A 71,820-nucleotide genomic window follows, 5' to 3' on the forward strand; every position below is an offset into this window, starting at 1 on the left:
GTCAACATAGCCCGGTAGGACTCCTTCTTCAGTCTGACGGCATCCTGTACTTCCGGTGTCCACCACCGGGTTCTAGGATTGCCGCCACGACAGGCACCGGAGACTTTGCGACCACAGCTTCGAGCCCCGCGTCGACAATGGAGGCAGAGAACATGGTCCACTCGGACTCGATGTCCCCCCGCCCCCCCCGGGATCTGAGAGAAGCTCTCCCGGAGGTGGGAGTTGAAGCATGCATGTGTTGCTTCTGGAAAAATATTAAAGCAACTCATCCTTGTGGCAACTGTTGCTCACGGAGTTGAAACTCTTCATTGAAGGTTGTTTCTCCTGCTGGATGGGGCTTGAAGCCTTTAACTTTACCAAGAGTTGATTTCCCAGTGAGCTGATTTGCGAGTTCCCCCTGTTGATCTTCTGTCACAAGTCTCAGTTTTGATGGTCTTTCTTCATATCTGTCCGTGAAAGCAACTTTGTTATGTTTTTTGGTCTCTTTTCACAGATCTTATTGGACTCAAATGCTTTGTTTTTGACCACAAATATTTGAGACTTGTTCTCACTTTTTCCAGGAGTCCAGGAGTTTCCGTTTCATTAATGGGGTTGACTTTACATTTTCTGTTTTTGAAAGAAAATGTTTTTGAGCTTCCATGCTGGTCTTTTGTCAGACCTTTTGATACAGATGTGACTTCCTCTTTCCTCAAGCTGGTTTCATCTGTTTCATTTTCCACCGTCAATGTTCCGGAGGTAGCCCGTTGCTCTTTGAAACTTTTTGGTGCTGATTTTAATTCCTTTTTTCTGACTCTGTATTTAGATGTTTTGTTTGCAGGAGCCGGTTTTTCAGACATATCAGGAGCTCTGATGTTGTTGTCTTTCCTCTGATCTTTTCGTCTGACACTCGTGTCATTGTGGTCTTTTGTCAGACCTTTTGATACAGATGTGACTTCCTCTTTCCTCAAGCTGGTTTCATCTGTTTCATTTTCCACCGTCAATGTTCCGGAGACAGCCCGTTGTTCTTTGAACGTTTTTGGTGCTGATTTTAATTCCTTTTTTCTGACTCTGGTTTCAGATGTTTTGTTTGCAGGAGCCGGTTTTTCAGACATATCATTGTGGTCATTGTGGTCTTTTGTCAGACCTTTTGATACAGATGTGACTTCCTCTTTCTTCAAGCTGGTTTCATCTGTTTCATTTTCCACCGTCAATGTTACGGAGACAGCCCGTTGCTCTTTGAAAGTTTTTGGTGCTGATTTTAATTCCTTTTTTCTGACTCTGTATTTAGATGTTTTGTTTGCAGGAGCCTGTTTTTCAGACATATCAGGAGCTCTGATGTTGTTGTCTTTCCTCTGATCTTTTCGTCTGACACTCGTGTCATTGCTGGCTTTTCTGTTCAAGCTGGCTGCTGCTGCTTGTTCGGAGTTACTGCCTCCAGAAGTTCCCGTGTTCTTCACATTCTCCACCTCTTCACGTTTAGCAATCCATTTTTGCTCGTCAGGGGGGCACACCGTCATTAATGTTTTTGACGAGATGACATAACCCCCATAAGTGGGAAGGTGATTCATGGTTATAAAATCGTTATTGAGAGCCTCACTTGGGGTAATCCGTTTATTGGGTTCCACTGTTAACATCTGCTTAAGCAGGTTAATAAATGCTCCAGTGTCCATATAATCAGCAGGGTTTGTTATTCTTGGATTCATCAGCAGCAGACCATCCAGAGAACAAAACTGAGATGAAACGCCACAATGTTGCTTAACCTCCACTGCATTTTCCCATGAGTATAGGTCTGGGGGTTTCAGCCACCACACATGACGAGGAGACATCCGGACCAGGTCAAAAAAGTAATCCGTATTGAATGCAGCATCCAGGAAATCATTATCAGGTTTACCAATCAGCTGCATCATCATCCTTACGGCCTCATATTCACTGTGCATAGGAATCAAGTTATCTCCGAGGAACAAGAATGCCAGGACACAGCCGAGGGTCCACATATCCACGGCTTCATCCAGGGTGGGATAGTGAAAAAGGACTTCTGGGGCTCTGTAAGACAAATTCTGGATAATGCCACTTTTCCACAAATTGGGGGCCTCGGTGGCAAGACCAAAATCTATTAGTTTGACCTTAAAGGGCTGTGAACCATGGTTAACCAGCATTATGTTATCTGGTTTGATATCTGCATGAACCATGTTGATGCTTTTTAGAGCTTTCAAAGCCGTCAGCATCTGCTGAGCAATTGGTCGTATTTCACTAATGTGAAGAGGTGAGAAATGTCTTTGGCGCATGAATTCAAACAAACTTACATCCAACATCTCGAAGACCAGACAAAAGTGGTTCTTGTACATGAAATGTTCATTAAACTTCACTAAATTGTTCCTGTCAGGGTCCAGCCTTCTGACTTTTTCCAATGCCTCTGCTTCTTGTCTGCCCGATTGGATATACCGGTAATCATTTCTCACCACTTTTAAAGCTACAAGCTGGTTTGTAGTTTGGTTTCTGGCCTTTGCCACTCTTCCATAAGTCCCCTTACCCAGGAAAGCTTCCATGGTGTAACTGCAGGAGCGACCAGGAAGAATTTCATTGAGGTGGACGTTAAAACGAGGATCTGCTGAAGAATTCTCGTTGTTCGACATTGTTGAGTAAACTTTCACGATCAACAAACACAAACTATCTTGGAGATGTTCCACAGTCAACAGTTAAGAGCTTTGTGACTGACGGTTACACTCAGAGACGGTTTATATACGATATCAGCACACGTCACAAATGCGTAGTCTGCCTTTGAGCGCGACGTCATAGGGTTGCTATGGCAACTACCCGGAATTCTGTCCGTTTATGATTATGTCGATAATTTTTTTTAAATAAAAATATAAACTAATGAATAAAAAGTTAAAAATGAAGGAAAATAACATTTTGTGTTTGTGTACATTCATTTTCAACCACTATGCAACGGACTTGCTTAAAAATAACTAACTAATGAAATCACGTGACTCCGCAGCGCTCCTTAAGTCACGTGACGTGACTAATGCGAACGAGTCGAACGAGTACGCAAAGCAAATTAAAGATGAAATTAAGAAAAAGACAGATGAAAGAAAAAAAAAACTGAGACCAAAACATCTCTAAACAAATTCAAAGGTTTATTTTGTGTTTCTTTTTCTAAACACGTGATTTCGTCAAACTGCAACAATTATGCATAAAGGAATCATATTACACTACTAATAATAATCCATCCATCCATCCATTATCTATACCGGCTTTATCCTTCTCAGGGTCACGGGGGTCTGCTGGAGCCTATCCCAGCTCATTTCAGGTGAGACTAATAATAATAACTGCATTAATAGTTTCAACATGTCTCGAAAGTGCAGACATTAAACTTTATGCCAGTTTTAAAACTGTGTTGATAGCCTAAGTGAAACGAGAATTAGGACAACTGATATAGGGATGTTTTTTCTGCATATTGCCCTCATGTTTGGTGTGTGATAGGTGCCGGAAGAAAATGGTAAAAACGGGCCGTTCTGAGGAAAGGGAACAAACAAAACAGCATGACGCCTCCTTTCCTAATGGTGGAAAAATGCACTACATCATCCAATCAATAAATGATATGGTAACACAAAACATCTGGTTGTTGGGGGAGAAAGGAACGTTTTTGGAGTAAGAAAGTGATTAGCAAGTTTTACCAAATTTCCAAATTTAAAACTCTACAAAGTGTTTAACTGAAGAGTATAACTGCTATTCTTCAACCAGTCTTAGATTATTTCCTTACATTCTGCGTAAAAAGCATGAAACACGTGTTATGTGTTAAACGTGCCCTTTGCATCAGCAATCTGCATTCATAAAACTGTTTATTGTAAATTCTTAAGTACTTGTGCATTCACAAATTGCAAACTGTTGAACTTTTTGTAACAACTAAATCAGTAGTTTGGTTTGAACAGCAGTGGATCAGATGGAAGAGGGTGCACCATTGACCTTCCTCTGCACCTCTATATCTCATTCAAATTAATTTACATTTATTCATTCATTTATCTAAATTCTTTATCTAAGATTCATTCATTTTCTTGTTTGTGTCCAGTTTGGATACTCTAGGAACTACGAGTAAACCTGCACTCTGAGAACGGAGAGCTCTGTTAGGAACATGCAGTACTATCAGGTAATATCATGGAGTTAGGCTGTTTTGGGCTTTATACGCAAGTAATAAAATTTTGAATTGGATTATGAGTTTTACGGGTAACCAATGGAGCGACGCTAACACTGGAGAGACGTGGTCTCTCCTGCTGATTCCTGTCAGTACTCGTGCTGCTGCATTTTGGATCAGCTGGAGCCTATTCAGCAAATTACTTGGATATCCTGCTAATAACACATTACAGTAATCTAGTCTAGAAGATACAAACGCATGAACTAGTTTTTGTGCATCACTCTGCGAGAGGATTTTCCTAATCTTTGCAATATTACGGAGATGGAAAAACGCTGTTTCATAAACCTGATTAATGTACGGTTTAAATGACAAATCCTGATCAAATTAACATCAAAGCTTCTCACAGATGCACTGGAGACCATGGCAACACCATCTTATCCCTTCCTAAAATGCTTTGGACAAAAAAGATTTAGAATTTAGAAGATTTAGAGGGTTATGGTGCAATGCCAATCTCCCATCCTCCCTCTAGGACCCTATTGAGGATTTAGAGCTCGTCCAGTGTTCCACGACCAGGAGGGAACCTTCACTGTTCTTCCTGAATCTGAAGTTCAACAATGAATTAGAGGCTGTTCTCCAGCACCCTTGCATTGACCTTACCTTGGAAGCTGAGGAGTGTGATTCCAGTGTAACTGAAGCAGCCCCTCTTCCAAAAAGCCAAAAAGCAACCACCACCCCACCATCCCAAACCAGAAGCAAAACCCCCAATGTCCTCTCAGTGTTACAGAGCCACGTCTACTAAGAAAGCTCCACAACCTCCAGTATCTTGGGGAACTTGGGGAGGATCTCATCCATCTGCCACCACAGAGCTTTCTAACCACCTTAGGGACTTCCGCCTCAGTTATGGAGTCTGTGATTCAGCTTCTTCTGTGGGATCCCAACACCATTCTTTTTTTATTATTATTATTATTATTATTTGTTCAGCTTAGTTTCAGAGGTATGCCAGACCATTTTTTTCAAGCAGCTACATTATTTCAGCTCTGGCAGTACTTGTTTCGTTGTTTCAAGAGTCTTTTGAGGAACAACACTTTCTAGGGCTGTTTTTGCTGCACTTTTACAACTTAGTGCCACGTAGTACAGGGGAAAAAACGGATTTTACAAGCGACATTATTTCCTTCCTTAAAATAATGAGAATAAAGTATTATTTAAGAATAATATTGAATATTCTTAAGAATAAAAATAAAATACCCTATCATTTCGAAGTAAAAGTAAAAATGTTGGGAAAACTGTTAAATGTTGGGAAAACTGTTAAAATAGGCAACTATTCCAACAACAGAATTAGACTGAATTGAAGTGAATTGAATTTTAATAATCCACATATGGGAATTTGTGTTGCTATAGTAAAAATCAGTTTGGGAAATAAACACCAGTTTATAAAGTACCGAATGGATGGGAGTTTAGCAGAGAGGGAGATGTGATTCATCTCCAGCTATAATCATGAATGGGTTGCAGTGTTGTGTTTATCGCCTGGCAACAACAGTGTTGATGACGCCACATCAGCAGGGGTGAACTGTCAGTAGACGGTGTGGATACGGGACATATTTTCTCCCCTTGCAGCCACTCCCAAAGATTCTGGAACCAAGTGGAAGAATGGTATAGACAAAAGAATGTATCAGTTGAACTCAAATCACATATAGATAACATGTATGGAGTAGTGATGGAAAAGAGACAAGATCATTTGCCGACTAACACAATCCTCATAATGGCCAAATTCTACATTAACAAATCGAAATTCATGAAAAACCCACCTATCTTTAATGCCTTTTATAACAAATTTAAGTTGTACTGTAAATCCCTCAAGTATAACAACTTCAAATCTGCGAACAAACTGCTGAATTACAATCAGTGTTATAAATTAATAGATTCTGATTGAAATTATGTATATACCAGAAGGAAATTATAATTGCAAAATGTCTTTTATCCTCGTTTTCTTTTAAGCTACATTTATCTATTTTATTTATCATTATTTTGTCATAACATTTATGATGTTTAGAAAATGTATTTATTTAATTTAAGTTTTTTTTTGTTCCTTATTTTCTATTTCATATTTCATGAATGTGTCCACTCAGTACAGGCCTTTTCTAATGTGCTTGCTACATGGCAGCTTTGATGTGCCTTGCTTGTTTGTAAATTCAAGAATTTTCAATAAAAACAATAAATAAATAAAATTAGAAAATAAATAATAATAATAATAATAATAATAAAGTAATTCCTTAGATATGCTATTTTCAGGCTCGTAGCTATGGAGGTAGATTTGTGTCTTCAATCAAAAAAAAGATTGCTTGAATCAAAAAATATATTTTCAATTAAAATAAAATTCACTTCAATCAATAAAAATGATTTCAATCAAAGAAAAAAAGTGTTTGAATGCAAAAAAATATTTAAGACTCAAAAAAATGCATTTGAACACTGTTTTTCTTTGATTGGAAATGTTTTCTTTGATAGAAGTGAAGGTTTTTTGTTTGAGGCAACTTTTTTGATTGAAGTAGTGTTTTTTGTGTTTGGGTCATATTATGGGTAGGACATTTGTGTCTTTATCATTTAATCAAAAAAGAAGTTGCTTCAAAGAGGAAAAAAATATTTTCAATGAAAAAAAAATCACTTCAATAAAAAAAACTTTTTCAATCAAAGAAAAAAAGTGTGTGAATGTAAACAAATATTTGAGACCCAAAAAATTGCATTTGAACACTTTTATTTTAGATTGAAAATATTTTTTTCGATTTGAAGAGATTTCTTTTTTAATGAAGTGAAAAAAGTTTTGAAGTTTTTTTTTTTTGAATGAATCATTTTGACACAAACATCCCTCAGTGGGCGGATGCTTCCCCATTAGTCAGACCATTGACAGGCATGTTTGAGTAAAGAAAGAAAGAAAAGAGAGAAGAAAGAAAAACAGTGTTCAAATGCATTTTGTTGAGTCTTAAATATTGTTTTGCATTCAAACACTTTTTTTCTTTGATTGAAATCATTTTTATTGATTGAAGTGATTTTTTTTCTTAATTGAACATATATTTTTTGATTGAATAATTTACACAAATCTCCCTCCATACGTCCCCCTGTTTGTGTATGCGGCCCCGCCAGAGCGAGCAAAGCGCGCTCTCGACGCCGGAAGTGACGCGGCGGCCCAGACTACCGGCGGAGCTGCGACCTGAACCCGGACGATCCGCGGATCACGGAATGAAACGCTGCTGCTCGCTCCGCGGTGTCTGCTCCTCACGGTAATAACCCTCCAGCATCATCCGGTAGAAATTTCCGCGACGTATTGGTTCGTTTTTTGTACGTTTTGCTCCCAAAATGAGCGCCGAGCGGCTCTGACGTAAGATAGCCTGCTAGGTGGCTAAGCTAACACACCGCTCTAATGTCTAACAACCCGAACACGCTGGACTAGTGGGCGGCCAAAACTAACTAGAGTCGGCTTATCAATGGGATATGACAGACATTTGCATTCACCTTTAAGGGCGAAATGTTCCAACAAAATGGTTGGCGAAGTTACGAGAGAGCAGTAGTTCTGACGTCGTTGGTGCTGGCGGTTAGCGATGATTTATGGTTCCGCGTCACACCGACGCAGAGCCTACGGCGTCGATTTAACGCGGAGCATAAATCAGGCTGAGCGTAGGTGTAGGTGCTGCTAGGCCTCACACTTCTCAACAAACCTCGCCTCTGAACTCACATTATTTCATCTTTGTTCCCAGTGTGAAAACAAAACCATTCCGCTTGGTTTGTATTGTTTCTGACGTTTTTATGGCCATGGTAGAAGCCGGAGAGATTAATCCAGATGGACAATAGTCGTCAGCAGGTTCATCCCATTTACAGCAGCTGCTGCTCATTTACAATCAACTACACTTTATAGAAACACGTTTAGTTCAACACTCGGTTAACCTGCACACATACAAGAGTAACAACTCTAACATTATCAATAATATATATTTTCTTTTAAGAAATGTCTGAAACTCTACATACTTTACTTTTCACCAGTTCTTCCAGATTTCACTTACTGTGCAGAAATTTGGGGCAATAACTATAAAACTAGGTTACACTCTTTACTCAATACTTCAAAAGAGATCAATACGATACATTCATAAGGCTGGATATGGAGATCACACTAACTCACTATTCTCACAGTCTAAAGTACTAAAACTCGTGGATCTAGTGGCATTTCAATCTGCACCAGTAATGTTTAAAGCCAAAAATCATTGGCTACCGGATAACATTCAGAAATGATTCATTGGGAGGGAAGGGGGTTATAATTTAAGGAGAAACCTAAACTTCAAATCTTTATTTGTGCGTACAACAAAAATAAGTTTTTGTGTATCAGTTTGTGGAATTAAACTGTGGAATGATTTGAATTTGGAGTTAAAAGAATGTACAAACATAAAACAATTTAAGAAGAAATATAAAGAAACGGTTTAGTTAAGGTATAAAAGTGAAGACTGTTTTTAAAGATCAGCAGCTGTGTGTGTGTTCTGGTATTTATCATGTTGTCTTTGTATGTTTATATACTTATAATATAGATATGTATTTATATCATAGTTATATTATATTTATATCATAGTTATATTTATAATAGAGCTTACATCTTGTATTAAATAGGTTATTTTTGTAAAAATGATATTTATTTATACAAATTAGTGTATAGTATAAAAAATAAATACAGACATTTATGTTTAGTTGTGGAAAGGGGGTGGGATTGAATAAGTTTATACTTCTCCCACTCCTTTTCCAACATGTAACTGAAATGTGTTTTGATGTTTGTTTTTTCTTTATGTGGTGGAATTCCCATCTATATTTGTTTTCTTATCTTTTTTTCTTGTTTTTTTATACATGTTCGAAATAACAAAAAGAATGAACGAACAAAACTTTGTTTTAATCCTTAATATAACTTGTTTATGTTTGGTACTATGGGCTTTTCCCCTTTACTATATGATGCAACAAAAGGGTTTATTTATCTGAATCTATTAAACTAAAATACGTTTTTAGTGCCCCTATCAGCAATTATCTTTTTTTTTAAGGAACAAAATATGTAAAGATGCATAAATGGAATAAATAAACACAATGTTTCTAACCATTAAACATCAATACAGACACGTATAGGCTAAAACATAATTTCTCTTTTTGGTGTTTGTAGATGTCTGAGAAAGATTGGTCATTTACATCCACATACAGCTGATTTCTTAGTGATATAACAAACTAACAAAAAAAATATTTTCTTTCATCAGCTGTTACCATTTCACATCTGCATCTTAGAACCTTCAGAAAAAAACTCTCTGCTGGGGAAATAACACACAGAGAATAAATCTTAGGAGTAGCAAAACCTTTTCCTTATTCTATTTCGCTAGATGTGTGTTAAACTGACAGGAAAAAGTTAACGTTCATGTGCAGATGAAACAGCATTCTGCCGGTGAGGTGCTGAAGATATCCCAGCCATACTTCTACTTGGTGTTTTGGCAATATTACATGCAGATGCTTTGATTTTTCTCAACGTCTTACTTTTCCAGTCTTAAATCACAGTCAAGGTGATTGTCCTGTTATTTGGGTCATCACGTAGTCACATCAATACGGTATATAAATCATTCTGGATAATCTTCTATATGAGGAGAAACTTAAACCTCTCCAGAGGACACAAAGTATGGTACTATATCTGGATGCAGTACACCAAATGAAAAATACTCAGCTTTAACTCTATAAAGATAGTTTCCAACAAAACACAGTTGCACCAGCAATAGGCTTTTTACATCATAAAAAGACAAACGCATTGTGTTGTTGGTTTAAGTCGGTGTATCAGTGGAGGTGTGACCAATCTGAGACAAAAACTCATTGAACTAGCAGTCAGGGGAAAAAAAAAACATCTTCACTTTCTACACCTCAGATCAGATGTGAAAACTTTCACCATCATAAGTCACACTCCAGTGGAAAACTGCACCAGTGTCATGTCATCCCAAGTCTTTTGAGACGACTCAGCAAATGATCTTTGCTGTCTTGAATTGTTTCTGTTACTGCTAGAAATGCACAAAAGCAGGACTAATTAAGAATAATTTTGAGGAAACGTTGAATCCGTTCTTTGTCCTGATGGGATCTTTCCTGAAGTGATGTGGATTTTGTGAAATCAGTTTTATTGGCCATGAAGATTCCATAAAGTTGTCAAGCCATTTACGAGATGGGGTCTGGTACAAACGCCCACAGCTCAGCAAATACTTGACTAGGAGGTGCTAGAACATCATCTCATTCAAACAGATCCAAACAGATGGGAGAGGAATTTGTTGACTTAGTGACATTTATATCATATAATACCGGTTTTATAGTTTAGTGCCTAAAACAAAATACAAAAAAAAAACATGTATGATTTTAAGTGTACCAAAAGTCAATTTAAACATTCGTCTTAAAACTCTCCGTTCCACAACAGGAACATCAATCTTAGTCCAACAAATGGTGAGATGTTTCCAGAATGGATTTCTAGACTGTTTAGGCTAGATGAATCCAGATATTGGTGCTAATCTTAATTTCCTCTGGTCTGTTGAGATATGTATACACCTCTGATGTAATCTCACGTATGTTACTTTTTTTTAATTTGTGATTCATTTTGCTTGAATAAAACTTTTTAATTTATAAATACAAATTATAAATGAGCTATGTACTTTTTGAGCAGGAATTTCAAAACTATGCTTGACTCCAAAGGTATTTTAAGAAATAATTATTCCAGGTTTCTGGCATGTTTTTTTAAATGTTCACTTTATTTAATTTTTTTCTCCTTTTGTCTTCCACAGTTTCTCAATCTGAAAGCTCCTGCTGCTCCCGACTCCATCTACTTCTGAAGAAGGGACTTCATTTAGGCTGCTTGCTCCGTTGCTGGGGGGAAGGAGCGTAGTATTAAGTGACCCCGTTGTGTAAGAAGAGAAGTGTGTGAACAGAGTGTGTGAGCAGCTCTCTCTATGTGTGTGACAATGGGGGACATCAGCGACCTGGACCGACAGATAGAACAGCTCAGACGCTGTGAGCTCATTAAGGAAAATGAAGTTAAAGCACTCTGCGCCAAAGCCAGGTATGGGATTAAACTTTCCTGCCACAAAAAAATGTTGTTACATGTCTTATGTAAAGGTATCGGGTCAGTTATTGTCTTTTAGAATCAGTCCTGGATGAGCTGGGAGACTTCAAAAAAGCACATTCAATTCATAGGTCCCCTTTAAAACGATGAAACTTTTGTTATACATTGTGTCCATGCGTCTTTCCTATTTTAAACCCCCCAAAATGCATAGATTTGGTCTTCAGACACTGTTTTGGTTCATAAAAGCAGCTGTTATGGTCTTGTGGTAAAAACTTTAAAAGTGTTAAGAAATGATGTGGTTGCAGAGACGGCTATCTGGGTGTATGATTATCTGGGTCACCATGTGCCCTTCCCCGCCTCACCAAGCCGACTGTCACCAGACGATGACACACAGACGTTCATTATCAGCAGTGACTTAAATTCTTTTATTTTAAGGCCCTATTTTGATATGATACCTGTCAACCTGTAGCGATCTGACACCGCTGGTGTGTGGAAAAGACTGGCGGTATCCGGCCTCACTTAAATGTTTATTTAACCGTGGAAACCAATTTCTAGCATATTTTTATATTAATATAAATGTACAGAATGGAAAATAAGTGAACCCTTTGGAATTAATTTTTTTGGGGATAAATGTTCTATAAAGTTTAATCTGACCATCATCTAAATCGCAAACACAATGTGTTAAAGGGGACTACACCAACTGTTATTTGTGTCTTTGTTGAAGACAGGCATTAGAGATTTACAAAACTCTTACAGAGTTTTATGTTAAATTGAATATAGAAAACCAGTTAGTTGCAGATGGTTGCTGTATGTTGCCACTGAAGCTGCACCTTAGCTGACACATGATGGAGCAAATGTCTCAGGACCTCCTCGTATCATAAGTGTTGCCCTTAATTAATGTCTCTGCTGTCTCCATAGTTGTCCATTTTTGTTTTACAACCAAACTGATTTTTGTCCACCTGAGTGTTTCCACTCTGTTTCGAGAGAGATTTCCATCCACATCACAAATCCATGCTACCTGGACCTGTATAAATGACAACCTTTGTTCCTGGTTGTTCATACAAAGTCTTTCTTCCTGCACATGTAAACAGTTGCAGTTTAATAAAAACAAACTTTAACTGGAGGAAAGTTGATGCCAAGGACAACAAATTCAGTAGCTCTGCTGCTCTGTCTCTTTGTTGTTTACACCATCTTAAAGGCACGTTTGTATCTTCAGGTGATGGGTGTATGATGCAGGCGTAGTCATGTGATACAGTTGACACAGAAGAAGCAGCGTTGTGGACCAAATTAGCAAATCATGAAACGTATCTGTCCAACCATAGTCATTTCTAAATGCTGTTGGTTTTTGTCTGTCCATGTTAGACCATAATAGCTGCGTTTACAATTTGGGAAAGAGGTTTTCTGAGCATTTGTGGCAGTTTTTGGAAGAAGGTGCATCAAGTCTCTATTCTTACAAAACACTATGTTTGAAGAAGATAGTTTTACAACTACAGATCAGTACTGGTGCACAGAACATGTCACATGATCAATAACATAAATGATCACCAGTTTCTGACCCCTGGGATGAAACAGAGCTAATATTTAAGTATCAAATCATCAAATGTACAGTGTCCACTATAAAGGCAAGTTCCTGAAGATCTTATACGTTGTAGCAGAGTCATACTTCAGTTTTTTGTTGCCAGGCCTCATGCCTGTTGTTTTTTTTTTTGTTTTTGTTTTTTCATACCTCAGTTAATCACCAAATCTTCTGTCAGGTCCTCATGAAGCAGTTACACCTTTTATACAAGTATTGATGCAGTATTGGATTCCTTTTAGACTTTGATTAATTACTGTATTTTCTGCACTATAAGGCGCACCCAAAATCCTTAATTTTTCTAAAAACTCGGCAGTGCGCTCTATAATCATGCGTTATGCCACCTTATGTATGAATTTTGTTTTGCTTATATATAATGCGGTGCGCCCAATTGTCCGCAAAATACGGTAACATGAAACTCAAATTGGGAAATTGGGCCAAAAACCATGTATTGCTTGAAATGCTGTCATGTTTTACATCCTTTGCTCTGATTGGTTGATGGGGGTTCTGACCAGCTCGTGTTATCTTCTGCTTGGTATTCATTAAGACCTTTCATCAATGACCAACAACATCATCTTTTATTTTGTGATGCAGATCTTTAAAATACTTTAACATAAATCTTAGAAGTTTTTAGAAGATCAGTAACTCTGGATTTTAATTTGTATATGTGTGCATGTGTTTTCAGAGAGATTCTTGTAGAAGAAAGCAATGTCCAAAGAGTAGATTCTCCTGTCACAGTAAGTAGTATTTATAGTCATTTCCTGAAAATATGATGTTTGTCAGTTTGATGTGTTGAATAAGTTTCTTCTTGTGTTCAAATAGGTGTGCGGTGATATACACGGTCAGTTCTATGACCTGAAGGAGCTCTTTAGAGTAAGTCCTATCTTTTACACACCATCATTTAACAATGCCTCATTACTTACTTACTTTCTTGATTGTTGTGTAGTCTAAGCTTGCCAGTGCCACCAATAAATCATATCCAAATCTAGTAAGATGGGTAATAAACAATATTTAACCCCCTTTTTTTTATTGCATTCCTAACCTAGTGACTTCTGCTCCAGCCATAGTTAAAATACCACTCCATAACTGCAAGTGGATATTCTCAACAGCTGTGGTTAACTTTAGTAGCATCTGGATGCTTAGTGTCCATATTCTGCTCCTTTTAAGCAATTCATATGGGCCTTCTGGAGTAAATCTTCCCCCAGCATAGCCACAAAGACCAAGAAGAACTTCTTCCTGAAAACCTGCAGATTTGGCTCAAGTGCTCCCTGACTGGTCAAATTCTAGGAGGTGGCCAGTGGGTGTGGCCCATGAATGTGGTTGTGGTTGGCCTGAGGGGCAGAATAAAAGGAAAACTCTGCAGTTGTTATCACCATAACCACGATGTTTGCTCTAAAATGCACACTCACCGGTTTCTAACTCGGTTTACTTTTGTTCACACTTCTGGTTTTGGAACAACGCTAACTTTTACCTTTTTAATGTTTCTGGAAATTCAGCATGTACAGGTCCATGTTTATAAAACATTGCTCTGTCAAGTGTCACCAGAAAATAAAACACAAAGTACATCCACTGATCCTTGGTTAGTTTCCCTAGGTTAGCATTAAATTATGTGATGATGACTCACCATAAGAAACCGTTGAGTTAGTGAGTTAGAAAAGCCAAATGTGGATGCTTGGGAACACTACAGACACTTCATTTTGGGAATAAACTAATAAAAACAATGAGAATAAAAGAAATGTGTTCATGACAAATACAAACAACAAATGGAAAAATACATGATTATCCCCCGTATATCTAATCATTTAGATCAATGAATCTAATAATAATAATAAACTTTATTTGTATAGCACCTTTCATACATAAAATGCAACGCAAGGTGCTTCACATAAAAAGAAATTTAAGGCATAAAACATAACATAGAAATAGAGGGCATAAAACAAAAATCAAAGCAGCATAGTGGAAGCAAAAACAATAGCAGTAAAGCAGCATAGTGAGGACATAACCAACACATAACCCAAAAGATTGATTAAAATAATCAGAATACAGACAGTATTTTAAAATAATTTAAAAGATCAATTAAAAGCAAGTGTGTAAAAGTATCTAGTGATTTAGAGTAACTATTGCTTGGCGAAATTACAAAAAGATCTACCTATTTTTCTGCCAGCTTCATCTCGGGCAGGAGATGCTACTCGTAATGAACAAACCACTGTTACAATCAAGAGTTGAGGTCCGTACAGATTCTGCATCTTCATGCTCTTGCGTTGCCTCCTGAGCTGGTTATGTGGTACGAGCTGCCAGCGAGACTTAAGACGCCACCATTGTCATTAAGAAAAGCTTCGATATGCGTATCCCAAAATATGTGCTGGATTACTAGTCTCGCATCAGCCCGGCTCGGCTCGACGAGGCTCCACCCGTGTGTTTTTGCACAGCCAGGGGAGAAGTGGGGGGGTTGGGGTGAAGCTGCTGTGACGTACTCGATTGCGCAACACCTTTGTTTGTGTCGGCGCTGATGAGAAATCAGCTGGAGCCGGGAGCGGCTGAGAAAAAAACAGCCCGTCTACATCCCTTTTTTTTAATTTTCTCGACAGCCACCAGGTTTATGAACATCTGCTCCTCAGAGTTGGATCACCAAACAGACGTTTGTGCTGTATAATAAAATCGCCGCGAGTCGCCTCGCGCTGACTCCTGATTCAAACGTTTGACGGCCCCGCCCCCCCGACCAATCAGAGGCGTGGAGGGTGGTGACCTCAGAAATAGTCCCGGCTCAGCCCGCATAGAACCTCGCTCGAATGGTTACAGAAAAATTTATCGGCTTGGAGCGGCTCTACCCGTCTCAGCCCTAATGCAAAAGCGCAAAACGGGTAGAACCGAGCTGAGGTGGTACTAGGGCCAATGTTCTCTGGAGTCACACCACTGCTTCTAACCGGTTTCTATACATCCACATTGAAGGTGTTAAAAATCACATCTGATATGTTAAATAAGCAGCAGCTTGTTGCATTGTGGGGCTCGAAGGAGGAGGCGTGTTAACCCTTGTGCTGTCTTCGGGTCAAAATGAACCAATTCTTCTATCCTTCTTTCCTCCTGCTCTCTCTTTCCTTCTTCCTTTCCTCTTTTCCTCCTTTTTTAACCTCCTTTACTCCTTTTTCTTCCTACCTTTCGTCATTCGTTCCTTTATTACCGTCTTTGTTTTTCCTTCCTTTCCTTTTCTCCATTCCTTCCTCCCTCCCTTCTTTCCTTTTTTCCCTTCTTTCCTTCCTTTCTCCCTTCCTTCCATCTTTTCTCCCTTCTTTCCTCCCTTTCCTACTTCCTTCCTTTTCTCCTTTCTCCCTTCCTTCCATCTTTTCTCCCTTCCTTACTCCCTTTCCTACTTCCTTCCTTTTCTCCTTTCTCCCTTCCTTCCATCTTTTCTCCCTTCCTTACTCCCTTTCCTACTACCTTCCTTTTCTCCTTTCTCCCTTCCTTCCATCTTTTCTCCCTTCCTTACTCCCTTTCCTACTTCCTTCCTTCTTTTCTTCCTTCCTCCCTTCCTTCCATCTTTTCTCCCTTCTTTCCTTCATTCCATCTTTTCTCCCTTCCCCCTCCCTTGACCCAAATACAGCACACGGGTTAAGAAGCATCCGTCTTGCAGAATTGCTGCCAGGTCCAGTTTGTTGGACGTCCAGATCTTCTGAGAGCAGCTGTTGTATCTGACGATGTCGTAAAACTTTTGAAACCACATGACGTTCAGCTCTCCCTGTGACAGGTTGGTGGAGACGTTCCAGAGACGAATTATCTCTTCATGGGTGACTTTGTGGACAGAGGCTTCTACAGTGTGGAGACTTTTCTGCTGCTGCTTGCGCTCAAGGTGAACATTTTTTTTTTTTTTTTTTTTTTTTTTTTTTTTTTCTCTCCACTGAGCGGTTTCATACTGACTTCAGAAATTGGTAGTCTGCTACTGTTGTGTGCTAGTTTTAAACTCTGCTCATGACCTTCTCTCATTCTCATCTGGATGCCTCTCGTGGACCACAGGTCCGTTATCCAGACAGGATAACCTTGATCCGAGGAAACCACGAGTCCAGACAGATCACCCAGGTGTACGGCTTCTACGACGAGTGCCTGCGGAAGTACGGCTCGGTCACCGTCTGGAGATACTGCACAGAGATCTTTGACTACCTGTCCCTGTCGGCCATCATCGATGGCAAGGTGGGACAGCCACAACTCTTGAAATCAGATTGCTGTGACTTTTAAATGTTATCCGTTGCCGTCTTTGGGACTTAACGGTTTCTAATCTGCCATTTTTAATTACATCTATTTGATTCTGTCTTTCAGATCTTTTGTGTGCACGGTGGTTTGTCTCCCTCTATCCAGACGTTGGACCAGATCAGGACCATTGACAGAAAACAGGAAGTTCCCCATGACGGGCCCATGTGTGACCTTTTGTGGTCAGACCCTGAAGGTATATGCAGGTTTTAAACTGTCATGTATATATTCCTGCTGTGATGTTCAACAAACAGTGATGGTGTTAAAGAAGCAGACGTTGGCCTGACTGTCTCCCGTCTTGTGCTTTCAGACACGACAGGCTGGGGAGTGAGTCCCAGAGGGGCCGGTTACTTGTTTGGGAGCGACGTTGTGGCTCAGTTTAACGCTGCCAACGACATCCACATGATCTGTCGAGCGCATCAGCTGGTCATGGAGGGATACAAGTGGCACTTCAACGAGACCGTGCTCACCGTGTGGTCGGCTCCCAACTACTGCTACAGGTACACAACTTGGAATCTGGTGCCCTTTGTTGTTTCCTTCCACAAGTTAAAAAAAAAAAAAATATATATATATATATATATATATATATATATATATACATATATACACACACACACACAGGACTGTCTCAGAAAATTAGAATATTGTGATAAAGTTCTGTATTTTCTGTAATACAATTTATTAAAAAAAAAAATATATATATATATATATTACATGCAGATGCTTTGATTTTTCTCAACGTCTTACTTTTCCAGTCTTAAATCACAGTCAAGGTGATTGTCCTGTTATTTGGGTCATCACGTAGTCACGTCAATATGGTATATAAATCATTCCGGATAATCTATGTGAGGAGAAACTTGAACCTCTCCAGAGGACACAAAGTATGGTACTACAGGACTGTCTCAGAAAATTTGAATATTGTGATTTTCTGTAATGCAATTACAAAAATGTCATACATTCTGGATTCATTACAAATCAACTGAAATATTGCAAGTTTTTATTATTTTGATATTGCTGATTATGGTTTACAGCTTAAGATTAAGATCCCCAGAATATTATTACTTGATGTAGCACTAGGTAGGAGCACTGGGTGATGAAAAAAAAAATGGGAAAAAATCGGGGATAAAAATATTAAAAAAAAAAAAAAAAAAAGATTCCCAGAATATTCTAATTTTTTGAGATAGGATATTTGAGTTTTCTTAAGCTGTAAGCCATGATCAGCAATATTAAAATAATAAAAGGCTTGCAATATTTCAGTTGATTTGTAATGAATCCAGAATGGATGACATTTTTTTTTTATTAATTGCATTACAGAAAATCACAATATTCTAATTTTCTGAGACAGTCCTGTGTGTGTGTGTGTGTGTGTGTATATATGATATTATTAAAACGGGCAGAGTTCACAAGAATATCACGCATCTGTTGTCAGTTTTGGCTGCTGTTGCAAAGAATTTAGAGCTGGGATTGCTGATATGACATGTCTCATTTTCACTGAGTGGTTCAGTTCAGCACGGTTTCGAAGGTCCAGACAACTGCAAGTCGGGCCGCCACGGCCCATGCAGGGCTTAGGTTTTAAAGTGCCTAGCATGGCGGCATAGTAGTGCAACGACAACAAAAGCGAAGCTCCCACAGAGATGCTGCCAACAGCAACAATGGAGCTCCAGCAGCCGGTTTCTGTTCCGCTTGGCTTTGGGCTCTTCGTATGTACAATCCCTGCCTCGTCGTTTGAGAGAAGACTGTGGGCGGTGAAGACCGTTACTTTTGTCATGGGTAGTGACGTTTTCTGTCCGCCAATAAACTGATTAGGTCTGCAACTAGTGATTATTTTAATAATAATCAATGATGATGATAATCGATTTAAAACATTTTTTAAATATAATTTCCGCATCCTTCGTCCGATATGGAACATTTAAACTGGCGGAGCAAATAAGCGCACAAAAAACAGGTCATTGCTTAAATGTTCTGTTAAAATAATATCAAATAACAAAAAATATATACATTTTTGTCATATAGCTTTAGTAAAAAAAAAGAATAAATAAAAGTACACAAATACTTAAAATACAACTTTTTTTTGTTATGAAGTGCAAAAACTAGGCATTTCTGTTATTTAAAGGCCGTGAACTTTCAGAACAATAAATAAATGATTAAAAAAATGCAGGATTAGTTTCAACATTAACATTTATGTATTACTATAAATGTAGAGAACAAGTAAACATGACCTTCCATAGCGATACATACTTGCTGATGCGCTCACTCCCTTTCTTCAGGAACTTTGCATTGCAAAAATGTTAGCAATTCATCCCACCTCACTCCCACACAGTGCAGGGACTTCACTCACTTTGTCATGAAAGTAAAACTTGAAGCTTAAAGGGGACATATTATGGCATTTAATGTATATTTTAAACAGGCCTTGAATGTCTTAAAAACAATCTAAAGCTTGTTTTTTCTACATAAATCAGAAATTCAGCCTGTGGGCCCTGTCTCTAGTTTTACCGCTTCTAAAGCCTTTTTCTGTGCTTCATTTTAGGGGAGGGGAGGCTATGATAATGAGGCTCTGTGCTGATTGGCTGCTTGAATGACGTGTAGGAGGGGAGGAGAATAAACCTCGCTCCGGCCAGAGCAGCCGGCTGCATCGTACACAAAACGTGTCCCATGCGAGAAGCTTCTGCGACAAAATCAATTCCATTGCTTTATTTTTTTTGTATTAGACTGTCCTAACTGGCCGCGAGTTTAACAGTTTCAGTGTGGACAGAGAGCGTCCGATGTCACGCAGCTCGACCTGATAGTCGGGCGCTCTCATTCAGTTACACGGTGTAAACAGATCTTAAAGCCTGATTTACGGTTCTGCGTTAAATCGACGCGTACCCTACGCCGTAGGCTCTGCGTTGGTGTAACGCGGAACCATAAATCAGCCTTTAGTCACCTCGTCTTCACACAGGAAGATTTCTCATCATTTCTTATGTTACAAGACAAATGAATCATGTTAACTGTAAAGAAATCACAACACTGAATTTTCACAAATGGCAACTTTATTGTTAAAAAAATAAAACATGAGCTGTATATAAATAACATGTATGCACTATTGCTGGCTCAAGGAAGGGCCGTGCGTTTTCTGAAGGTGTCGTTGAACAGCTTCAGGTGCTTGGAAGATCTGAAACCATGAACAGAAAAAATGTATTACTAATTTACCCAACGAGTGAGTGGCTCCGTTAGGGAACACTGGAGCCGGGCCGGTCCGTGAGCAGCTCCGGCAGCTCCGTATGCGGCCACGGTGCTCCGGAGCTAAGCTAAATACTTAGCCCATGCAAAAACAAACTTGTAGACAAATACAAATAACATAAAAAATAATGTCACTTACCGCTGACTTTTGTGCAGTTGCCGGGTCCGTACTGCTGCTACTGATCCTTTTTATGAGGGTAAATGGCGTGGTTTCAGCAGCGGAGGAGACCGAGGGCGTGGTTTGCATTTTGGTGACGTAAAGAAAATGCACAAATCTAAACGGCTCGTAGAAACCACATGACACTGGAAGATTCAGTCGGGCGGGGGAGAACAGACCTTGCAGATTTTCATGGGATTTCATCTTCCCTCTGCTGGCAGGGTGAGGGGAGACCACTTTATACATGTTAAAACAAGAAAAAACGTGTTTTTCATAATAGGTCCCCTTTAATCATTAAATTATTACCATCATTGTGTGCAAGTTAAATTTATTTATAAAGCACATGGGAAGTGACGCATAAATTGCACGACACAACAAATCGATAATGAAATGATACACTTTTCATAATGGATGTTTATAGATTTATCGATTCGTTGTTGCAGCCGTACAACGGATTGTATCGTGTGACAAACACGATACACAAACGTCGGGGGCCCAAAAATGGTACAATTTTTATAACGGAAACACACAAAATACCGGACCGACCCGCTCAGTGGAAACGGGGCTGTACTGAGATGAGGACTTTATTAATCCGGACACAGCTGGGAAACTTATTATTCACTCCTGTTGTTTCTGCCTTGTTTAAGTCATGTTGAACTTCGTGCATCATTATCTGGTCCTCTGACTAAATGGAATTACTTTAGTGTTTTTTATTATTATATAATCCAACAAAAGCATTTTCAACCCAAAACAAAAGTAAATATGCAATTAAATAGATTTAGACTTTCCTAAATTCATCTTTTTATTTTTAAATTGTTATTCAAAAGTGTTGTTTGCTGATCTCAAAACACTGTTTGTAAATCCAAAGGTTCTGGTGGAGCTTAAGCTGACTCTTCAATGGGTCAGTCCAACTGAGGTGACAGCTCACAGACATCATCAGATGATTGGTGGTTAAAGCCCAACAAACATGTTTGTAGGTGCTCATTAATGTGACGTTTTCAGTACAAAACAAAACATTTTAGTACTTTTAGGAAGTGCTGTCTTAATGCTTGCAGTCTCTCATCCCTGCTATTTACAGAAACTACACTAAGCACCTTTAGACTTCTGTCCTAGTTATCTCTGGTGAATGTTGTCTATTTGCCACGATGTTGCACATCAACCCAGATAAATTTGGCTCTGCGCTACAAAGGACACCTATGTCAGGGGCAGATTTTAGGAGCCAAGAGCAGAACAGTGACTGGCAGGCTCGTGAGTGCTCTGGAACAGGCACACTACTCCTGTGACTACGTTTACGTGCAGTCAAAATTGGGGTTATTGCTAATATTCCGGTTACTGAAACATTGGGAATAATCTGTTTCCATGCGTGAGTAAACAGGGTTATCCCTGTATACATGGTGATTAATCATTTGGGATATCTGGATCAAACCAGCGACACGCGGAGAACGTCATGACGCAATTCCTGTCATTTCCGCTTCTTCTTCCTGTATCCAAATCCAAAACAAATGCTGCTTCGGCAACTTTTCTCTCATCTTCTTGTAAATCTTCTATCCCGGTACTTTCTACCGTCTACAAATGAAGAAATGTTCATATCCTTCATTACATTTATGAAGTGATTAGTCTCCTCCTGGTCTTGTGTTTCTCCGTGCTTAGAAGAACTTCCTGGACTCAAAAGACCAGGATTCCTTGTGAACAGAGCATGTGCAGAAAACAAATTCCTGTTCCGTTTGATGGGGATATTCCGTTTGGCGTTTACATGACTGAATATTCGGGTTTTAAAAGGAGTAACCCAGGGCTCATATTCGGGTTTTTAACAACCTGAATATGAGCAAATTCTGGTTATTCAAAGGGGTTATTGGTGTTAACATGGCCGTGCAAATTCGGGTTATTGCCAATATTCGGGTTTTAAAAGGGTTATTGATGCATGGAAACACAGTCAGTGAGTGTTTGATGAAGCCAACAACTCCGTGGAGGGGCTCGCTGGAATGTTTGCTGATGGTCTGCCCGGTTCTGATACTGCCTGGGCCTCACAAGCAGTACCAGAACCGGACAGACCATTACAGGACAAACCAAGGAGCAGCAGGCATAAGGATTGCTATGGACGGGCAGAAGGTGGGGGCAAAACCAAGACGTCAATGCGAGAATGAGTGCCTGAAAGTAGTGGATGCTGCAAAGACAAGCTGGCCACAAGTGAGGACTCGGTGCAGCTTAAATGCTGACGAGCAGTGAGGAGCTGCAGCTGGAACCACACAGGTGTGATCTCACTCACCACAACAGGGCAGTGCGACAAGTTATGGTGGAAGAGAAAATGAGAGCATGGCAGAATAATGGCGCTTTTATACTAGAACCTACTCAGCGCGACTTAGCTCGACTTGCCCTAGTTTCTTTTTAGACACCCAGATGAGAAGTATGAGGTTGGAGGAAGCTGCTGTGACGTATTTGATTGTGTGATCTAAATGAAGGAGACAACAACACTAAAGATGTAGAATCTGGAGAAGATGATAGATGTGCTGTTGGGACTGTGGCTTGTTCCATACCAAGTTAAAGAATTAGAGTAAAAGAAGCTTCAAGGAGCTACGCTTTTTTTTTTGTTAGTTTGTCTTTGTGCTGCTGAAAAGTCAGCTGGAGCCGTGAGCAGCTATGAAGAGACAGAGCTCCTGGTAGATCTGGTCGTTCCCTATCTCCGTCTAGATCTCTTTTTAATTCTCTCCTCAGCACCAGGTTTATGAACATCTGACCCTCAGAGTTGGATCACCAAACAGACTTTTGCTGCCATTGCTGGTTGAATAAAATGAAGAAGCCACGATTCGCTCTTTCTGATTTCCTCCTCCTGGCTCAGACGTCTGACTCCAACCCCCCGACCAATCGGTGGTCTGTAGTGTGATGATGTCAGATACAGCCGACTCAGCAGCTTAGAACCTCGGCAGAATAGTTACAGAAAAGTATCTACTAGGCACGTTAGACCCCTGGTGGAGAAACACAAAACTGGGGTGCATCGAGTCGGGCTGAGTAGGTACTAGTATAAAAGCGCCATAAGAGACCTAGCAAATGTAAATCTAAGGGCATTTTCACACTGGCAACCATTTAGGTTGGCCCAAAAGAACTCTGGTTATGGTTCACTTGGGTCATTGTGAACACGGTAATCACACTCTGGTGTGCCCCAAAAAGACCATACTGAGACCCAAGCTTTTAGCCATGAGCCATCTGTGGATGCACGCTGCAAACGGGAGCGTCACCAGAGGGTCATGACACTCTAACTATCTATACTGTAACTGGGAGGGCTTTGGGCCCTGGACCCGGGAACACAGAGCAGCCTGAGGCTGCAGGGCTTTCGCTGTTGACCTGAGGACACACTACATTTACTTTGTCTGAATGGCTGTGGTATGAATGCACCCTGCAGGACACTGGTGCCACTTGGACTTTGTTGAAACTTTTCAAAGAGCCACATACAGCCTGAGATTCAGAGGAGGACCATCCGTCTAGAACTGAGCTGGAAGCACGACTGGAACTATTTCATGGCTGTTTTAGCCCTTCAATTTGACTGTTTTGAAAGACAGGGCTACATTTGGCAAATGGCTGGGTTGAATCATAACTTTAACTTGGCTGTATTTATTACTTTTACTATTTGATTGCTTTATTGCTTTTTGATTAAAAAAAAAAAAAAAACTAAAACAAGGGATCTTTTTTTCCTGTGCTAGTTATAATCATGGTCTGTCTTAACCTACACCTTCAAACACTAATGATCCATCAGACCAGCAAATATGATCTCCATTTGCTATTTCCTCAAATTTTTCCCAGACTTTACTTTTTCTATCTGTATCTTTTTGTTTTTGATTTCCCTGTCTTCAACTTTTCCCTGACTGTCTCCTCACCTGCCTCGTGTAAATGCACGCATGCACCTGTGCCAGTCTTAGTGTTTGACTTGTGTAGCATTTGCATTTTTATATGCTATAAAATTGTGTTCAGAATAATTATTGCACTTTGAAAAGTAATATTTAACGATCCCGACCTAACCCCCCCCTGAATGTCATTATGCATATTTTTTTGACCGTGGTCGGCCGCTCAGTTCGGATCAGCCTGACCTTTGACCTTAGTGACAGAGACTGAACCTTCTGTGTTGAAACTCCTCAAGTTTCCTTGTGCTCCTTACAAGTCGTCTACAGTCACAGCTCAAACATGAAGCTCCCGCTGGCAGTCAGGCGGGGATTTTTAAATGAATATAAATCCTTACTTACGGCATCATTTCCTCTTGGTTCTTATTAGTCCATGAAGTCTGTTCAAAGACCAGGATGTTGGCGAGCTCCAGTCAGACTGGCTGACAGAAACATCACAAAAACCTTAAGATTGACTGCAGTTTTTTTTTCCATAACTGCAGATTTTCTGATTTGGCATTCAAACTGCTTTTGAATGAATCTTTATTTCGGCTTGAACACACTTTTTTACAAAACAAGATGAAAAGGTAAAGTAAACATTTCTTTAGCCGAAAAGGTGTAGCTGAAGCCGTAGGTTATAGTGCCGACCCTTTTTATCTTAAGATCAGCTTAAATATGAGACATTAGCTTTAATCATTACTCCGTGGAAACAAACAATACATAAAGAAGACAAAAATAAATAAGACAAAATATAAAATTGACATTTCACATTCTAGAATATTTTTGATAGTATACTTTATAATTATAGTGTTTTATATTTATTTACAATATTTTCTTTAAACATTTCCTTAAACTTGAAGATAGGACTGGACATTTTTAGGTCGTTGTCACAACTATTCCATATTTCTCTAGCCTTAATTGATTTAAATCTCTTTTTAATATTTGTTCTTGCTGTCACCGTCTCGAACACGAGTTTCCCCCTCAGGTCATAGCAGGTTTCTTTTATTTGGAACAGGTCCTGAATGTAGTTTGGAAGTAGTTTCTGCTGGGCTTTTTCAGCAGACTTTTCTCTTTGCTTGTATAATAAATACGATGTAAAATGGATTTAAAATGGTTCTTCAAAGTTGAATAAACTGGATCTGACAGCAGCAGCTAACATGGTTGAAGCTGTTTGACGGGTGAAATAAAAACAACTTGTTTTCTGGTCAGGATCTGAATCTTAGGACCGGAATTCAGTGTCTGTTATGCAGTCAGATGTTACACGAGCCTGTCGGATCGAACAACCACTCCAGACGCTGAGCAGGCCTCACCACCTTCTTCAGCTGCCACACTTTCTCCTAAATACCATATTTTCTGCACTATAAGGCGCACCTAAAAGCCTTTAATTTTCTCAAAAACCTGCAGTGCGCCTTATAATGCAGTGCGTCTTATATATGATCATTACGGTAATTTCTGTTACTGTAGTCAGGGGGATTGTGGGTAATGTAGTTGATGTCGCCGAAGTAACGGCGCTAAAAACGTCACAGGAATCATCACAGATGTTCAAGACAACAGCAGCGACGCTGACTCGCATAATGGCGACTTTGACGAGACGGAGCAAAGCTGGTTTTTATTTTGTTAAAGTTTGACATACGGTACTTCTTGGTTTTTTTGCATTTGCTGTAGGATTTTGTAGCATTTCCTGTAGCGCAGCTCCATCAGGTAGATGCGTAACTCAACCCCAGACACTATAGTACGCTATTTTACCATATGTGCACCTTATAATGCGGTGCGCCTTATATATGAAGGGTGTTTTAAAAGAGGCCATTTATTGAAGGTGTGCCTTATAATGCGGAAAATACGGCACTTGGATTTCAGCTTGACTGTTACAGACATGCTTCTGAAATAGCTGTTTTCTTAAAGTGGGCATGTATGTTGTAAAGGTGCCACATGGCTCGTGTCCTTGACCCACTGCTCTTTTTTTTTTCTGTCAGATGTGGCAACGTGGCCGCCATCTTGGAGCTGGATGAGCATCTACAACGGGAGTTCATCATTTTTGAAGCAGCGCCACAAGAGACCAGAGGGATCCCCTCCAAGAAGCCAGTAGCCGACTATTTCCTGTAAACTCTGCGAACACACTGCCACGATGTGTCAAACTCTGGTACCATTTCACACCAGCTGCCCTCCATCCCACCGCCGGACGCTTCCGTCAGCCTGAACCCTGAGCAGTGAGACGGGACGGGAGCCTCCCCCGCCCAGCTCTCTCCTTCAGCTCTCACCTCCAGCTCAGAGCCTCCTGGTCCTGGTCCTCGTCCTGACGGAGCGGTGGCCTGGGGGGCGGGAGGGGGAGGCCTATGCTGGTCCCACGTCTGTCACGTCTCTGCAGCTGTTCCATGGCCGTTTCCTTCAGCCGTCTCCCTCCTCCACCCGTCATCTCCTCGTTCTGACGGCTGTTTCCTTCAGGTCTTCAGAAAACTTCCTCCACCCGTCATCTCCTCGCTCTGACGGCTGTTTCCTCCAAGCCTTCAGACCAATTCCTCCTCGATCCATCTCCTGGCTGTGACGGCCGTTTCCTTCAGGCCTTCAGCTGAACTTCCTCCTCGCTCTGTAGATGCATCCTTTTACCACCTTTCTAGTAGTTTCTTTTTATGACAAATGTCATTTAGTTTCCAAACTTTATGAAAGGACTTTTTTTTTCTTCTCTTTTTTCTTAAATATCCAGCTGTAGGAAATTTTACAATTTTATTAAGGAATTCCTTTTGATCATTTGTTTTTTTGATTTTAATTGTTGCTGCCAGGATTAAATGAAAAAGAAAACCACCCCTCCCTGCCTTTATTTTATGTTTAAATGTTATCTGCCTCGCTATTTAACATACCAAGTGCTGCAGCTCAGCACCATCTTAAACCGCAGAAATGTCACTGTATTCACATTCACTAATGTTTTCTCACCTTTTAATCTACAAATCTCTAGGTCTGTCAATTTTGATATTGTGAGAATAAAGTTTTTGTATCAACGTTTTGTTGGTAAAAGTGTGATTTAATATTAAGTCCCATATTTCCTACATAGTTCAGGTTTATAGGGTTTAAATCACCAACTTGAGCAGTGTTTACTGAATGAAGCAAGTGGGCGTGGCCAGTGACGTACCGTGCTCTGATTGGATAACGGCGGTGAATGAATCACTCCGCGTTTGAACTGGAACTAACAGACTGTTCCCGTTAAGACCGAGATAAACCTTCTTTTGGTCAAAGATATGCACCTCTCAGCCGGAGTCACGCGTAGGGACTGGGAGGGTTCTCTTCTTCTCGCCCGACTAGTTTATGAGGCTCGTTTTTCTGGCTCCGCCAACCCCCAGGATCCGCCGGGAGAGACAGGGAAGCGTGTCCCGGAAGCGCCTCACACCTGACCGGCGACGCTGCAGCAGCAGGTAACCGCTCCGGTCTCCCTCTTTAACCCGCTCCGTTTACACACACGACCGCTGCTTCCTGCGGATCAATGTCCTAACCAAGTAAGGCTCGATTGAATCCTACAGAAAATATGCAAACTTTTTTTTTTGTCTTTTTATTTTTAAATGACGTGCAGTGTCAAGTATGATTTATGCCTCCGCGTTACACCGACGCAGAGCCTACGGCGTAGGGGTGCGCGTTGCCGCGTACACTACGCCGTAGGCTACGCCGTCGATTTAACGCAGAACCATAATTCAGGCTCAAGTGTCGTTTTTTCGTGTTAGCGACTTTACTTTTGACAGTTAATAGCAGTGACTTTACTACAAATCGTGTTATATAATCTGTTAACGAGTTTAAAAGTGAAGTTTATCGAGGACTTAGAGCTGGTTCTCGTCCCATATCAGCGGTCGGTCGACCGTGGCGAAGTTGGTTTTGGTTTGGACGTTTCCGCGGGGACTCGCTTTCAGGGACGAGGACAGTTTTCCCAACGGCTGGAAACCACGTGACCGCTGTTCTGCCATTTTTTGCTTCTTTGCCAAAAAATGCTCCCTAATGGTTTTCTACCTTTTGTAGAGCTACAATTTTACTGTTTTACTCCCTAAACCACTTCCTTTTCCCCCAAGTGGTCCTTGTCACTTGCCACGCCGTCATTGTAAATAAGAATATGTTCTTAATGACCTGCCTCGTTAAATAAAGGCAAATGACTGAATGAATATCAAATAAAGCGATATAATTGTTTTTTTTTTTTCTCTTTGTCGTATAATGTTCACAAAGTGTAATGCAATTCATGTCATGGGTAGTGTATGTTGAAGGATCAAATACTCAACATCGCATATTATCAATTTAGCGTGGCCATCAAACTTTGAAAATCGACTGTGCGCATGTGCACAACCGCAAAGTAGCATTTCTCGGCAGGTAGCAGAAATGGACATAACACCGGCGCCTTCAAGTGACTACAAGCCTCAGAAACGCCCCTGGAATGACTTTAGCCTTCAACTAGATAACAGTATCTTTGTAATGAACAACTTGTTTTTAACATGAATTTATAGTCACTACAACTTAAACGCCAATGATACGTAAGGAAAGTGAGACATGTTTTCTTTTCTTGTTTTTTAACTTTTTCAGTACATTGCAAAACGAGTGGTGGACTCTAAACCAAAGCTTAATTTTACCACTGCAAGAGACAAATTTGACAGGTTTTCGAAAGTGGATCTCAGTACAGAAGGAGCCCTTAAATGCACAAAACATTTGTCATATTTGTCCCTCAAACGAATACCATTATAGCTTTTAAAGTTACCCGTTTTGGAAACTGAAAAAAACTATTGACATTTCCAAGAAAATATTAACCTTCAGTATATTCCAATGTTATAAAAACAGGTTTGTCTTAATTTTCTCCTTTTTAGTTTTACATTTGACTTGGGTTAGGAGATAGTGGGTCACGTGGTTTGAAAGCGGTCGCTACTGTCATCCAACCTGAAACTAACTTCACCACCATAGGCCTGTCTGGCCCTCAAGCTTAATCGTTTAAAAGTATGTTTAACAGTGTAAACCTGCTTCAGGTCAGATGCAGACTCTAGATAAAACATAAGGTATTTGACTTTTACTTCCTTCCTGCTGTAGCTTCAGGTATATACTGGTATTTATTGATTTACAAGTTGAGGATTAAAAGTTATTTTGACTTTGATGGGAAGAAGACTAGTAGACTAAACAATTCTTAAAATGTGCAACTTTTCCCTGTTTTCTTCACTGTAATTTCTGCACACACGAGCAGGTGATATTTTCTTCCCTTTCTCATGGGAGTTCTGTTTCCCTTGTGGTGAGTCATTAGAGACAGGCTCGTCAAGTTTGATTACAAGCTGTGACTTCTCCAGAAAACATCACTACGAGGACGTCCAGTCGTTGTTTTTTGTTAACATTTTTTTTATTAATTTTATGCCAACTTTAAAAAAAAAAAAAAGGGCAGACAGGCACAGCTCTATACATTATGTTGTAGCAGCATATCCACTATACATTTGAAAAGAACAAACGCAAAAAAACAGGGGAAAAATGTATTACAACAGTTAGAACAAAACAAAAATTATTTTTTCATGTATTGACATTAAAAATGGAGAATTATTATTCAGCAAACAAAGTACAGGACAGCATAGAACCTCCTTATTTAAGATTTTGGATAAAGATTTGGTGACTTGTAACCAAAACAACTGTACTCCAGGGCATTCCCAAACCATATGTAAAGTACCTAAGCAACCTTGTGTACATAATTGGCAGAGAGGAGATGATTCCAGCTTCATTGAATGTCTAAGTCTGATGGTAAAGTAAACTCTATGAACAATATTTAGGTGTATAGTTTGATGGTTAGGATTGTTTGAAGCTTGAATGATATTATTCCACACTACTTTCCATGTTATTTCAGAAGTAATAGAATTAAATTAACTTTGCCAATATGTTTGACTTCACATTAGTTAATAAGATGCCTGCAGTATTTGTACATACAGAACTGATACTGTTCCCCTGCTGTTGGTGGTATTGTACAGTTGTTTTGCCAGGTCATGTTTGGGAAGCTCAGAGTTCCATGGAACGCCGTAGGTCTTCAGAGCGGAGCTGAAAATAGATATAGCGAGAAAGATGATCTAAATTATACTGTTCTTTTAAATCCTTGAATGTGCGGAGGCCATTAGTATCAAATAACTGAGCAAGTATTTGAATCCCGTTATTCGACGTCCAGTCGTTTTAATCCCACAGGGAGCGTGGCTGGGTTTAGTTCTCCCCATACACGGTTGTGAACGGTGTGTGGTTTTTAGGTGAAAGGATGGACACCCAGAGCCAGGTTGTGGAGCGGTTACGGTCGACCTTCCGGTCCGGCGTCACGCTGCCTGAGGCGTTCCGTCGGGGACAGCTGGTCAAGCTCATGTCCATGCTCAAGGACAACGAAGAGCACATTGTAAAAGCGGTGCACAAAGACCTGGCAAAGGTAAGGAGGAGACAACACGTGCACAGACACATGAACTCAAAATAATTACGTAATCCGGGGGCTTGTCCTGAGGATGACGCAAGAAGGCAAGGCAAGTTTATTTGTATAGCACCTTTCATGTACGAGACAAGTCAAAGTTCTTTACTGAAATGCAGCAGTAAATGAAAAAGTTTTCAACGGTGACTTAAAGCTGTTGAGTTTCAGCAGCCCTGGTGCATTCTGGGAGTTTTTTTCCACAGGTGAGGAGCATAAAAGCTGAAAGCTGCCTCCCCGTTTTGGATCTAACTCTGGGTGCACAAATTGATTATCACGCTTTGAATCGATCTGATTCCGATATTGATTTGAGTTAGTGTTATTAAAAATGTTTTTTGAAATGTTGCATGAATTATATGACTGTGTAGTTATACAACATATTTATACTAGTATTATATTGAGATCCAACAGCAAGTATTGCAGCTAATGGTGCTGTAAGGACCAATCAGCTCCCAGAACTGCTTTCAGAAACATCTTGTGGGTCAGAATTACTAAACAGATCCAGGGAGGAAACAGAGGACAAAGGAAATCGCTTTTCATTTTTTCCCATTGATGAGAATTTGGTTTTTAGCCTTTTTTGCAAATGTAACCCCAAGGCAGTATATAAAGCAAAGAAATATAGACAATTCATGCAATTATAACTGAAAACTTCATACCTTTTAAACATATTTAAAGGCAAAAACATGGCACTAGTTATGCTCTTGTCCAACAAAACATTCCTCTTTTGGGCATAAACAAAAAATACCAAAAGTTGTAATGATGGGGAAAAAAAATCGATCTTTAGACATACAAATCGATTTTTAGGAATTAAAATGAAAATCGATTTAGAATCAGAATTTTTTTTTTTTTTCATCACAGGCCTAGCCCTCACTCTCACCAGTCAACAGGAGTGAACAGAACGCAGCAGTGTTGTTTTTAGAAGATATCAGAGAAATAAGATTGTCTTCTGTATTTTATCTACTCAGTCTCTCTTTACAGACGTCATAATGAACCTGTGATTTATTTATTTTTTGTTTGTTAGAGTTCACAGTCTGCACTAACTCGCCCGGATTTTTGTTGTCCTTGTTCATCAGCCCAAGTTTGAGACCATCCTCTCTGAGGTGGATATCGTGACCAACGAGGTTCATCATGCCATCGCCAACATCTCCAGCTGGATGCAGCCCGAGTACGCAGCCAAAAACCTGGTAGGTTCAGCCGTCTCCGGGGGGGAAATCAAGACAAGTGGATATTTAGAATTTATTAAAGGATAGCCCCTTGAGATGTAACATCTCATTTTCAAGGGGGTCCCAAGAAAACATACGTAACAATATATCACATTACAGTACAGACATACATGACATAAAACAAATAGATAAATAAATAGAAAAAAGGACAAAAAAAAAACATAAATAAATTAAAAACATAGGCAATTTGTTTTAAGATGAGAATATAATGACAACTTAAAACAATGAAAAGATGTAATAGAACGCAGAAAGAGAGGAAGATTATTCCAATCTGATGGACTTTTAAAATAAAATGATCTTTTACCAACCTCTTTTAAAATTCTAGGAACAAAGAAAAAATTAAAATTCATTTGTCTGAGTGAGTATGGAGAGTTATATAGAATCATGAGTTCTTTTAAATATGGAGGACAGTGAAAATAAACACATTTAAAAAGGAAGTGAAGCCAATGAAACTGCCGTCTAGATTTGGGTTGAAACCAGTTCAATGAATCAAACGTAAAACAATGATGTTCTGAAAGGACAACGTAACATAAATCTACATAATGAATTAAATAAATAATACAGTCAGAGGTTTAAGATGGGTATCTGGAGTATTTTGATAAACAATATCTGCATAATCAACAAGTGGTAATATGAGTTGAGAAATTAACCTTTTTCTGACAGGAAGTGTGAAACAGTTGGGGCTAAAAATGTCTGGGGGGGGGGCGCAATTTACCCGGGCATACATCGGGGTGCAACGGTCAGTTACAAGCTTGGTACAACGGGGAAAAAGAAAGGTAGCAAATAATATTTTGGTTCTTTTTTTTTTAATTTAGAAAAATGTAACCATCCAACAATAATGGCTTATTGGTCCTAAGTTTTAGTGAAGCAGTTCAGTTCTGCTGCAGTGGAAAAAGGAAACTGAACATAAAGTAGGGGTTTATCATTTCAACAAGTCCACTGTTATTTTGTGTTATTTCTTTTCTTCCTGGTTTGGGTTCAGTTTATTTTACACATTAGAGAGAAGAAAAACATTAACATTTCCATTGTTCTGTTTGTAATTTATATTATTTGAAAAGATAACATTCCTTTCTTTTAACTTATAAGAAGTTTCCTGTTGATTTTCAGGCCACCAAACTGGACGACTGTTTTATCCAGAGGGAGCCGTTAGGGGTGGTGCTGGTCATCGGGGCGTGGAATTACCCCCTGCAGCTTCTCATCGTGCCTTTGGTTGGAGCCATTGCTGCAGGTATTTGCATGTTTGTGACCTAATCAGCTCGGTGTTGGAGTTCACAACAACACACAAGTGTCTCCAAGCCTCTGCTGGTCTTAATGTCCATGAAAACCAACCAAACCATGAGGAAGTCCAAACGTAACTGCTCTAAGAAGCTGAGAACTCCAGACTCAGGTAAAAATCCAACGTAGACCAGAAGTTACAGGTTTCACAAGCAGTCAGGACATTGCTCCTAGAGTTACACGAAAAAGGAACAAGGGAACTTCTACTAGAGTTACTGATGCTGAAGGAAACATCTACTAGTTACTGATGCTGAAGGAAACATCTACTAGAGTTACTGATGCTGAAGGAAACATCTACTAGTTACTGATGCTGAAGGAAACATCTACTAGTTACTGATGCTGAAGGAAACATCTACTAGTTACTGATGCTGAAGGAAACATCTACTAGAGTTACTGATGCTGAAGGAAACATCTACTAGTTACTGATGCTGAAGGAAACATCTACTAGAGTTACTGATGCTGAAGGAAACATCTACTAGAGTTACTGATGCTGAAGGAAACATCTACTAGAGTTACTGATGCTGAAGGAAACATCTACTAGTTACTGATGCTGAAGGAAACATCTACTAGTTACTGATGCTGAAGGAAACATCTACTAGAGTTACTGATGCTGAAGGAAACATCTACTAGAGTTACTGATGCTGAAGGAAACATCTACTAGAGTTACTGATGCTGAAGGAAACATCTACCAGTTACTGATGCTGAAGGAAACATCTAGAGTTACTGATGCTGAAGGAAACATCTACTAGTTACTGATGCTGAAGGAAACATCTACTAGAGTTACTGATGCTGAAGGAAACATCTACTAGTTACTGATGCTGAAGGAAACATCTACTAGTTACTGATGCTGAAGGAAACATCTAGAGTTACTGATGCTGAAGGAAACATCTACTAGTTACTGATGCTGAAGGAAACTTCTACTAGTTACTGATGCTGAAGGAAACATCTACTAGAGTTACTGATGCTGAAGGAAACATCTACTAGTTACTGATGCTGAAGGAAACATCTACTAGAGTTACTGATGCTGAAGGAAACATCTACTAGTTACTGATGCTGAAGGAAACATCTACTAGTTACTGATGCTGAAGGAAACATCTACTAGAGTTACTGATGCTGAAGGAAACATCTACTAGTTACTGATGCTGAAGGAAACATCTACTAGAGTTACTGATGCTGAAGGAAACATCTACTAGAGTTACTGATGCTGAAGGAAACATCTACTAGAGTTACTGATGCTGAAGGAAACATCTACTAGTTACTGATGCTGAAGGAAACATCTACTAGTTACTGATGCTGAAGGAAACATCTACTAGAGTTACTGATGCTGAAGGAAACATCTACTAGAGTTACTGATGCTGAAGGAAACATCTACTAGAGTTACTGATGCTGAAGGAAACATCTACCAGTTACTGATGCTGAAGGAAACATCTAGAGTTACTGATGCTGAAGGAAACATCTACTAGTTACTGATGCTGAAGGAAACATCTACTAGAGTTACTGATGCTGAAGGAAACATCTACTAGTTACTGATGCTGAAGGAAACATCTACTAGTTACTGATGCTGAAGGAAACATCTAGAGTTACTGATGCTGAAGGAAACATCTACTAGTTACTGATGCTGAAGGAAACTTCTACTAGTTACTGATGCTGAAGGAAACATCTACTAGAGTTACTGATGCTGAAGGAAACATCTACTAGTTACTGATGCTGAAGGAAACTTCTACTAGAGTTACTGATGCTGAAGGAAACATCTACTAGTTACTGATGCTGAAGGAAACTTCTACTAGAGTTACTGATGCTGAAGGAAACATCTACTAGTTACTGATGCTGAAGGAAACATCTACTAGAGTTACTGATGCTGAAGGAAACATCTACTAGAGTTACTGATGCTGAAGGAAACTTCTACTAGAGTTACTGATGCTGAAGGAAACATCTACTAGTTACTGATGCTGAAGGAAACATCTACTAGTTACTGATGCTGAAGGAAACTTCTACTAGAGTTACTGATGCTGAAGGAAACATCTACTAGTTACTGATGCTGAAGGAAACATCTACTAGAGTTACTGATGCTGAAGGAAACTTCTACAAGAGTTACTGATGCTGAAGGAAACATCTACTAGTTACTGATGCTGAAGGAAACATCTACTAGAGTTACTGATGCTGAAGGAAACTTCTACTAGAGTTACTGATGCTGAAGGAAACATCTACTAGTTACTGATGCTGAAGGAAACATCTACTAGTTACTGATGCTGAAGGAAACATCTAGAGTTACTGATGCTGAAGGAAACATCTACTAGTTACTGATGCTGAAGGAAACATCTACTAGAGTTACTGATGCTGAAGGAAACATCTACTAGTTACTGATGCTGAAGGAAACATCTACTAGAGTTACTGATGCTGAAGGAAACATCTACTAGTTACTGATGCTGAAGGAAACATCTACTAGTTACTGATGCTGAAGGAAACATCTAGAGTTACTGATGCTGAAGGAAACATCTACTAGTTACTGATGCTGAAGGAAACATCTACTAGTTACTGATGCTGAAGGAAACATCTACTAGTTACTGATGCTGAAGGAAACATCTACTAGTTACTGATGCTGAAGGAAACATCTACTAGAGTTACTGATGCTGAAGGAAACATCTACTAGTTACTGATGCTGAAGGAAACATCTACTAGAGTTACTGATGCTGAAGGAAACATCTACTAGTTACTGATGCTGAAGGAAACATCTACTAGTTACTGATGCTGAAGGAAACATCTACTAGTTACTGATGCTGAAGGAAACATCTACTAGAGTTACTGATGCTGAAGGAAACATCTACTAGAGTTACTGATGCTGAAGGAAACATCTACTAGTTACTGATGCTGAAGGAAACATCTACTAGTTACTGATGCTGAAGGAAACATCTACTAGTTACTGATGCTGAAGGAAACATCTACTAGTTACTGATGCTGAAGGAAACATCTACTAGTTACTGATGCTGAAGGAAACATCTACTAGTTACTGATGCTGAAGGAAACATCTACTAGAGTTACTGATGCTGAAGGAAACATCTACTAGAGTTACTGATGCTAAAGGAAACATCTACTAGTTACTGATGCTGAAGGAAACATCTACTAGAGTTACTGATGCTGAAGGAAACATCTACTAGAGTTACTGATGCTAAAGGAAACATCTACTAGTTACTGATGCTGAAGGAAACATCTACTAGTTACTGATGCTGAAGGAAACATCTACTAGTTACTGATGCTGAAAGAAACATCTACTAGTTACTGATGCTGAAGGACACATCTACTAGTTACTGATGCTGAAGGAAACATCTACTAGTTACTGATGCTGAAGGAAACATCTACTAGTTACTGATGCTGAAGGAAACATCTACTAGTTACTGATGCTGAAGGAAACATCTACTAGAGTTACTGATGCTGAAGGAAACATCTACTAGAGTTACTGATGCTGAAGGAAACATCTACTAGTTACTGATGCTGAAGGAAACATCTACTAGTTACTGATGCTGAAGGAAACATCTACTAGTTACTGATGCTGAAGGAAACATCTACTAGTTACTGATGCTGAAGGAAACATCTACTAGTTACTGATGCTGAAGGAAACATCTACTAGAGTTACTGATGCTGAAGGAAACATCTACTAGAGTTACTGATGCTGAAGGAAACATCTACTAGAGTTACTGATGCTGAAGGAAACATCTACTAGAGTTACTGATGCTGAAGTAAACGTCTACTAGAGTTACTGATGCTGAAGGAAACATCTACTAGTTACTGATGCTGAAGGAAACATCTACTAGTTACTGATGCTGAAGGAAACATCTACTAGTTACTGATGCTGAAGGAAACATCTACTAGTTACTGATGCTGAAGGAAACATCTACTAGTTACTGATGCTGAAGGAAACATCTACTAGTTACTGATGCTGAAGGAAACATCTACTAGAGTTACTGATGCTGAAGGAAACATCTACTAGAGTTACTGATGCTGAAGGAAACATCTACTAGTTACTGATGCTGAAGGAAACATCTACTAGCATCTACGAGCCAGGCCTTAACCCTAACTGCTCCATGGTGCGTGTCTCAGATGTAAGTCGCTCTGGATAAAAGTAGTAAGTAGGAATGACAAGATCCACCAGGACCTCTGTCTCTTCATAGCTGCTCACGGCTCCAGCTGACTTTTCAGCAGCGCAGAGACAAACAAACAAACAATTAAAAAGCGTTGCTGCTTGAAGCTTCTCTCACTCTTATTTTTTAACTTTATATCAAACACAAGCCACAGATCCAGCAGCACATCTATCATCTCCTCCAGGTTCTACATCTTTAGTGTTGTTGTCTTCTCCGTTTAGATACACAATCAAATACGTCACAGCAGCTTCTCCAACCTCCTACTTCTGATCTGGGTGTTGAAAATAAACGAGGGCGAGTCGAGTCGGGCTGAGTAGGAACTAGTGGAAAAGTACCATTAGAATCAACCAGAGCAAGGCCTGTGACATTAAAGCCAGTAACGGTCGGACATGGCTAAGTCTACAACAGAGGACACACTAGTGGGAAGGCCATGGCTAATGACCAGGTCCAGAGTGTGTCCTCTGTTGTGGATCGGCTGTGGGACATGATGAATTAAGGAACATCTACTAAGGTTACTGTCTCTCAAGCTGGACCTGCTCACGTCTTCATCATCCATTTAAAATGTATAAATATGGTCAGGTTTTCCTCAGAAAACCCTGCTGTGACTTTTCTTCAAATTTGTGATGCTCAGCTGATGAAGTAATAATTGTACGTCCTGGCAGGCGAGGGGCCAAAGAGCCCCCCACCCCCTGGTTGATCCTCAGGTTTGTGACAGATCATCAACCTTTATTTGAATTTGGAGAAATCATTGAGAGCAAGCCCTCATTTACAATGATGCTGAATGTACAACAACCATATAAAAAGAATAAAAATAAAAGCGAAAAATTAAAAACAATTACAAACATGAGTAAAATGGTCAGCAATCAAGGATTTGAATTGACCAAGCTGCACCAACTTCAATGCATGTTGCAAAATGTTCCAACTGTGAGCCGCGCAGATACAGGACTGTCTCAGAAAATTAGAATATTGTGATAAAGTTCTTTATTTTCTGTAATGCAATTTAAAAAAAAAAAAAAAAAAAAAAAAAAAAGTCATACATTCTGGATTCATTACAAATCAACTGAAATATTGCAAGCCTTTTATTATTTTAATATTGCTGATTATGGCTTACAGTTTAAGATTAAGATTCCCAGAATATTCTAATTTTTTTAGATAGGATATTTGAGTTTTCTTAAGCTGTAAGCCATGATCAGCAATATTAAAATAATAAAAGGCTTGCAATATTTCAGTTGATTTGCAATGAATCTAAAATGTATGACGTTTTTGTAATTGCATTACAGAAACTCACAATATTCAAATTTTCTGAGACAGTCCTGTATAGTATCACTGATCTACTGAAGGTGGGAATGCTCAGTCATGGTGTTACCTGTCCTCTGGCACGTCAAAAAAGATGGACATGGCTAGGAAGGTTAAGACTTTTTGATCAAATCTTTAAGAGGCGACTGTCTTTACTATCTGGTTGGTGTTTTTGTCCAGGAAACTGTGTTGTCATCAAGCCTTCGGAGATCAGCACCGCCACAGAAGCTCTGATAGCAGAGCTCATTCCCAAATATCTGTCTGAGGTAAAGCAACTCCTGTTAAATTACAGCAAAATATGAATACTTTCAATGTTACTGCTCATCTGCACGTGTTTCTCCTGCGTTTGTCATTTTTGGAAGAGTTTCCGTTTTCTCTGTTAGCTGATGGTTGGTTTAATGCGCTGCTACTCTTTTCCTGAGGTGTGTCTGGAGACGTCACATCCTGGCAATGAATTGTCCTCTTGATTGTGCAGGACTGTTATGCGGTGGTTCGTGGTGGGGCAGAGGACACGGAGGCTCTTCTGAAGAATAGATTCGACCACATCTTCTACACAGGTAACTCCAGCTACGCCATCCTTCCTGGAACATGTACCACGTCTGCAGTGTCTGATTTAATCTGCATGAAAAATGCATGAAGTTGCTTTTACTGCTGTCAGGCCATTAAACAAATTAATCTAATTTATAATTAATTAATCACATTTTAATCTCACATCTGCGGAAGGAAGGAAGGAAGGAAGGAAGGAAGGAAGGAAGGAAGGAAGGAAGGAAGGAAGGAAGGAAGGAAGGAAGGAAGGAAGGAAGGAAGGAAGGAAGGAAGGAAGGAAGGAAGGAAGGAAGGAAGGAAGGAAGGAAGGAAGGAAGGAAGGAAGGAAGGAAGGAAGGAAGGAAGGAAGGAAGGAAGGAAGGAAGGAAGGAAGGAAGGAAGGAAGGAAGGAAGGAAGGAAGGAAGGAAGGAAGGAAGGAAGGAAGGAAGGAAGGAAGGAAGGAAGGAAGGAAGGGGAGAAAAGAAGGAAGGAAGGAAGGAATGTACGAGGGGAGAAAAGAAGGAAGGAAGGAAGGAATGTACGAGGGGAGAAAAGAAGGAAGGAAGGAAGGAATGTACGAGGGGAGAAAAGAAGGAAGGAAGGAAGGAATGTACGAGGGGAGAAAAGAAGGAAGGAAAGGTGTAAAGAAGGAAGGGGGAAAACAAGGAAGGAAAGGTGTAAAGAAGGAAGGGGGAAAACAAGGAAGGAAGGAAGGAAAGGTGTAAAGAAGGAAGGGGGAAAACAAGGAAGGAAGGAAGGAAAGGTGTAAAGAAGGAAGGGGGAAAACAAGGAAGGAAGGAAGGAAAGGTGTAAAGAAGGAAGGGGGAAAACAAGGAAGGAAGGAAGGAAAGGTGTAAAGAAGGAAGGGGGAAAACAAGGAAGGAAGGAAGGAAAGGTGTAAAGAAGGAAGGGGGAAAACAAGGAAGGAAGGAAAGAAGGGAGTAAAGAAGGAAGGAAGGGAGATAAGAGGAAGGGAGAAGGAAGGCGAGAGCAGGAGGAAAGAAGGAAGGAGAATGAGGTGATTTTGACCCAGTCCAGCACCAGGGTTAACATGAATTATCCTCGTCCTCCAGGCTCTCAGGCCGTGGCCCGGCGGGTCATGCAGGCGGCGTCGGTCCACCTGACCCCGGTGACCCTGGAGCTGGGCGGCAAGTGTCCCTGCCTCATCTACGGCCGGATCGACTTCAAAGCTGCCGCCCGCCGCCTGGTGTGGGCCAAGTTCTTCAACGCGGGCCAGAGCTGCGTGGCCCCGGACTACGTGCTGTGCACGACGGCCACCCGGGACGCCCTGCTGCCGGCCGTGCGCGAGGTCCTGGACGAGTTCTACACCCAGGAGCCCAAGAACAGCCCCGACCTGGCCCGCATCGTGTCTCCCCGACACTGGAGCCGTCTCATGGACCTGCTCAAGAGGACCAGCGGGAAGGTGGTCGTGGGAGGAACCGGAAACCAGGAGGACAAATACATAGGTGGGTCCAGCAGCACCGTAAGGTATCAGCACTTGTACACTGTAGACTCGCTCATCCGGGTCACAGCAGTTGTGCGGAGGCTTGAATCGAGGAAACTCAACATCGTTGTCTTGGTTTTTGAAGACGTTTCCCCAGGATGGAAGAAACTTTTGACAATAGAGGGAATGCACATGACGTCACAGATGCGACTTCACAGCGGGTTACGCCCACTGAGTGTCGGAAAGACCTGAGTGTCGGAAAGACTGAGTGTCAGAAAGACCCGAGTGTCAGAAAGACTGAGTGTCAGCGTAAACTTTCAGTTTAAGCAACTGGAAAACATCTAAAATGGGAAAGAGCTGTTGTGTGATCGACTGTACTCATAGATTTAGCAAGAAATCAGTTATCGTTTTACAGACTGATGAAAAATAAGCTCAAGTCAACTTTATTTATAAAGCACTTTAAAAACACCAACATGGTCCAAAGTGCTGGACAGGCGAATGGGAAACGAAGACAAAACACCGTAAAACACAAGGCACGTAAATAAAACAATCATGATAAGTTAAGTGAATAAAAGGATAGAATAGAAGATAAAAGGATAAAATAAACTCAACTGCCTTTTGCTAGGTGTTGAAAGCCAAGGAGAAGAGATGGGTTTTGAGAAGAGATTTAAAAACAGACGGAGAGGAGGCCTGTCTGATTTGCTGAGGCAGGTTGTTCCATAGTTTTGGAGCTGCAACAGCGAAGGCGCGGTCCCCTCTGAGCTTCCTCTTAGTTTCAGGCTCTCTCAGAAGCAGCTGATCAGCTGATCTGAGAGAGAGACAAATGGATCGCTGCAATTCGCTGAAACAACTGGATTCCAGACACTGAAATGTGGATTTGTGGTTCCCATTTTGTATCAGGTAATGTAGGATTTTTGGGTAGCTAACGTTAAACGGTCAAATCATAAAGTTCGGTGTCCTCATCACTTTAATTTCTACAACAAATCCTGCCTTGAAGTCGGACCAAGCGTCAAGACTTTTGTAAGCCTTCAAGCTTTGCTTTGTGTATTTCCCCGGCGTAGAAATTAAGTACATATAAATATCAGGAAACTGGATTGGTGGCCAAATATTAATGTCCATGGACCACTGGTTCTTGGTAACTGTACCAAATATTAATGTCCATGGACCACTGGTTCTTGGTAACTGTACCAAATATTAATGTCCATGGACCACTGGTTCTTGGGGTAATTGTACGGGTCACTGTCAAGTCCAACTGACGCTAATTTAAGCTGATAATCGGCTGTTATCCCGTCTTCTCCACTAGTTGCAGCTGTTTTTGCTGATGTTTTGCCACTATTAAAGGCCTGAGAGATTCAACCTCTCCAGTGGGTCCAGTTACTGCACAGGTACCTGTACGAAAACAAATGACAGCCGTCTCCTGACACCGGTACACCTCCCCTGGGAGCCAGAACCACCTACTAGTCCCTCTGGATGTGGAGGTGCATATGTTGCCTAGCAACCGTAGGAACACGGCTGACAACAGAGGTGTGGGAAGGAAACGTTTGGAGCAGACACATGTACAGAAATTAACTATAAACTAGGCTTCAATGTTTGTCAATCTGCCATCATTTTGTACTAAAATTAATTTAGTTGACAAATTACAGAAAAATCATGACATTTTCACATGTTGTTATTCTTATACTTATTTTGGATCAAAGAGCGTGGATTTTGTGCTTATTTTTTTTTTTTTTTTTTCTTTTACTTAAAAATGGACAACGGTGTTGTTGGCCTGTATGAACCGGTAGATGATCCCAACAGTTCAGATTCCTCTGAATATCTCCAGGTCTGGACTTGAGGCTTGAGACCAGCTCACAAAATCCCCTGATCCCCAAAACTGCGTTTCCATGCATCAATAACCCTTTTCTAACCGGAATATTAGCAATAACCCGGTTTTGCACGGCCATGTAAACACCAATAACCCCTTTGAATAACCCGAATTTGCAGGAATTAGTTTTCTGCTCATGCTCTGTTCACAAGGAATCCTGGTCTTTTGAGTCCAGGAAGTTCTTATAAACACGGAGAAACCAAGACCAGGAGGAGACTAATCACTTCATAAATGTAATGAAGGATATGAACATTTCTGCATTTGTAGACGGTAGAAAGTACCGGGATAGAAGATTTACAAGAAGGTGAGAGAAAAGTTGCATAAAGCAGGATTTGTAGAACCACCAGACCAAGCTCCGCTGGAAGATGCTACCGAACTACAGGACCAAGAAACAAAACGACTTCTACTGGGCTGTTATTGTTGTTGTTTTGGATTTGGATACAGGAAGAAGAAGCTGAAATGACAGGAATTGCGTCATGATGTTCTCCGTGCATCGCTGGTTTGATCCAGATATCCCAAATGATTAATTACCATGTAAACAGGGATAACCCTGTTAGCTCACACATGGAAACAGATTATTCCTAATGTTTCAGTAATCGGAATATTAGCAATAACCCCAATTTTGACTGCACGTAAACGTAGTCACAGGAGTAGTGTGCCTGTTCCAGAGCACTCACGAGCCTGCCAGTCACTGTCCTGCTCTTGGCTCCTAAAATCTGCCCCTGACATAGGTGTCCTTTGTAGCGCAGAGCCAAATTTATCTGGGCTGATGTGCAACATCGTGGCAAATAGACAACATTCACCAGAGATAACTAGGACAGAAGTCTAAAGGTGCTTAGTGTAGTTTCTGTAAATAGCAGGGATGAGAGACTGCAAGCATTAAGACAGCACTTCCTAAAAGTACTAAAATGTTTTGTTTTGTACTGAAAACGTCACATTAATGAGCACCTACAAACATGTTTGTTGGGCTTTAACCACCAATCATCTGATGATGTCTGTGAGCTGTCACCTCAGTTGGACTGACTCATTGAAGAGTCAGCTTAAGCTCCACCAGAACCTTTGGATTTACAAACAGTGTTTTGAGATCAGCAAACAACACTTTTGAATAACAATTTATATAATAACCCAATTTTGACTGCATGTAAACGTAGTCAGAGACTCGCATGGAAGAAAACTCAGCTCCGCTCTGACTCTTATACCTTAGAGAACGGTTGAATGCATGAGTCACGTTCCTCACTTTCTGTCCTAAAGTACAATCACTGATCCCTATTGGAGGCGTCAAATAACTTGAAGCTTCTTAGGGGGAATGGTTTGAGTAAATTACACATAAAACATGTGGCTCAGCCTGATGAACTCTGGAAGAACCTGATCAGAACTGTGATCAGGGGTTAACACCAGAACATTCAGTACAAGCAGTACTGGAGTTGAGGGGGGATGAGGGGGGATGGCATCCTCCCTTGAAATAAAAACGGTCAAAATCATCCTCCCCTGAAATAAAAACGGTCCAAATCATCCCCCCTGTAAAACTGCCATCCCCCTTTCCATCCCTTATGTCATTTCATCAATGAATGTGGTTTTACTGCTATTTCAACATTTAGAGTCATCACCAGAAAAATAACACCAGAAAAATAACTTATTGGACAATTTTCACCTGTTTCAAGTAAATTTTCACTTGAAATAAGTAGAAAAATCTGCCAGTGGGACAAGATTTATCTTCTTATTACAAGCAAAAAAATCTTGTTCCACTGGCAGATTTTTCTACTTATTTCAAGTGAAAATCTACTTGAAACAGGTGAAAATTGTTGTTTTTTCCAGTGATGAGTCTTGTTTTAAGTGTAATGAGATTTTTTTACTAAAATGAGACATTTTAACTAGAAATAAGACAAATATTCTTGTTAAGATTGTGAGTTTTTGCAGTGATCCATGTTACTTATCCTGTGAAGGACAGAGTCATATTGATAAGTTCAGAAAAGTGTTTTTTATTGTTGTGTTTTGATGTATTTGATGTAAGCCCAGTGGATATTTAAAGCTTACAGAAGGCTGCATTTAACTGCTGCTATGTCATTCCTGCAGTATTTCTGCAGGTGTTTTGGTCACTGCTATTATTTGTAATATATTATATTATTTGTAATCAGCACAAATTATCTGTCCCCATATGATCAAATCCACCATCCCCCCTGATTGTTTTTTACAACTCGAGTACTGAGTACAAGTGATTTAAACCTGCATAATGTTGATGTTCATGAGCTAACTTATGTCTACGTTCCATTTGTCCTGCAGCTCCCACGGTGGTGGTGGACGTGGCTGACGACGACGCCCTGATGGCGGAGGAGATCTTCGGCCCCATCCTGCCCATCCTCACCGTGGAGTCTGTGGAGAAAAGCATCGAGCTGCTCCGGGGGAAGGAGAAGCCTCTGGCCGTGTACGTGTTCTCCGACGAGTCCTCGGTAAGAACAGGCACATGTGCAGGCCCCGCGGGGCGGGAGGGTGCTCTGGTTCTCATGTTCTCTCCTGCTGAAGGTGGTGAAGACGGTGATGGAGAGGACGAGCAGCGGGGGCTTCTGCTCCAACGACGCCATCATCCACATGGCCCTGCCCAGCCTGCCCTTCGGAGGAGTAGGTAGGTGTCCCGGGACTGTTACCCTCAATCTGAACACACATGGGAGGCCCTGATGCCATTTCTTTCACACAGAGTACGACTACCGTATTTTCTGGACTATAAGCCGCTACTTTTTTCATAGGTTTTCAACCATGCAGCTTATACAAAGGTTTCTATTCTGTGGATTTTTCTTCCACCGCTCGGGGCGCTCTAACTGGAATTAGAATCAAAACTAAGACAAAATAAATGCAAAGAAGAATACGCTACTTCTTCTTTAGCAGATAGAAGTAGGTAGAAGCAGATTTCAAACATATAAATAAATACTGGTTATTTTCTCTTGGTTCTGTCCCGTTTTAATCAGCAAAGTTGCTGCCGTGTTAAAAGACACTGTTAGGAAAGATCTATTTAGGTACAAACATGTACATAATTTACAGTTCACTCGGGGAGTGGGGGGGGGGGTCAAGGGAGATTGTTTCTTTTTACTTATTAATGTAAAGCACTTTGTGTTGCACTCTAAGTTTAAGATACTTCTACTACAAAAATAACTAAAAACGCAATGAACGAAACGAATTAGAAGACAGGTTTTATTTGCAACAGATAAATTCAATAAAAATAAATAAAATGAGTAGAATACCGTGCCAACACGGCCGTGGGTCGTCTCTTTCCATTGTCTAGCTCAGGTTCTGCAAAAGAGACAATGTTGCTGTTGTGTTCTTACAGTAGCATTAGTAAACTCCGTATCCTCAGCTTTATGATGCGTCTGGAGATGTTTTATCAAGTTGCTGGTATTAAACGTATTCTCCTTCCCTCATCTTGACTCCTTAGCAGCAGTAGCTTCAGTCTGTCTTGCTTCTGTCGTCGTCTCTTATTCTGAAATATGTCCAACTGCTGACGTCCCGCTGCATTAATAGTTGCTATCTTGCCTGAAACGGAGCTGCCAGTCTCACTCATGTATCACTCTCTTCTCACTCATGTATCACTCTCTTCTCACTCATGTATCACTCTCTTCTCACTCATGTATCACTCTCTTCTCACTCATGTATCACTCTCTTCTCACTCATGTGTCACTCTCTTCTCACTCATGTGTCACTCTCTTCTCACTCATGTGTCACTCTCTTCTCACTCATGTGTCACTCTCTTCTCACTCATGTGTCACTCTCTTCTCACTCATGTATCACTCTCTTCTCACTCATGTATCACTCTCTTCTCACTCCTGTGTCACTCTCTTCTCACTCATGTGTCACTCTCTTCTCACTCATGTGTCACTCTCTTCTCACTCCTGTGTCACTCTCTTCTCACTCCTGTGTCACTCTCTTCTCACTCATGTGTCACTCTCTTCTCACTCATGTATCACTCTCTTCTCACTCATGTATCACTCTCTTCTCACTCATGTATCACTCTCTTCTCACTCATGTATCACTCTCTTCTCACTCATGTATCACTCTCTTCTCACTCATGTATCACTCTCTTCTCACTCATGTATCACTCTCTTCTCACTCATGTATCACTCTCTTCTCACTCATGTATCACTCTCTTCTCACTCATGTATCACTCTCTTCTCACTCATGTATCACTCTCTTCTCACTCATGTATCACTCTCTTCTCACTCCTGTGTCACTCTCTTCTCACTCATGTATCACTCTCTTCTCACTCACGTGTCACTCTCTTCTCACTCACGTATCACTCTCTTCTCACTCATGTATCACTCTCTTCTCACTCATGTATCACTCTCTTCTCACTCATGTATCACTCTCTTCTCACTCATGTATCACTCTCTTCTCACTCATGTATCACTCTCTTCTCACTCATGTATCACTCTCTTCTCACTCACGTATCACTCTCTTCTCACTCACGTATCACTCTCTTCTCACTCACGTATCACTCTCTTCTCACTCACGTATCACTCTCTTCTCACTCACGTATCACTCTCTTCTCACTCACGTATCACTCTCTTCTCACTCACGTATCACTCTCTTCTCACTCATGTATCACTCTCTTCTCACTCACGTATCACTCTCTTCTCACTCATGTATCACTCTCTTCTCACTCATGTATCACTCTCTTCTCACTCATGTATCACTCTCTTCTCACTCACGTATCACTCTCTTCTCACTCACGTATCACTCTCTTCTCACTCACGTATCACTCTCTTCTCACTCATGTATCACTCTCTTCTCACTCACGTATCACTCTCTTCTCACTCACGTATCACTCTCTTCTCACTCACGTATCACTCTCTTCTCACTCATGTATCACTCTCTTCTCACTCACGTATCACTCTCTTCTCACTCATGTATCACTCTCTTCTCACTCATGTATCACTCTCTTCTCACTCATGTATCACTCTCTTCTCACTCACGTATCACTCTCTTCTCACTCACGTATCACTCTCTTCTCACTCATGTATCACTCTCTTCTCATCACCACTGACTGCAGCTCAACATCTCCCCCTAGAGTCACTAACCAGTAACTACAACAACAATGAAGTATCAGTGTGTGGTGTTGGAGGATTTTTGCTAGTACGAGTATATGAGAGCAGTATCGGCCCCGATACCGATACCAGTATCGGTATCAGGGCATCCCTAGACCAGATTTGTGAACATGTCGGCCCTCGTTAAAGCCTCCTCAAACTGAAACGTTTGGGCCGTCGTTGCCTTTGAGGCAACGACGGCCCAAACGTTTCAGTTTTGCAGCAAAGCTCCAGGTTCAGGATCTTTTTCCGTGAGTTTCCATGAGCATCCCTCAAAGTGAGAGAGTCCTCCCAAACTGATTTGCTGATAAAATAAGAGAACAAACGGGTTGACTTAGGGCATACATTAATAAAAATAAAGACCTGAACTGCTCATGTGAAACAATGTGAAACTGATGGTTGAGGAGCTGGATGGTCCCAACGATTTTATTTGCTACATCGATCCAACGCAAAATAATTAAAAACCGTGCTTATTAATCACAAAACACAGGTTAAACAATATGACCAAAGTCAGTGTTCAGCGCAGACAGACTGCAGCTTCACCGGGACCAACGATGATGGTTGATGTTGATCCAGGACCAACCTGGTAAAGGAGCATCAAACTCTGTTATCTACGCGGAAATAACTCTGAAATATAAAGAAAGCGTCCCAAAGTGTGATCCATGGTGAAATAGGAAACTGAAGATGTGCAGCTATGTAAGGGATAATGCCCGACGAGGTCCATATATTTATGTTAATGTTCATTATCCCGCTTATACCACGGTCACTAACCAAAAAACATAAATATTAAATCAGTTATTCATGCTTTAATGTGTTTTCAATTGAAATCATTAGTTTTATAACAAGCCACAGCTGGGCCCGGTCTGAAATTGAATGTGTGGGTGTGATATTGGAGCCCGGTCTGCATGTGCTGCTCTCACCTGCCTGGCCCCCCCCCCCCTTCTTCCTCCCCCAGGAGCCAGCGGCTGGGGCAGCTACCACGGCCACTGGGGCTTCGATGCGTTCAGCCACCGGCGCGCCTGCATGCTGCGGGGCTGGGCGCTGGAGCGGCTCAACGGCCTGCGCTACCCGCCCTACAGCGACGAGAAGATCCGCTGGCTGCGCTGGACCACGGCCCCCTCCAGCTGCTCGCTCATGTGACCTCTCCCAGGACTCCAGGTTCCACCGTACCGGCCTCACAGCCACAGAGACAGTCTGACACAGGTGTGATTGCTTGTTTCAGATTAAAAAAAAGATGCCTTTTTTTTATACCATAACCCCATGTAAGAACAGAAATAAACACTTATAATTTACTTCTTGCTGGAAAAATGTTAACTTCTTCTTTTTTGTGTCTCCACACACAAGTTGAAGTTTGTAATTTTAAATGTTTTTCTTTATTTTGATCTTTTTCTGCTCACTTGATCTGTTTTTACCCGCTGATGTTTACAGCTCGAGATGTTTGTGGAGTTTTAGTCCTGGAACCCTGTAACATCCTTTTGTATCCGTCTTTTCTTGTTTTGCTTCATGTTTCTGCCAACATTTAAGTTTCCTAAAGAATTGTAAATAAAGTTGACGTCTTACTTTTATCACCACAGAACAAGAGTTGCTCTGATCCTTTTTTTCTTCCTCATCCTTCCTCAAGAAACCCAAAATGTGGCCTGAAGTTTATTTATTTTCCACTAGAAATCCTTTGCAGCGTAACCTGCCACCTTTTAACTAAACGCTGTCTTCACGTATATGATGGGATGGTTTAGTTGCACTTCAGAGAGGTATTCCAGGAAGCAGGTTTTGTGAAAACTCTGAGTTTGTTAATCCTGAGATGAGGGAAACCTGGAGTTTTCAGTTCCAGAAAGCGATGTAACTCAAACTCTGAGTCAGTTACCATGGCAACTGAGCCTGTGAACCTAACCTGCTCACTAGCAGGTTTACTTCAATAAAGCCTGTGTTTCTCTCTGTCTCCTGCTGAGCCTGAAGCAGCTATTATTTTTTATATATATATATATATATCCCACATGGGGTGTCCTTTCCTCCGGAATCACATTGACATCGAAGCCAAATTAATTTGCAATGCCTTACGTCAGGAGAGGATGTTTGGAAAAAAAAAAAAAAAAAAAAAAAAAGTCATACATTCTGGATTCATTACAAATCAACTGAAATATTGCAAGCCTTTTATTATTTTAATATTGCTTATTATGGCTTACAGCTTAAGATTCCCAGAATATTCAAATTTTTTGAGATAGGATATTGAGTTTTCTTATAGATAGATGCACACAGATGCATGAACTTCTTTATGAGATGCTGCCCACATGTGGCCAGGAGCTTTACTACAGTGGACTTACAACGACATGTTAAAAGTGTTTATCCTCTTGTTTCTTAACTCCCCTCCGTTACAAATACATCTCGAGTTTGTTGTAAACGTGAAAGTGCAGGATGATGTTTACAGGTGTGGCTGAAAAATAATAACACATTCACGCATGAAAGGGTTGGACCCTTCCAGCCGCACCACTAGGGCTGCCAACTCCCTGAAAAATAAATAAGGGCCGACCCGATTACCTTCACCCTTCCTGGAGTGGTGATTTTGTTCACCCCTTTTTTTGTGAGTGAAACGATTTTTTTAACTGTTTGACTCGAACCAGAATTGAATTGGATGCATATTTTTGAATGCCATGAACACATGGAAAAGTAATTATTATCCAGCAATTCACTTTAATACAAAATAACAAAATTAACTGAAAAAATAAGTATCTTTCTTAAACGGAAACCTGTCCTGCTTAACTTAAAATTGTATAAATTAATATAAAACGATAGAAAGAAAGCAGAACATCCATTCTGTAATACAGGACTGTCTCAGAAAATTAGAATATTGTGATTTTCTGTAATGAAATTACAAAAACAAAAATGTCATACATTCTGGATTCATTACAAATCAACTGAAATATTGCAAGCCTTTTATTTTAATATTGCTGATCATGGTTTACAGCTTAAGAAAACTCAAATATCCTATCTCAAAAAATTAGAATATTCTGGGAATCTTAATCTTAAACTGTAAACCATAATCAGCAATATTAAAATAATAAAAGGCTTGCAATATTTCAGTTGATTTGTAATGAATCCAGAATGTATGACATTTTTGTTTTTTTAATTGCATTACAGAAAATAAAGAACTTTATCACAATATTCAAATTTTCTGAGACAGTCCTGTAGAAAGAAAGCAGAACATCCATCCTGTAATAGTGCATATTTTTAGTGCAATAACAAAAGTGCAAACAGAAAGTCTGTAGAAAAACTCAAAGGCCATGACTGTAGGCTACAGTTGGAGTAAAACTTTTACTTTTTACAATTTATCACTATTTTTTGACTCTCACAGTAATACGGACAAAGTGCGTCCCTTTTCAGCTCAAAACGGGACGCGTACTTTAGTTTATAAATACGGGACGATTCTGTTTTTCAAGGGACAGTTGGCAACCCTACTCACCGCTGTCTGGACACGAGAACGGGAAAGCAAGAGAAGGCAGAGTTTGTGAATTGAGGTCAAAATAATATTTATTACAAATATGAATAACAAAGAGAGGATGTGTTGTTGGGCTGTGTGACCTGGACGCTTCCTCCTCCTGAAACCAGCTCGTGTGCAGAAACAAACACCCGTCACACGTCTTAACGGGGTGAGACCCTGTGGTTTCCTGGCTTCAGTTCCAGCTGGAGAGTAAAGGTGTTTTCTGTTATTTCATAGTCCGGAGGAGGAGCGGCTGCAGAGGAGGGGTTCCCGGCTCGGGGCTCGGGGCTCAGGGCTCGGGCTTGTAGGAGGAGGGGGGGTTGGTCCCGGGCGGGGGCTGCTCCGGCGCTGCCGTCTCCGGCTGTGGCGCGGGGCTGGCTGCTGCCGCCGGCTCCTTCTGCACCAGCTCCGGCTCGTCCCAGCCCGCCTGCGGGGGGTGGACCAGGACCTTGTCGATCAGGCCGAAGTCCTGGGCCTCCATGGGGCTCATGTAGCGGTCCCGCTCCATCACGCCCTCTGAAACACGGACACAGATCACTCACTCACGCTGCTGCTCATGGAAGTACAGGACTGTCTCAGAAAATTAGAATATGGTGATAAAGTTCTTTATTTTCTGTAATGCAATTAAAAAAACTAAAATGTCATACATTCTGGATTCATTACAAATCAACTGAAATATTGCAAGCCTTTTATTATTTTAATATTGCTGATTATGGCTTACAGTTTAAGATTAAGATTCCCAGAATATTCTAATTTTTGGAGATAGGATATTTGAGTTTTCTTAAACTGTAAGCCATGATCAGCAATATTAAAATAATAAAAGGCTTGCAATATTTCAGTTGATTTGTAATGAATCCAGAATGTATGACATTTTTGTTTTTGTAATTGCATTACAGAAAATCACAATATTATAATTTTCTGAGACAGTCCTGTAGGCCTGGGTTGAAAAAAAAATAAATCAATTTTCAGATTCTAAATCGATTCTCATATTAATTCCTAAAAATCGATTCATATGTCTAAAGATCGATTATTTTTTTCATCATCACATTACAACTTTTGGTATTTTTTTCGTTTAGGCCCAAAAATAAATGTTTTGTTGGACACCAGAATAACTACTGCCATGTTTCTGCCTTTAAATATGTTTAAAAAGGTATGAAAACATTGTTTTCAGTTATAATTGCATAAACTAAGTCTATATTTCATTATTTTATATACTGCCTTGGGGTTACTGTTGGAATTATTGTAAATAAGTTATCATGCTGGCTATTGACAGAACATATGATAACACAGCTATTTGCTTGGCCTGTGACACACTGATAAAACAATGCTGTGTTAGTGATTGAAAAGAGCTGCACAACAAGTTTCCAGTTTATCAGCATAAAGCAGAAGTCTGCAGAGAACTTCTTGTTACAAACAAAAACATGTACAAGTTATACTTTTCTACTAACTATGCAGTCAGCTGTGTAAACCAGGGCGTGCCCAGAGTGAATAAAAGCATAAAACGCTAAAAACCAAATTTAAAGAAATTTAAAACCGAAATAGACCGAAAATGGAAAAGATTAAAACGGAATGTGGGAAAAACTAAAAGTGATTTCATCCGGGCTTCCGGTTGTGACATGTAGGGAGAGGACGCACGAGCGAAGGCTCCCGGTTAATTTTCTATTACCTTCCTTTTTGAACCATTTTTTATCTTGAATCTCGACGTAATTTACAAGGTAAAATCAATCTGACCACTTTGTCCCAGAGATGAGCAAGCCAAAGCAAGCAAATTCAGCTATTAACCCGCAAACCCCGTCCACACGTGCGGCGGGTAAGCTAGCAGCCTTCGCAGCTAAAGATCCTCCGACAGCGGCTGGAGCCAGCGCTGCTGCACCTGCACCTGCAGCCGCGGCTGCGGTGTTAACTATGGACCAACTGTCTGCTGAGTTCGCTAAACAGAGAACATCACTCAAGGAGGACGTTTCTACTCTGATTCAGGATGCTGTTAGACCAATACAAGCTTCTCTGGACTCACTACAGTCAACAGTGTCCTCGTTCCAGAGCCGTCTTACTTCCGTCGAGTCTGTAGCCGGGGACAACTTTGAGCGGCTAACGGCGGCAGAGTCCGACATCAAAATGCTGCAGAGCCAGAACCAGGCTCTCCTGGACCGGTGCGACGACCTGGAGAACCGCTCACGGAGAGCTAATCTCCGCATACTGAACATCCCTGAAGGCAGTGAAGTCAGCAAAGATCCCGTAAAGTTCATGTCAGAAGTTCTGATGGACATGATGGGTCCTGATGTTTTTTCCTCCCCGCCTGAACTGGAGCGAGCCCACCGGACCCCGACCTTCAGAGCCGCGCAGAGATCTTCCCCCCGCCCGTTCCTGGTCTGCTTCTCCAGGTTCCAGCAGAAAGAAGCCGCGCTGCGTTGGGCCAGGAATCATGAGCTCAAATACCAGGGTGCCACCGTGAGGATTTATCAGGATGTCAGCGCAGCTCTGGCCAAGAAGAGAGCCGCGTTTAACAGCATGAAGCAGGCTCTGTATCAGAGGGATGTCCGTTTCCACCTGCTCTACCCGGCCCGGCTGCGAGTGATGTGCGGGGACGACGTGTTTACCTTCGACTCCTCTGATGAAGCTCAGAAGTTTTTCGACCGGAGGTTCGGTAAAAAATAAGACTGAATATCACGGCTTGGGCTGCGTTGCCTGGCAACGGTTCATCACCTGATCTGGACGGCGGCCGTGCCCGTCTCTCTGACATACTGTCAACCCGCGGCTGGCGGACCCGAGGTATGGACAGTTATGGTATGGGTGGACTGATCAATATGATGCTGTATCATTGAAAAAGGAAAGAAAAATACTTTAATATTTCTTTTCTTTTTTTTTTTTTCCTTTCTTTATTTTTTTTATTTTTTTTTTTTAATTTTTTACTGTGATGTTGAGGTTGCATGCGTTTTCATATGCGCTCACATTTACTTTTGATAGTTGCTGTACTGCTCAACCATCACTTTTGTTTATACTGTGGTGTTAAGTGGTTTTGATATAGTTTATTATAGAAACTGGGAGCCTCGCAAGGCAGAGGTAGTAAGGAAATGTTATACCTGAAGTTGTTTGGAATAGTGTTTAGCCTGCAGCTTGCCTCAGAGAGAGTGACAGGTATAGGCTTAGTTTTAGTTTTGTTTTTGTTCTTAGATAGGGTTGGGAAAAGGGACACCGCCACATTCTTGAAACATATACTTATCTCTTTAAGAGAAGAAAAGGACCAAACTGTGCACTTAAACATGATCACGGCTGTACTTTTACATTACTTACCTTTCTGTTCAGTTTATTTTCTTTAATTAAACATGGTAAATGACATTAATGCAAGGGTGGCTGCTATGCGATTCATTAGTTGGAATGTGAAGGGTTTAAACGGGCCTGTTAAAAGAGCCAGGGTATTCAATCACCTTAAGTATTTAAAGTGTGATATTGCATTTCTCCAGGAAACCCATCTACAGATAAAGGATCAGGTCAGACTTAAAAAAGGATGGGTGGGGAATATATTCCATTCCAACCTTAATTCTAAAACTTGTGGGACAGCCATATTGATGCATAAAAAAATTCAGTTTAATGCAACCACTGTTATCTCGGATCCACGGGGGCGATTTGTGATGGTATCAGGACTCCTCCACCATAAGCCTGTGGTTCTAGTTAATATTTATGCCCCGAACTGGGATGATGATAAATTCATGAGTAAAATCATGTCATTAATTCCAGATTTGAACTCACGACAACTGATTTTTGGTGGAGATTTAAATTGTGTGATAAACCCAGCGCTTGATCGCTCCAATTCTACCTCTACGAATATTTCTAAAAAAGCCAAGCTATTATCAGCGTTTATGGACCAAATAGGAGGTGTTGACCCCTGGCGTTTTTTATTCCCACAGAGCAAATCATTTTCTTTCTTTTCCAATGTACATCACTCGTATAGTAGAATAGATTATTTTTTCATTGACCGGAACCTTCTATCATTTGTTAAAAAAGTTGAATATTCATCTATAGTAGAGTCAGATCATGCCCCTGTATTATTACACCTTGCATTTCCTCCTTATCAATTTGAACAGTCCTCCTGGAAATTAGACAGACACCTCCTGACTGATGAGAGCTTTTGCCAAATTATATCGCAAAAAATAGATGATTTCATTGAATTCAACCAAAAGGATGACATTTCTCCTTCTCTCCTGTGGGAGACACTAAAAGCAGTACTCAGGGGTGAGATAATATCATATTCGGCTAAAATAAATAAGAAGAACAGACTAAAACAAGAGGAGCTTATTAAGGCAATATCTATGGTTGATGCTCAGTACTCTGTCTCTCCCTCCCCTGAGATCTACAAAAGGAAGCTGGACCTTCAAATGCAATATAATTTGCTATCTGCTGAAAAGACAGGACGTCTCCTTTTAAAAGCACGAGGGTATGTCTATGAACATGGCGACAAAGCTGGACGTTTACTATCACACCAACTTAAGTGCCGCTCGGCCTCTCAACAAATCCTACAGATTCGGAAGAATGATGGGGAATTAACCATTGACCCAGAAGAAATTAAAGAAACATTCACCTCATTTTATTCAATCCTGTATACATCAGAGATGACAAATGACGACTCCGACATGGAACTTTTTTTTGATAACCTTCACGCTCCTTCTGTTACAGCAATTCATAGAACCGGAACGGAGCTTCCATTGAGTCTTACAGAAATCGTGAATGCAATGAAGGCAATGCAGAACAATAAATCACCAGGCCCTGATGGGTACCCCATAGAGTTCTTTAAAAAGTTCTCTGACAAACTATCAAAACTCTTACTGGATATGTTTAATGACTCTTTGACCCGTGGCTCACTTCCGCAGACTTTGACTGAGGCATCAATCTCCCTCCTGCTAAAGCCAGGTAAAGATTCCACAGACTGCGGCTCATATCGTCCCATCTCCCTCCTAAACTGTGATGTGAAGATCCTGGCCAAAGCCCTCGCCTTACGCCTAGAAACAACAATGCAGGATGTGATATCAGCTGACCAGACCGGTTTCATTTTAGGCCGGCACTCGTTTACAAATATTCGTCGGCTGTTGAATGTTATCCACTCCCCTGCGTCCAGTGCTGTTCCTGAAGTGGTCATTGCGCTGGACGCACAGAAAGCTTTTGACAGGGTGGAATGGCGATACTTATTTACATGTTTGAAGAAATTCGGATATGGCCCTAATTTCATCTCATGGATTAAACTGTTATATACATCACCCAAAGCCTCTGTAATTACGAATGGTAAGCGCTCACAGTATTTCCAGCTATCAAGGGGGACCCGTCAGGGCTGTCCAATCAGCCCATTGCTGTTCGCTTTGGCCATAGAGCCCTTGTCTATTACACTCAAAACTTTGCCAACAATTACTGGAATCCATAGGGGGGGGAGGGAGCAAAGAGTATCTCTCTATGCGGATGATTTGTTAATTTATGCATCTGACCCTGTCTCTTGTGCTCCCCATATTATTTGTGCACTGAGGAGATTTGGTGCTTTTTCAGGGTACAAACTGAACTTAAATAAGAGTGAATGCTACCCTGTTAATGACTTGGCTCTTCACATTCAGGACGGTGTTTTACCATTTCAAATGTCTAAAAATGGCTTTAAATACTTGGGCATTAATATTACAAGGGATATGCAGAGTCTTTATCAAAAAAACTTCAATCCGCTATTTGAGAAAGTCAAACTGGACCTGAACAAGTGGCGTCTACTTCACCTATCCTTAGCAGGTAAAGTGAACTGCATCAAAATGAATGTGCTCCCTCGGTTTCTTTACCTGTTCCAATGTATCCCACTGTATCTTCCTAAATCTTTTTTTAAATCCATTGATAAGACTTTAATTTCATTTATATGGGACGGAAAGAATCCTAGGGTGCGGTTAGAGCTGTTACAGAGACCTAAATGTCAGGGTGGCTTAGCTCTTCCTAATTTTTGTCATTATTATTGGGCCTCTAATGTTCAAAAAATTATGCACTGGCTTCATACTCCTGACACAGACTGGTGCCGCTCTGAAGCCTCATCTTGCATTTCTTCCTCCCTCGCAGCCCTGGTTACCTCCAGCCTTCCCCTTTCTATCTCTCATTACACTAGCAATCCTGTAGTTAAAAACACTTTAAAAATCTGGGTTCAACTTAGACGGAGCTTTGGGTTTAAAAACCTTCTCCATCTAAGTCCCATTCACAACAATCACCTTTTCCCTCCAGCTAGGTTAGACTCTGGATTTGCTCTATGGCAGAGACAAGGCATTTATAATTTTAAGGATATGTACATAAATCGTGTTTTTGCAAGTTTTGATGATTTCTCACGCAAATTTGGCCTACCTCGGTCTAGCTTATTTCGTTATTTTCAAGTTCGCCATTTCGTTCAGCATCAAGACCCCAACTTTCCACATATAACATCGCCCTCTGGTTTAGATGATCTGTTGAAATCCCCGTTCAATCCTAAAAAACTAATCTCAAGAATAAGTGACAATATAACCTCCTTTAAAAACGCAACCCTAACGAAAATCAGGGCAGATTGGGAGAATGAATTAGGGGAGGACTTGCAGGAGGACACTTGGGAAAGCGCTCTATTAAGAGTTAATGACAGCACCTCCTGTGCCAAATTAAACGTAATACAGTTCAAGATCCTACATCGCATGCATTTTTCCAAAGCAAGATTGGCTAAAATATATCCTAACACAGATGCGAGGTGTGACAGGTGTCAAAACACTCCTGCTGATTTCACACACATGTTCTGGTTGTGTCCTGCCCTGGTAAATTACTGGTCCACCATCTTTAAAACGTTATCAAAAGCACTGAATATTGATCTTCAACCCGATGCTGCTATGGCCATATTTGGTACCACAAGTGTTAGACATACAACATTAAAGAAAAGCTATAGAAATATTATTGCATTTACAACGCTGCTTGCAAGAAGAAGAATACTATTGCACTGGAAGTCAAAAAATCCACCCAAAGTGTCGCTATGGTTTAGCGATCTGACACATTTCATACAGTTGGAAAAGATCAAATATACTCTCGGGGGGTCCAAGGACAAGTTTTTCTCTGTCTGGGATCCGGTGTTACTGTACATGAGCAAACTTAGAACTGTGCCCACTTAGATATCGCATAGCAGCCACCTGTATGTGTGTGTATATGTGCTTATGTGCATGTTGACTTGCTATATTCATAATTGGTCTGTTTTATTTATTTATTTATTTTTTTTCATTCAATTTTACAATTCTGTTGGTTAGGTGTCCAACCTGTTCAGGGGATGAGAGGGCAGGGGTGTTAAAATATAAAAATGAGCATTGTGAACCTTTTTGTATCAGTATCCATGTGCTGTGCTATTAATGCTCAATAAATAAAATTATCAAAAAAAAAAAAAAGTGATTTCATCCATCTCTGTTTCCTCCCTGGATCTGGTAATTCTGCCCCACATGTTTCTGTTTCAGTTCTATCAGCATTCTGGGAGCTGATTGGTCCTTACAGCATCATTAGCTGCAATACTTGCTGTTGAATCTCAATATAATACTAGTATTAATATGTTGCAGAACTACAGTCATATCATTCAAACAACAGTTTTAATAACACTGACCCAAATAAATATCGGAATCAGATCAAATCAAATCTTGATAATCGATTCTGAATCTTAAGAATCGGAATTGATTCTTGACATTTGATTGGATCCCCAGCCCTAGATGGAAAACCAGTGCTGCATGTCTCCCTAGCGAGCTGAGAGCAGCATGTGCAGCTCCAGATGTGTCCAGATGATACACATCTATGGTAATGTTGATATTGAAAGGAGTTTTTGAGACTAAATTCCTTGGGGTTGTCATTGACCAAAAGTTAACATGGAAACAACACATTGAATACATTAAAGGGAACATTTCCAAATCACTTGCAATCCTGTATAAATCCAGAAATGTACTGAATTCCAAGGCCTTGCATTTGATCTACCACTCATTGATTGTTTATCTTACTGTGTGGAATTGTGGGGATCCACCTTTAAAACCACCTTAAATTCAATAATAAAACTTACTTACAATAATAAAACTTAATAATAAAACTCAATAAGGCTGATTACTACACTCACACAGAGCCACTTTTTCTAAATTCTCATGTTATGAAATTTTATGATTTGTTTTATTATAAAATCATGCAAATTATGTTCAGAGCAAAATCAAAAATGCTCCCTGACTCAATACAGAGGTTCTTTTCAATTCAGGAAACTCCCTATAATCTTAGAGGTGTCTGCAATTTTACTGTAAAAAAATCTAAAAAAAGGTATGAAAAGGAGATGTGTCTCCATTACTGGAGTTACATTCTGGAATGATGACAACATAAAAACATGTCATTCTCTTTTGAGAAAATGGTTTCTAAAGCTATTTTTGAAGCTTATAAGTGCGATTGACTATCTGTAAATGTTTCTTTGCTTTTTTGTTGTTTCTTTGCCTTTTGTTGTTTCTTTGCTTTTCTATTGTCTCTTGGCTTTTCTGGAGGTCGGTAGCCACAAAAAGAAAGTTGGTACAATAGGATAAGCTTTTATAAGCAGTTTGCTTCAGCCTGTGCCTTTTCAGTCATTGTTTTTTTTTTTGTTTTTTTTTTTATAATAATATTTTTATCCCGGTTTTTTCTTCTCTGCTTCTCTGGCCGGACGTAGTGCGTGGAAGGATCACGTTATTCCGGTCGGATCCTCCCCACCCCATCTGTTCCCCGGTTGGCCAGAGGGGGCAGTATAGTCCAAGACTGCTGCATGTTTTTGTGAGGGTAGAGAACATTAGCTACCCAGGGGAACACGGGGAGAACATGCAAACTCCACACAGAAAGGCCCTTTCTCCAACCCCACCCAGGGTGTGGGCACTGAAGTCATGGGAGAACTAACACGCACTTCAGCGCCCACAGCGTCCCCGGCGGGAATTGAACCCATGACTTTCTTGCTGTGAGACGGCTGCACTACCTGCTGCGCCACCGTGCCCCCCCCTTTTCATTCATTGTTAAACACATGATTATTGGTTTTGTGTGAAATGTTAATGTAATTGTGCTGTGCACAATGTTTTTTGGTGTTGTGTTGTTTTTGTGCTGTGTTGTCATGACTGAATAAACTTCATTCATTCATTCATTCATTCATTCATTCATTCATTCATTCATTCATTCGTTCATTCATTCATTCATTCATTCGTTCATTCATTCATTCGTTCATTCGTTCATTCATTCATTCATTCATTCATTTCTTCATGTGTCCACATGTGTCCGGGTGACGTACCGATGGTCTCCAGCGGCTGCGTCGTGTGCTTGGCGTAGATGTTGTTGATCTGTCTCTTCAGCTTGAGGATCTCCTCGGCCTGGATGGCGATGTCGGTGGCCTGGCCCTGGAACACACAGCAGTCCCCCGGCCGTCAGCCGTGTTCTCCACGTGTTCCCCACGTGTTCCCCTCACGCTGCTGTCTCTGTGCTACGTGTGGGCGGTGCTGCTTACCCGGGCTCCGCCGGACGGCTGGTGCACCATGATGCGGGCGTTGGGCAGCGAGTGCCTCATGCCCGAGGTGCCGGCGGCCAGCAGCAGGCTGCCCATGCTGGCCGCCTGGCCCACGCACCACGTGGAGATGGGGTTCAGGATGTACTGCATGGTGTCGTAGATGGCCAGGCCGGACGTCACCACGCCGCCTGGGGGGGAGGGGGGACCGCTGGGTCAGTAATCAAGATGGCTGCTCAGTAAAAGCTGGAGTTTAATGGGATTTATTTATTCTTTTTAGGTCTTTCGTCCCTTGTCTGTCTAAGACGTCTCTGCATCAACCCATTAACAGCTAATCCCCAATGTCTGAACAACCCAGTCGCTAATAGAGGGTTTGCATTGACGTCACCTCCCCACTGGACCAGCCGCCTTACTCACACTGAGTGGTAAAAACAACTCCAACTAGTGGAGAAGACGGAATAACAGCTGATTATCAGCTTAAATTAGCGTCAGTTGGACTTGACAGTGACGCGTACAGTTACCCCAAGAACCAGTGGTCCATGGACATTAATATTTGGTACAGTTACCAAGAACCAGTGGTCCATGGACATTAATATTTGGTACAGTTACCAAGAACCAGTGGTCCATGGACATTAATATTTGGTACAGTTACCAAGAACCAGTGGTCCATGGACATTAATATTTGGTACAGTTACCAAGAACCAGTGGTCCATGGACATTAATATTTGGTACAGTTACCAAGAACCAGTGGTCCATGGACATTAATATTTGGTACAGTTACCAAGAACCAGTGGTCCATGGACATTAATATTTGGTACAGAGGGGGACTGCCTCAGTCCCCTGCTTTTTGCCATAAATATAGAACCCCTAGCGGCATCAATTAGGCAAAATGAAACTATAAAAGGCATAAAAGATGAAGGTCAGACAGAACACAAAATTTCGCTCTACGCGGATGACCTATTAGCATACATCAGTGACCCAATCTCCTCTGTCCCTGCATTGATAAAAAATTTAAAGGAATATGGTGAAGTGTCCGGTTATCAGATTAATCAATCTAAGTCTGAGGCAATGATGTTGGTAGGGGATTGGCCAGCAAGTTTGGCAGGAAGCTTTAAATTTCGATGGTCTAACCAAGGGTTCAGATATCTAGGAATCATTATAACTTCTGATGTATCGCAATTGTTTAAGGCTAATTATGGTAAATTGTTGGGTGAAATTAAAAACGATCTTACACGATGGGAAATCCTCCCTCTGTCCATAATAGGAAGAGTGGAAACTGTACGAATGAATGTGCTACCCAGGCTGCTCTTTATGTTTCAGTCCCTCCCCATAGAGGTCCCCATTTCTACATTTAAAAAAATTAACAGCTGGCTATCTAAATTTATTTGGCAAAATAAAAGACCCAGAATTAAATTTAAAAGACTGTTATGCTCAAAACAAGATGGAGGCCTAAATCTTCCTAACCTGAAAAAATATTACTGGGCAGCCCAGATCAGATCAATGGTCGCATGGATAACTCAGGATAAGGACACCATTTGGGTCGAGATGGAACGGAGTGTGTGCCCAAAACTGCCCTTAGATACATTTCCATTCACGAGTTGTGAAATCTGGGGGAAAAACAAAATCCCAAACCAGTGGGTGAAAACTACTTTAAAAGTATGGTCAAGGGTGAGAAAAAAGATGAAACTCCCCACCTCGATATCTAGAGTAATGAGAATTGCACATAATGTGGATTTTCTCCCCTCTACATTAGACATAAGGTTCAAGAAGTGGGAAGAGAATGGTTTATTCTTACTGGATCAACTATTTGAAGGAGAAGTCCTGATGTCTTTTGAACAGCTACAACGCAAACACAATCTTCCAACCCATGACTTTTTTAAGTACCTTCAACTAAGGCACTATTTACAGAAACACAAAGAATGGGATGCAATAACTGCTTTGCCATCCAATATAGAACTGTTTTTTATGCAAACAATTAAGGGTAAAATTAAGAAAAAGATAATATCACACCTATATAGAATACTACAGGAAGAACTAACAGATAACAGCCTGGACATCAAGGAAAAATGGGAATTAGAGATGAACACCATCATTTCAGATGAAAATTGGGAAACATCATGCAGGGAGGGACATAAAACGACAAATAGCCCCATGTGGAGGGAATTTGAGTGGAAAATTAAGATGAGATTCTTTAGGACCCCTCTTATCACGTCGAAATTTGCTCGCACCTCAGATCAGTGTTGGAGGGGCTGTGGGCTAGTAGGAGATCATACTCACATTCTATTTGATTGCCCAAAACTACTAGGATTCTGGCAAAACGTGAAAGATGAAATTAAGGGATGTCTAAATGTTGAACTACCTTTAGAGCCATCTTATTTTATACTAGAAATATTACCAGAAGATCTAGATGATAATCAAAGATTGTTATTGAGAGTCCTTCTTGTTTCTGCTAAGAAGATGATCACGGTCTCCTGGCTGAAGCCCCAGCCCCCCACAGTGACCCAATGGAAGGAGAAGGTTAAGGAGATTTTCTACATGGAAAACATAACAGCAAGGCTACATTTAAAAATGGATGTCTTCTCGATTAAATGGTCGCCAATTATTTCATATTTCCTCAACTGATGTGATCTGCTATATGTGAGAAGTGACTTTCTTTTGTTGTGGTATTCTTGATTTTTTTTTTTTATTAATTTTTATTTATTTGTGGTTTTTCTCTCTTAATTGTGCACTGTGGTACATGTGCACTCATACCCCCTCTGCCTATGGACTACTCATCCTCATAGGGATTATGTGACACACGGACAATGAACAGATGCAGAAACCCACGGACTACTTCATGCTGACACCCTTGCTGTATTTTTGGCTGTATGACTGCACTATATGTCTAAACTTGTTAAAAAAAAATAAAAAGAAGTTCAAAAAAAAAAATATTTGGTACAGTTACCAAGAACCAGTGGTCCATGGACATTAATATTTGTCCACCAATCCAGTTTCCTGATATTTATATGTACTTAATTTCTACGCCGGGGAAATACACGAAGCAAAGCTTGAAGGCTTACAAAAGTCTTGACGCTTGGTCCGACTTCAAGGCAGGATTTGTTGTAGAAATTAAAGTGATGAGGACACCGAACTTTATGATTTGACCGTTTAACGTTAGCTACCCAAAAATCCAACATTACCTGATACAAAATGGGAACCACAAATCCACGTTTCGGTGCCTGGAATCCAGTTGTTTCTGGGAATTGCAGCGATACATTTGTCTCTCTTAAGCTTATTTTTCGTCAGTCTATAAAATGATAACTCAGATTTCTTGCTAAATCTATGAGTACAGTCGATCGCACAACAGCTCTTTCCCATTTTAGATGTTTTCCAGTTGCTCAAACTGAAAGTTTACGCTGACACTCAGTCTTTCTGACACTCAGTCTTTCTGACACTCAGTCTTTCTGACACTCAGTCTTTCTGACACTCAGTCTTTCTGACATCAATACATGACTTGTTATAATGACGCTTCAATTGCGGATGCAGTCAGATGTTTAACCTCTGGGAGAGAAAACAAACAGGAAGAGCGGATCTAAGTTGTTCTGTTCCATTTTAGAGGCTGAGGTGCTCGGGTTGGGGCTTCGGCTGGACTCACCGGGGCTGTTGATGTACATGTGGATGGGCTTGTTGTTGCTCTCCGACTGCAGGAAGAGCAGCTGGGCGATGACCAGGCTGGCCACCGAGTCATCGATCTGAGACGGGACAAACACAGACGCTCAACAACCGCCCTGAAGACCCGGCCCTGAAGACCCGGCCCGCGCACCGTGCTGGCTCCCAGACACTTACCGGCCCCATCACGCAGATGATCCTCTCCCTCAGGAGGCGCGAGTAGATGTCGTAGGCCCGCTCTCCTCTGCCCTGCAGGAACAGGAAGTTTGGTTTAGAGTAGGAATGCAGGGCACCAGGAAACCACTCCAAAATCTTACCAGGAATATTTGTCTTATTTCTAGTTAATATGTCTAATTTTTAGTCAAAAAAATCTCATTACACTTAAAACAAGAGTCATTACCAGAAAAATAACTTGTTATTTGACAATTTTCACCTGTTTCAAGTAAATTTTCACTTGAAATAAGTAGAAAAATCTGCCAGTGGAACAAGATTTATCTTCTTATTACAAGCAAAAAAATCTTGTTGCACTGGCAGATTTTTCTACTTATTTTAAGTGAAAATCTACTTGAAACAGGTTTTGAGTTTTTGCAGTGAGGCCCCAAAATCTTAACAAGAATATTTGTCTTATTTCTAGTTAAAATGTCTCATTTTAGTAAAAAAAATCTCATTACACTTAAAACAAGACTCATCACTGGAAAAAACAACAATTTTCACCTGTTTCAAGTAGATTTTCACTTAAAATAAGTAGAAAAATCTGCCAGTGGAACAAGATTTTTTTGCTTGTAATAAGAAGATAAATCTTGTCCCACTGGCAGATTTTTCTACTTATTTCAAGTGAAAATTTACTTGAAACAGGTGAAAATTGTCAAATAAGTTATTTTTCTGGTGTTATTTTTCTGGTGATGACTCTAAATGTTGAAATAGCAGTAAAACCACATTCATTGATGAAATGACATAAGGGATGGAAAGGGGGGATGGTAGTTTTACAGGGGGGATGATTTGGACCGTTTTTATTTCAGGGGGGGATGCCATCCCCCCCTCATCCCCCCTCAACTCCAGTACTGACTGTAGTGTGATGATGTCAGATACAGCCGACTCAACCGCTTAGAACCTCGGCAGAGTAGATACAGAAAAAGTATCTACTCGACACGCCTCCACCCGCCTCCACCCCTAGTGGAGAAGCGCAAAACCGAGGTGAGTCTAGTCGGGCTGAGTAGGTACTAGTGGAAAATGGCCATATGTTTACTTCTGCAAACAGCTGTGGTGTAGTAAACAGGAAACAGCTTTTGTGTCCCGGTGGAAGACGCCGCCAGCCTGCCCTCTCCTCACTCACCGTCTGCTCCACCACGATGGGTATGAGCGGGTTCCTCCAGGCCGGACTGTGGTGGATGCATCTGCTGTGTCTCCACGCCTGCCCCCCCGCGCTCAGCAGGCTCTGGAACAGAAACACACACGGACCTTCAGCATCTCATCGTCAGCAGGCTCTCACCAGCCAAACTCACACTAACATCCACTCAACTCTAACCCTTTTATCTGGGACAATTATTCAAGAAGGGTTCTGCTTTCTGGGAAGAATAAAGCAGCTCGGCAGGTGCCCGGGAAGCGCCCTCTGGGGGAGGGTGCCACGTTTGAACCTGTGATCAGCAGCACCGCAGCCCCCCAGGACCGTCAGCAGCAACCAGAGGGGCCCGACTGCTCCTTCCCTAGTGCAGGACTGGCAGACCACAGACCCCCTTGGGCCTCCGGACATCAGGCTGCACAACCCCTCATGCAGTAAGTGGTAAATACTGTGTTCCAAAAGCAAAATTAATTTCAAACAACAAACAGTGCTCTACAGAGCTATTGCTGAATGGAATTCTCTTCCGGGTTACATTTCTAAAACCCAGAGCAAGGTCAGATTCAAAAAACAGGTGAAGAAACACATCGCTCACAAAAGGTAGTGTAACCATAAATTATTTATTTACGGTGTGTCTTGCTGTATCTGAGTGTGGTTTTTTTTACACGGTATATGTGTGATGAGCCCCCACAAAATCACATGTCACTATATCTGATTGGATGTTAAGACTATGCTTTGCTGCTATTTGCTTGCTAAATGATTTGCTAAATTTGCTGATTTGCTAATGGCTGGTACTTTTATAGACTGTATGTTGTCTATGTAAATCTTTTTGTGATGTTTGTTAGTGTATTTCTGAACTGTATTTTTATCATATTATTTTTATTGTTTTATTCATCAGACCCCAGGAGGAGTAGTTGATGTAAACTACATCAGCTAATGGGGATCCAAATCAAATCAAATCAAATCCTCACAGCAGGGAGCCATTATCCACCTCATCATAGGAAACAGTTGCTGTTTTTCCTTTTTGATCAACAGCAATCGTAACTTATCTATCAAGATGCTGGTCAGATGTGCAATTATCTGTCAACCACAGTGCGAGAACTTACTAAATAACTCGTCAATTATCCACTGTTCACTTCTATATTCTATATTCTCTAAGAGTGTAAATATTGTTATCCAGTCTTATATTTTTGTTTGGACCCTCCTGTTGTATAAGCTGTTGGAGGCTGGAGTTGTGCAAGAACGAGTTCAAATCAATGCTTTCATTGAACACGTTCATTTCAACATATTTGCAAATAAAGAACTTGAACTTGTTCATTCTGCAGATCATGAACTGGAATTTGAACTGTTCAGATTATCTGAGTTTCAGCTTCACTGTTTAGGTCCAATTATTACGGAATAATCCTCCGTCTCATTTCACCAGCGGGCGCCACATTTAAAATACTTGGCGAGTCGACTTCCTACAACATTACCCACAATGCAGTGCACACTAGCGTAACAACGGGCACCAGCTCCATGGCAACGGAGGCCCAAGCCCGGTACAGTTTCTTTACATGACCAGTGAAGAGAGAGACGTCAGATGATGATCCTCATCATTATCTGCAGGAATTTTACACATCGTCTCCCAAAGAGTCCGACAGTAAAAATCTAACCTTTCTGTGCAAATTCTGTCCACCTGCGCTGAGAAAACAAGTCTGAGCGTCTGCCTCGTCAACTTCACATTGTAAACGTCATGTGGAGTTAAAGCATCCGTCCAGTGTGAGGAAATATCTGCAAGTCCTTGACAATCAAACAAAGTGATCCAGAAAGACCAAGAAGACCCAACTGCCCCAAACGACCCCAGTCACTGCTGCTCCTTCAGGGGGAGGATTTACCTGCAACAGGTAGAAACACTGATAATGGACTATATTGTTGGAGATTTACAGCCTCTGAGGAAAGTTGAAAAGCCACTAGGACAATACATGATAGTTTACAACAGGGTCTCCAACCCTGTCCTGCATGTTTTAGATGTTTCCTGGCATCATCACACCTGATTGTAATTAATGATCATCATCAGCTTGTCATCCAGGTCTGCACAAGTCTGTTAATGACAGTCATTTGTATCAGGGTGCTGAAGCAGGAAACATCTAAAACATGCAGGACATTAGGGTTCTGAGGACCAGGGTTGAAGACCACTGGTATACGGTGAACAGTTTTAGGATAGGGGGGCGTTTCATTCGTACTTCTCACCTGAAAATATTGAAATGAACTGAATTTGAACTAGTTCAAAGTGAAAATGGTGAACTATGAACGTTAACTATTCATTTTTAAACTATGTGAACTGAACTTTGAAGTAGTTCATGAGAAGTATGAACTTGCACAAATTCATTTTCTCATGAAGTAGGGGTGGGAGCTGAAGATCTCTGCTGGGTACCCCGCAAACCCTGACTCCAGGTTTGGTTCTGATCCCACTCACCACCGGCAACAGCTCAGATCTGCTGAGATCTGGGCGCTCGTATTGATCTCTGCTAGTATTGATCTGTGCTAGTATTGATCTCTGCTAGTATTGATCTGTGCATAAAAACCTTGATCTAAACAGAGGGAACCCTCAGGTCCACAGTCCACCGTGACAGCAGCTTCACGGCCCGCGCTCCCTGTCCGTCAACAGGATCTTGGAGAAAAGTTAATGACACTCTGGACAGAGATGCATGTTTTAAATGAATAATTTAAAGTTGCATGAGATGATCAAAACAGAAGTTTTACCTCTTCCTCCCCCGTTTCAGACATGTTAAACAGGACATATCTGTTATTGTTATGCGTGTATATAGAGAAGTGTGTGCACATTGGGTATAGATTTACTTTATAGATGTATTATGTTAGTTTAAAATAGATTCATTTATTCATATAGATGTATTTACAAGGGGTTGTGTGTGTGTGTGTGTGTGTGTGTGTGTGTGTGTGTGTTTATCTTGTATAACGTTGTTATAACGTTATGAAACAATGGTTTTGACTTTTCTAGAAAGAATGAATGAGTGAATAAAGCCCAGTGAGGGCGGGACAGCGCTGGTCTCATGAATCCAGTCCAATCCGCTTCTTTAATCGCCGTCACAGAAGAATTAAAGGACAAAACCTGTTTCTGTGACGTAACATTGTTGTAAATGTAGTAAACCCCGCTCCAACAGAGAGACACCGAGCAGCGTCACCATGACAACCGTCACCGTTACTGCTGCCGGAGCTGCAGCAGAGAAATAAACGTGTTTCAAAGTTTAATACTCACTCGCAGCAACATTGTCAGGTTTGTGACGGCTCTTACGCGCGTGACCTTCCACCCCGGAAACAGTACCACCTGACCTCTGACGTCACATCCGGCGGCCGCTTCTTCTTCGGTGGCTCTCTAAGCGGACGTTGGTGCAGCACCGCCACCTTGCGGCGAGAAGCGTGAACTAGCGGCAGCCGGTTTTGGAGGTTTTTTTTATTTTATTTTTTATTTATTTTCTCATTGATTTTACAAAAAAACAAGGCACATTATACATTCCAAAAGAACATTTTCTTCAGAGAACACTGAGCGACCAATGAGTAAAACAAAACAAAGAAGATACACAGCGAAAAAGAAAGAAAAGGAATAAACAAACAAACAAAAAAATAAATAAATTAATTAATAAAAAAATAAAAACAAAAATATAAATAAAATAAACGCAAGTGATCAGTCAGGAATTAGGGTACAAAGATACTTCTAAAGATGCTGGGCTTTTTGAATCATGCAAGATATTAAATATTTTTTGTACTGAATTATTTCGTTTAGATACGCAATAAAGATTGGATTAATTTTCAAAAAGTGATATTTATGGATAAAAAATGTAGCCAATATAATTAAATTATTAATTCCAAAGTCTATTTTTTTGTCCTTCACTTGTAAACCAACTTTAATGCTTTCAAATGTAAGAATAGGAATCTTTTGATTTTTGGTTGAAATAAACTGTGGAAGCCACCTCTACTTTTTACATTTTTTGTGTTAATATTTTTCACATCATAATAAAAACATCTTCATATCATCTTTTCTGTTGTGCTGTTTAAACTTGTTTCTGTTCAGATGAATCTGATTCACTGTCTCTTATCTCTTATTTCTTCCCGTGATTCTCATTTCTCTCTTTTCCTGCGAATTTTCTAAAACTATCATTCTTTCTTCCAAACTTTGTTTTTGCCATGTTTCCTTATTTTTCAGTTTTATTCTGCTTTTTATTAAGTTTAGTGCTCTGGATATCTGTCATGTTGTCATTTGACATATCAAAGTCATATCATCATCATTCCATGAATTAAATCTGAACTATGTCAACTGGCATGTCATTTACGTGATTAGATGCAGCCTCAATTTTTTGGCGATGCGTTAATTTGGAAAAAAATAGCATTCACTGTCAACAAACGTGTCCTTCGTCTCGCACAGAGGGTTTATCTAGTTGTTCAGTTATTCTGCTCCTCACCGGTGGAACAAACTTCCTGTAGACCTGAGGTCTGCTGCAACTGTAGATCCTTTAAATCAGGATAAAAACATTACTGTTTACTTAAGCTACTCCTAAATTAAATACTTTACCTGCTGTATTCTACTGCCCTTATTTTTAACAACATGTGCTTTTTATTATTTTACCTCTTTTCTTATCATTTTATTTGTTATTTACTGTTTAATTGTGTCTTGCCGCTTTTAATGTTGATGTAAAGCACTTTGAGGGGGGGTGGATTTTGTGACTGCCTTTGAGATTTTATTAACAAATAAAGGTTTCCTCAACTCTTACTCAAGTTTATTTATATAGCGTCTATTACAACACAAGTTGTCCCTATATGTTCTTTCAGACACCCAGAACATGACCCCTGATCAATTATTACATAAACAGTGGCAAGAAAAACTCCCCTTCAGGAGGAAGAAACCTGGACCAGGACCTGGATCATAAGGGGGGACCCTCCTGCTGGAGACTAGCTGGACAAAGCAGGAAAAAAGAGATAGGAAGATAGCAGATATTCTAGTATTAACAGTACTCGAGTTGTAAAAAAATATCAGGGGGGATGGTGGATTTTATCATATGGGGACAGATAATTTGTGCTGATTACAAATAATATAATATATAACAAATAATAGCAGTGACCAAAACACCTGCAGAAATACTGCAGGAATGACATAGCAGCAGTTAAATGCAGCCTTCTGTAAGCTTTAAATATCCACTGGGCTTACATCAAATACATCAAAACACAACAATAAAAAACACTTTTCTGAACTTATCAATATGATTCTGTCCTTCACAGGATAAGTAACATGGATCACTGCAAAAACTCACAATCTTAACAAGAATATTTGTCTTATTTCTAGTTAAAATGTCTCATTTTAGAAAAAAAATCTCATTAAAACAAGACTCATCACTGGAAAAAACAACAATTTTCACCTGTTTCAAGTAGATTTTCACTTGAAATAAGTAGAAAATCTGCCAGTGGAACAAGATTTTTTTGCTTGTAATAAGAAGATAAATCTTGTCCCACTGGCAGATTTTTCTACTTATTTCAAGTGAAAATTTACTTGAAACAGGTGAAAATTGTCAAATAAGTTATTTTTCTGGTGATGACTCTAAATGTTGAAATAGCAGTAAAACCACATTCATTGATGAAATGACATAAGGGATGGAAAGGAGGGATAGCAGTTTTACAGGGGGGATGATTTGGACCGTTTTTATTTCAGGGGGGATGCCATTCCCCCTCATTCCCCCTCATCCCCCCTCAACTCCAGTACTGGGTATTAATGATCGTTAACTGGAGAACTAAGAGTTCTATGTACATGTTGTCAGTGGTTGACATTTCCCCCAGTTTGTGTTTCTGTTTTGCCCCGCCTGTCTTCCATCTGCCCTGGGGTATTCCAAGAAGGAGGTTTACTGGCTAAACTGGCTATGTTAACCATAGACATCATATGTTCTGCACTATATGTTCTATATGATGTCTATGATGTTAACCCAGGGTAAATGGTAAACCTGGGATGTCCGTTCCAAAATGGTCAGGTTAAGTAAGTCACCATGGTAACATAGGCTCTGAACATAACCTGGTAGGGGGGAGGTTTTATGCCGGTTTTGTTCAGGTTTTGTTCAGATAACCCAGTTATGTTTGGGTATTTAAGCGCAAGTTCAGGAGGGCTGCTGCTTGTTACACATAGAAGCCCAAATTGTCCGTTCAATTCACCGTGAGTGGGTTATAAGACCACAGTATGACATTTTCGCTTTCCCCGATGAGTATTTGCGAGAGCGCTACCGTTGCGAGAGCGCTACACTCAAAATTAATTCTAAAATCAAATACTGATGCCAGCCCACTACACATATAATCAGCTAATGTTAGAAAAAAATGAAAGCGACACC

At 40.6% G+C, this 71,820-nt stretch overlaps 3 protein-coding genes across 4 annotated transcripts; 2 read left to right on the forward strand and 1 right to left on the reverse strand.

Moving 5' to 3' along the window:
- The first annotated feature begins 7,261 nt into the window (after nucleotides 1-7,261).
- LOC133422799 (serine/threonine-protein phosphatase 4 catalytic subunit B) lies at nucleotides 7,262-27,254 on the forward strand. The gene is made up of 9 exons (XM_061712901.1): nucleotides 7,262-7,380; nucleotides 10,924-11,198; nucleotides 13,460-13,511; nucleotides 13,597-13,647; nucleotides 16,517-16,618; nucleotides 16,783-16,956; nucleotides 17,083-17,209; nucleotides 17,324-17,513; nucleotides 26,232-27,254. The coding sequence occupies exons 2-9, from the start codon at nucleotides 11,089-11,091 to the stop codon at nucleotides 26,359-26,361; spliced, it is 936 nt and encodes a 311-aa protein (XP_061568885.1). The 5' UTR covers nucleotides 7,262-7,380; nucleotides 10,924-11,088; the 3' UTR covers nucleotides 26,362-27,254.
- A 173-nt stretch (nucleotides 27,255-27,427) lies between these two features.
- aldh3b1 (aldehyde dehydrogenase 3 family, member B1) lies at nucleotides 27,428-49,083 on the forward strand. 2 transcript variants are annotated; one of them, XM_061712887.1, is made up of 10 exons: nucleotides 27,428-27,743; nucleotides 30,483-30,652; nucleotides 31,759-31,869; nucleotides 33,016-33,136; nucleotides 38,796-38,881; nucleotides 39,091-39,172; nucleotides 40,215-40,607; nucleotides 44,730-44,896; nucleotides 44,970-45,069; nucleotides 48,474-49,083. In XM_061712887.1, exons 2-10 carry the CDS (start codon nucleotides 30,491-30,493, stop codon nucleotides 48,656-48,658), a joined length of 1,407 nt encoding a protein of 468 aa, XP_061568871.1. In that variant the 5' UTR covers nucleotides 27,428-27,743; nucleotides 30,483-30,490; the 3' UTR covers nucleotides 48,659-49,083. The 2 variants fall into 2 exon arrangements, with proteins under 2 accessions (XP_061568871.1, XP_061568872.1); XM_061712888.1 differs by having other exon boundaries at nucleotides 27,428-27,662.
- A 1,939-nt stretch (nucleotides 49,084-51,022) lies between these two features.
- clpp (caseinolytic mitochondrial matrix peptidase proteolytic subunit) lies at nucleotides 51,023-68,810 on the reverse strand. Its single transcript, XM_061712907.1, has 7 exons — nucleotides 68,715-68,810; nucleotides 65,456-65,557; nucleotides 64,300-64,371; nucleotides 64,109-64,205; nucleotides 60,478-60,665; nucleotides 60,265-60,370; nucleotides 51,023-51,506 (listed from the first exon to the last, which is right to left on the reverse strand). The coding sequence occupies exons 1-7, from the start codon at nucleotides 68,724-68,726 to the stop codon at nucleotides 51,280-51,282; spliced, it is 804 nt and encodes a 267-aa protein (XP_061568891.1). The 5' UTR covers nucleotides 68,727-68,810; the 3' UTR covers nucleotides 51,023-51,279.
- Between the last annotated feature and the right edge of the window lie 3,010 nt (nucleotides 68,811-71,820).

This window comes from Cololabis saira, chromosome 21 (genome assembly GCF_033807715.1).
Source record: "Cololabis saira isolate AMF1-May2022 chromosome 21, fColSai1.1, whole genome shotgun sequence".
NCBI classification, from domain to species: domain Eukaryota; kingdom Metazoa; phylum Chordata; class Actinopteri; order Beloniformes; family Belonidae; genus Cololabis; species Cololabis saira.

Bases quoted from the DNA above. Each gene is read 5' to 3' on its own strand.
- LOC133422799 (XM_061712901.1), top strand. From the start codon at position 11,089: ATGTGTGTGACAATGGGGGACATCAGCGACCTGGACCGACAGATAGAA. The intron at 13,512-13,596 runs GTAAGTAGTATT...GTGTTCAAATAG, and splicing joins GAGTAGATTCTCCTGTCACA to GTGTGCGGTGATATACACGG. The intron at 13,648-16,516 runs GTAAGTCCTATC...TCCCTGTGACAG, and splicing joins ACCTGAAGGAGCTCTTTAGA to GTTGGTGGAGACGTTCCAGA.
- aldh3b1 (XM_061712887.1), top strand. From the start codon at position 30,491: ATGGACACCCAGAGCCAGGTTGTGGAGCGGTTACGGTCGACCTTCCGG. The intron at 30,653-31,758 runs GTAAGGAGGAGA...CTTGTTCATCAG, and splicing joins TGCACAAAGACCTGGCAAAG to CCCAAGTTTGAGACCATCCT. The intron at 45,070-48,473 runs GTAGGTGTCCCG...TTCCTCCCCCAG, and splicing joins CCTGCCCTTCGGAGGAGTAG to GAGCCAGCGGCTGGGGCAGC.
- clpp (XM_061712907.1), bottom strand. The intron at 64,372-65,455 runs GTGAGTGAGGAG...CTGTTCCTGCAG, and splicing joins CCATCGTGGTGGAGCAGACG to GGCAGAGGAGAGCGGGCCTA. The intron at 60,666-64,108 runs GTGAGTCCAGCC...CCTCCCCCCCAG, and splicing joins CATGTACATCAACAGCCCCG to GCGGCGTGGTGACGTCCGGC.